General features: G+C 42.5%; 3 protein-coding genes and 1 long non-coding RNA gene across 5 annotated transcripts in view; 2 read left to right on the forward strand and 2 right to left on the reverse strand.

The window, feature by feature from the left end:
• Window positions 1-18841: 18841 nt before the first annotated feature.
• LOC130186723 (uncharacterized) lies at window positions 18842-23496 on the reverse strand. The gene is made up of 3 exons (XR_008830338.1): window positions 23383-23496; window positions 22949-23138; window positions 18842-21474 (listed from the first exon to the last, which is right to left on the reverse strand). It is a non-coding gene; the product is annotated as an uncharacterized LOC130186723 (long non-coding RNA).
• A 6607-nt stretch (window positions 23497-30103) lies between these two features.
• xpo7 (exportin 7) lies at window positions 30104-56733 on the forward strand. The gene is made up of 28 exons (XM_056403485.1): window positions 30104-30184; window positions 38000-38146; window positions 38918-39011; window positions 39643-39809; window positions 40007-40072; window positions 40161-40265; window positions 41415-41580; window positions 42170-42243; window positions 43133-43252; window positions 43353-43499; window positions 44325-44497; window positions 44578-44771; window positions 44963-45068; window positions 45694-45829; window positions 47635-47708; window positions 48148-48237; window positions 48680-48734; window positions 48816-48924; window positions 49674-49780; window positions 49999-50087; window positions 50200-50307; window positions 50462-50544; window positions 50811-51025; window positions 51950-52088; window positions 52185-52342; window positions 52656-52754; window positions 52834-52961; window positions 53660-56733. The coding sequence occupies exons 1-28, from the start codon at window positions 30152-30154 to the stop codon at window positions 53751-53753; spliced, it is 3276 nt and encodes a 1091-aa protein (XP_056259460.1). The 5' UTR covers window positions 30104-30151; the 3' UTR covers window positions 53754-56733.
• Window positions 56734-57655: 922 nt separating this feature from the next.
• On the reverse strand, window positions 57656-60598 carry pbdc1 (polysaccharide biosynthesis domain containing 1). The gene is made up of 6 exons (XM_056403484.1): window positions 60528-60598; window positions 60034-60099; window positions 59745-59804; window positions 59140-59280; window positions 58182-58293; window positions 57656-58091 (listed from the first exon to the last, which is right to left on the reverse strand). The coding sequence occupies exons 1-6, from the start codon at window positions 60555-60557 to the stop codon at window positions 58000-58002; spliced, it is 501 nt and encodes a 166-aa protein (XP_056259459.1). The 5' UTR covers window positions 60558-60598; the 3' UTR covers window positions 57656-57999.
• A 5696-nt stretch (window positions 60599-66294) lies between these two features.
• Window positions 66295-72089, forward strand: part of dmtn (dematin actin binding protein) — a 15658-nt gene continuing 9863 nt past the window's right edge. Inside the window, exons 1-2 of one of the 2 annotated variants that reach the window (XM_056402871.1) lie at window positions 66295-66732; window positions 71425-71471. In XM_056402871.1, the coding sequence (XP_056258846.1) occupies window positions 71463-71471 (9 nt within the window). In that variant the 5' untranslated portion in view covers window positions 66295-66732; window positions 71425-71462. The remainder of the gene's footprint in view (window positions 66733-71424; window positions 71472-72089) is intronic. The other variant, XR_008830249.1, reaches the window with a different exon arrangement.

The raw sequence follows: 72089 nt of genomic DNA on the forward strand, positions 1-72089 counted from the left end.
ACACACACACACGTGAGCCCATAAGATCAAAACGCAGTTTGAAACGACTCCAATGGGATGTGCTGAGATTAAGGGGATTAAAAGTCATGCAGCCCCACCAGCGGCGAGAGAGGAGAGAGTCGTTCCCAAGGTAACGGCGCTCGCAGCTTCCCTCCACCTGACACACTTAATGTGCCGCTGAATCAACTCACTTCCTTCTTCCTTTTGTAATTCCTCCCGTCACCGCAACCCTCAACTCTGTCCCAAGATACTTTCCCCGTCTTCTGCCTCTCATCCGACCTTTCAGCTCACACCTTTTATCTGCTTCACTCCTGTTTGAACTTTAAACTAAAACTGTGACTTTATAAATCACTCGTTTACCCCAGAGGGCTTTCAAACCCGTTCAGGGGCTTCACGTCTCAACTTCACGTCACCTCGTCTGACAGTCAGCTTCAACTTCAGGTGTCTGAATCGACTTATGACGTTTAAACTAAATGACAGAACTAGAACCACCTCCTCGTGGTCGTATCCCTCCGCCACTCAGACTAGTTCCAGGTCACATCCCTGTTTATCCAGAGTCAGAGAAGATATTAACCATCTGTGCTAAAAGGTGTTTTGTGAGGTCACACTGACCTTTGACCTTTGACCTTTGACCACCAAAATCAGTTCATCCTTGAGTCCAGGTGAATGTTTGAGCCAAATTTGAAGAAGTTCCATCAAGGTGTTTCTGAGACATCGTGTCCACAAGAATGAGACGGACGGACAGAAAACAAAATGGCGGCTCTGACTGTCGCCTGTGCGGAGGAATAACAAGCTACACGCGGTCTCCAGCTCAGGCTGCAGGTTAACAGCTTCCCTTTGGTCGAGGCTTAAATCAGCTGATCATGATGTCAGTGAGCGGGTGTCTTAAACCGAGGCTGCCACCAGATCACATGACAGCAGCGACGTGCAGCAAAAACATTCGCCGGTAAAACATTTGCATGAGTGAAGTGAAGAAGAAGACTGAGGATGGTCGGCCGACAGAGTCTGGAGCCGTGTTGCTTCCGAAGCTACTGGAGAAAGGAACATTTAGCCCACTGGAGCTCAGCGCTAAAACCAAGAGCTATTAAAGCCAGACAGGAAGTGGCGCTGAGACGTGTAAGAGAGGCGGCTGGTGGTCGTGTTTCCTGATCCTGAACTTTCCAGGAAGAAGGAGAGTTAAACATGGACTTGATTCTGGACGTAAAGATGTGGAACCAGTCTGTGTGTGTTTCCATGTCTATGAGCAAAGTAACCAGAGGCAGAGGAGCCAGTGTGTGTGTGTGTGTGTGTGTGTGTGTGTGTGTGTGTGTGTGTGTGTGTGTGTGTGTGTGTGTGTGTAATAAAGGCTGTGTCAGAGATAATTGAGAGTGGATGCACATCTCATCGTGTCTGAAAGAGTCTGATAGCATCAATAAAGCAGGAGAGGAAGGAGAGGAGGAGGCGGACCTCCCCTGCAGCTGGACTGGAGGTTCAAGGGCCTCATTAGCCAACCATGACGAGCTGCAGCTCACACAGAGAGACATCAGTGAGGGCCCCTGAGCCGTCGGCCCTCACTGCCCCTCTGTGGAAAAGCCCCAGATCGTCCTGATCGGCCTGAATCACACGTCCTCCTGCGCCTGCTCGCTCTCCTCTCTCTCTCCTGTTTGTCTCAGCAGATACACACCTGGTGTTTGTGTTTACGTGTGTGTGTGTGTTTGTGTGTGTGTGTGTGTGTGTGAGTGTGTGTGTTTCTGTAGGTATGAGGATGCAAAGAGAGGAACACCTGGCACCCAGGTTCTGTCAGCTTCTTTAATGAAGCAGAAGCAGAAGCTGCAGTTTGATCTCATTCAGCCCATGTTTAGCTTAGCTTAGCACAAACTCAACAAATGTTATTCACACACTGTGGAACTCTTTCATTAGCTGCACGATACTGTAAAATAGGACTGCAGCTAGCGGTGGGTGATCTGATCTGATATCACTCACAATCTTTCTTTGTCACATGATCTACTTCAGATAAATCGTACAGGTCGCGTCATGACAAGTTTCTATATTTCTATATTTAGTTTTAAATGTTTTAATTGTCGTTGCTAACCGGCTCATTGTCAGCTGTGGAACAGCTAGCCTAGCCCGCTAACTGCAGCTGGAGACAGCAGTCCTGGTTCTGCTCTGTAGCGGCACATGAACCACAACCGGCACCAGCTGCAGGCGGCTGGGATCAGAGGGCGCCAGGTGCGACGCCGGCGCCGCGTCAATGCAAAGAAAATACAAAACAGGACGGAGGTTGTCTGAAGGCAGGAAGTGTTGGCTGTCTGGAAGCACCTGTAGGTATTTCTACAGGTGCGGAATAAGATCTGTGGACAGCTGGAGCTCGACTGAACCCAGATCAGGTGAACTGGTATTGATCTGTGTGTTCAGCCTCATGAAGCTGCAGTGTTAGTGAGTGTGTGGTCTGTGTTGACTTCACACCCCTGCACTCCAGCAAGTGTGTGTGTGTGTGTGTGTGTGTTTGCTTTTCCGACTTCTTGGCTCTTTGTATTCCTGATGCTCTGCAGACTAATTGGATATGACGGAGGAGATAAATGCAGATGTTCTCCCAGCATGCTCGGCGCCGTCAACACCAGAGCCGTGCACAGAGGGAGATAAAGAGCTGCAGCAGTCTGAGCAGTTCGCCATGAAAACAACAAACACAGCGAGCGAGCTCTGCAGGGTCCGGCCCCGCCGTCCTCTGGGCTGACACACACACACACACACACACACACACACACACACACACACACGTACAGGAGCATGCCCAGTGGAGTCAGGAGTCACACGGGGCAGACAGAGTTTTACTGTTGATGTTTTTGCTGAAAGACATGTCAGAACTCCTTTACCTCCTCTACCTCTAAGTACCTACAAACACACACACACACACACACACACACACACACACACACACACACACACACACACACACACACACACACACACACGTTCACACTTAACATGTACCCTTCAACCCTCAGGCTGTAATCAGGGAAATGTTCTAGCAAATTTGTTGTGCAATAGCAACCCCAAAGGAGGCTGAGTAATGATGCACAACAACAGCATGCAAACACACACACACACACACACACACACACACACACACACACACACACACTGTCATATCGTCTGTATGTTCGTGTTTTCTTCATATTGATACAAACAGATTTCAGACTAAAGACAAGCTGCGTTTCACATGTTCTACATACAAACACTATGAAGTTTACATGATGTGTTTATCTGCACAGTCGTGGGGCTGATGAACAGAACTGATCACACTGAAGAACCAGAACCTGCAGTTCCTCTAATGACCACCAGACTCTGGCTCCAACAGTGAGTCAGTCCCCATAGACTCCCATGTTAAAATGTCCAACTTTACAGCAGAAATAAAGCTTATGGTTCTGTATAATTGAGGGCGTGGCCTCTTTGAGTGACAGGTGGGTGAGCTGGGATTCACTAAAGCCTCGGCTCCACACACGCCCCTCCTCTTTGTCTATTATTGGATTAACTGGGAGTTAGGGGGCGGAGTCAGACACTGCCAAGATGGCGACCGTGGAGCAGCTGTGGGTGATGTCACAGAGGCCACGTCCATCTTTATTTACAGTCTGTGGTTTGGACAGAGCCAGGCTAGCTGTTTGCAGTCTTTATGCTAAGCTAAGCTAAGCTAACCAGCTGCTGGTTCATACAGTATGACGAAAACATGAATTGCTTGATTTTTTTTATTGATCTTTGTTATTGATTGACTGTAACTTCACTTAAAAACATTATTTCTTACCTCTTGTGAAATCTGCTGAGTTAGGTGGGAAAAAAAGATCAAATGCAGAAGCAGGAAATTGCAGTTTTACAGTTTGACATAATGCATGTTTCACATCTTCCTCTCAGTTAAATCCAGGTGATAATCTGACTGAGCACATACCTGTTCTCAGTGCAGTTTGTATGTGCTGTCAGTGCGGTGGCTCTGCAGAGTCCAATTCTTACCACCTTGTCTGGAGACTCCTGCTGCTTTTATGTTTGGTAATCCTCTCAGAAAGATGCTGGAGACCCTGAAAGCTGCTCCTGACAGGAAGCACCTTCTCCCAGTAACACACAGGGGAGGAGAGGAGCTGCTTCTGCGACCAGCAGTCAGCAGTCAGCAGTCAGCAGTCAGCAGTTAGCAGTTAGCAGTTAGCAGTCAGAAGTCAGCAGTTAGCAGTTAGCAGTCAGCAGTCAGTAGTTAGCAGTTAGCAGTTAGCAGTCAGAAGTCAGCAGTCAGCAGTTAGCAGTTAGCAGTTAGCAGTTAGCAGTCAGCAGTTAGCAGTTAGCAGTCAGCAGTCAGTAGTTAGCAGTTAGCAGTTAGCAGTCAGAAGTCAGCAGTCAGTAGTTAGCAGTTAGCAGTTAGCAGTCAGAAGTCAGCAGTCAGCAGTCAGCAGTTAGCAGTTAGCAGTTAGCAGTCAGTAGTTAGCAGTTAGCAGTCAGCAGTCAGCAGTCAGTAGTTAGCAGTTAGCAGTCAGAAGTCAGCAGTTAGCAGTTAGCAGTCAGCAGTCAGTAGTTAGCAGTTAGCAGTCAGAAGTCAGCAGTTAGCAGTTAGCAGTCAGCAGTCAGCAGTTAGCAGTCAGCCGTCAGCAGTCACTAGTTAGCAGTTAGCAGTCAGTAGTTAGCAGTTAGCAGTTAGCAGTTAGCAGTCAGCAGTTAGCAGTCAGCAGTTAGCAGTTAGCAGTCAGTAGTCAGCAGTCAGTAGTTAGCAGTCAGCAGTTAGCAGTTAGCAGTCAGTAGTTAGCAGTTAGCAGTTAGCAGTTAGCAGTCAGCAGTCAGCCATGTTTTCCTGGAGTAGAACTGTGATAACTTGTACCAGGTTTGGTTTAGAACAGTTTCCTGCAGCTGGAGGCACCGAGGAGTTTCTCTACAGTTTGTCTCCAGATTTTCATGTCAAATAGCAGCGTGGCAACAGGTAGTCATCTGCTTCCTGTTTTCCCACCTGTGTTTTTGAATTCCTCTGGGACGGGCAGAGCAGCAGCGTGTTTTCATTTTTGTCTCTTGGCTCTGGATTTATTTCTACATCGTCAGACTTTTGACTTTTTAAATCTCTGAACTCGACCGTCTCAGTTTTTGTGTTTCGGCTGCACTTGTTTCCTGAAAGTAAAATCTCGGACACATCAGAGCTCCGCAAGTTAAACTACAGAATATTATCAGTGTGTTAAACTTATTTAAACTGAAGTCACTTTTGTGGATCTGGACAGAGAAACTTTTCCATCAGACACTTAAACTGTAGAATAATAATAAACAAAAGCAGCTTTTTTTATTTCATTAATTAATCCAGATTCATATTAATTTCTAACGTTACTCATTAAAACCAGACTTTGCTGTGACCGACCTGCCGCCTCCAGGACAGAGGAGAACATTTTATTTTCCTACAAACTGAAAGTGCATGACTTTCTATATTTCCCCTATTGTTCAGTGTGTATCTGCACTGATGTGTGGGAGGTGGTAAAAACACACACACACACACACACACACACACAATTACACACAGTGACAGTCACAGAGAGACTGAACCATAACCTTTCCAGCCTATCAGAGATCTGGTACACACACACACACACACACACACACACACACACACACACTGAGTCCTGGGATCTGATGACAGGAGATCTTGGTTCAACACTATATTACTTTCCTGTCCTCAGGCCCACTTCCAATCGGGCCCAGCTGCTGATAAACTGACTGTGATATCGCACACGAGTCCTCGATCCCACACACACACACACACACACACACACACAACACACACACACACACACACACACACACACACACACCCTGCCCAGGCCTTTGCTTGAGGCATACACACACACACATATTGACGGACCAGCCTTTTACTTCTAAAACACACAGTGAAATGATTCCAGTAACCCCGCTGGAGGATTTAGAGATAGCAGAGATAGAGTCGGTCCGAGGGGCTCCGAGCTGCAGCTGCTGCTGCTGGTGGAGGAGGTGCTGGTGGAGGAGGTGCTGGTGGTGGAGGAGGTGCTGCTGGTGGAGGAGGTGCTGGTGGAGGAGGTGCTGGTGGAGGAGGTGCTGCTGGTGGAGGAGGTGCTGCTGGTGGAGGAGGTGCTGGTGGAGGAGGTGCTGGTGGAGGAGGTGCTGGTGGAGGAGGTGCTGGTGGAGGAAGTGGTGGTGGTGGAGGCCGCAGTGATGGAGAGCAGAGCGATGCTAGGAGGGATGAAGAAAGCTGGTGAGGGGAGATAGAGGAAACTATGGGTGGAGCAGAGGATGGTGGCGAGCTGGGGGTGGAGGGGTGGAGAGCACATACTGTGTGCAGCGTGGACTTATGGAGGAGAGAGTTATGTGTTAAACCTCACAGTCGTGTCCCAGAGGCGGGAACTCATTTCACATCTTCATCATCTCTCTCCATAACGAGCGAATAAACTCAAACGCTGGTGGATGTCTTCGTCTGACAGACGCTCAGGGCGCCGACTCTGGGCTCACGTGGGCGTGACCAGCTAATCGTTTCAGTTTTGGTGAGCGGAGGCACGAGTGCTACTCCAGAGCATCATGGGAAACAGGCTGGGAGCACGATGTACACATTCTCTGTTGCAGCGGCGAGTAACTGTTGCCCTGAATATGATTCTGAGGGGGAGACGATGTTGAACTTCCTGTTCTCTCTGACAGGTGAGTCCAGCCCTGACGTGTCGCCAGGTAACAACGTCCATATTGGATGATTCTGCAAAACTCATGGATGTGCAGCAGGTTGTCATGACATCATGGTTTTGTTGCCAGGCGACATCTAGTGGTTGTAGTGACGATGACAGGAGTGAAGAGACAGAGTCCACAACAAAACACAGCAGTTAGTAGTGTGTTGTTTTTGTTATTATTGTAACCATGGTAACAGAGGAGTGTGTCCGGAAGTAGCGCCAGTCTACTGGACCTTGGTTGTCATGGTTACAACAATGACAACAACGAACGGTCATGGATAATGGAAACAACAAGGGACTTGACGTGGACTGCGTCACCGACACTCTCTCCCCTTCGCTCCTGTCATCGTCACTACGACCACTAGATGTCGCCTGGCAACACAACCTGACTATGATGTCATAACAAGCTGCTGCCCAGACGACCTGCGGGCTCGACTCTTACAGGAGGACGGCGTCATCTTTTCCTAAATTTAACATCTTCATTATTTCTTCACATTTCCATCTGCATTGCTGCGGCGGCGACGGCGACGGCGGCGGCGGCGGGACGTCCTCTCTGCTCCGGTGCTCAAACTCTCTTCATCCTGAAATAGGAACCATTTATTGCACAGTTATGGTTTTGTGGTGGTGCAGGTTCTCCTCTCTGTGGGGGGGGGGGGGGGGTTCAGCGGGGAGCACAAACAAACACATAAATTAGATATTGAATATACAGGAGGAACTCAACAGGCGAGCCCGCAGAGAGAAACAATTGCAGTATATTGATGTGTAAGTAGGATGCAGCGCTGGGGGAGGAGGGAGGGAGGAACATGCTGGGGGGGTGAGGGGAAATTAACTGGCTAACATCAGTGGAACATCAGAATAAGGGGGTTGTTCTGGCTGTGATTTGTTGAGCTTTAATTACCCCGGTGCATCTCTCCGACAGCTGCAGCCTCCTTCACAGCAGCTTCACTCTCTCTGCTCTCACAGCGTCGTGTTCGGCCACAGCGTGCAGATGTTCCCACAGAAACATCTGTAAACGGCCTCTGTCCTCGAGCTGCTGAGCAGCTGGTGGAGACCGAACACAGAGCTAACAGAGACGGAGGTTCATCAGGCGACAAGCGGCTTCTATCATTTCGATTTCATGTTTCAGGCTCGTTTCTGCTTCTTTCTCAAACAGTTTAATACGTTTCACTTCGATGGTGTTTTCTGTTTAGCTGCAGTTAACAATCCTGAATGGAAATGGCTAAGCTTACATCCACTGTCTGTTGTGTACGCAGTGTGTGTGTGTGTGTGTGTGTGTGTGTGTGTGTGTGTGTGCACGGGGAGGACCGTGAACAGACAGGTCTATTGAAAGATACAAACACCAACTCTCAAGTTACTTTTGTGCCTTATCTTGTCCTTGGTCAGGTCAGTCTCACAGTCAATACGAAGGATCTGGAGCGCAGCCACATATTACAGCTACAGTGAGCAGCGGCGGCCGGACTAACACAACGCCATTAAGCCTTCCTCTGTGAGGGAATATTATCAGAGTCTGAATCAGAAAACTTTAATCATCCCTGCAGGGAAATTGCTTTGTTACAACTGCAATAAAACACAGCCAGAAACAGGAAGTCAAGATTACTATAAAAGCATAATAATAAATACACAGCAAGTGAACAGGAAGTGTACAAATGCAAATGTGCAAAAAGTTGAATCTTCAGGTCTCTTTAACATCAGCATACAGCAGGTCCACGTCCTGTCTCCTCTGCACAGGGCTGCAGGTGTGTGTGTGTGTGTGTGTGTGTGTGTGTGTGTGTGTGTGTGTGTGTGTGTGTGTGTGTGTGTGTGTGCTCGCCGGGAGACAGAATATTATGAAAAGAATAACAACTCTGTGCTGTTCCCAACAGTTTCTATTCCCCCAGAATGAGAATCACTGGAGTGCAGCAAACAAGTATCTGGGAGTCTCATATTCTGCAAATAAACTCATATGCATCCGCCCGTGCAGCCACGCACGCACGCACCCACACACACACACACACACACACACACACACACACACACACTTAAACACACAGCATACAAGCAGATTCATCCTTGAATGAAGCGTCTACCTGCATTTAAAACCCTGAAGGAAAAAAAGGGACAGATAATGAAAATGTTTATCAGGAGACGATGTTTCTAAACCACTCGTACATTTAATGATCTATGGAGCCTCTTGGGTTTGAATGAACAACCACTCGTCTCCGGTAAACCGAACATTTTCAGATAACTCGCCGTCGTCTCCTGGAAATTAGGTTTCTGTGCTAATATGCTAATTTGCAGCAGCAGATGCCACATGGTTTATGTTTCCCTTCGATGTAATGAGGAAAAGTTTTTAATGAACCAATCAGCAGAGTTGCAAAATGTTGATTCCAAGCACATCAGTCAAATGTTCACTGACAACACGTTTTATTTGTTTTCCTGTCTGCTCATAACAACTAAAGATATTTCCTAATTAGCATTAAATACGACGTGCAGCTGAGGCTGATGGGAACGCCATTAGTTCTGCAGGCATCGGCCATGAACCAAAGTAACTGTGATCTGATGATGGCGCTACAGGAAAAGTCAGAGGATCATCAAAATCATTATATGTCATCCTCTGAAGACCATGAATTTGGACGGACCGATCAGCATCGCCATCTCTAGAGTTACGCTGCTGTGGAGATTCAACCTGATTGAGCTTCAGATGATGAGAATGTTTTGTATTTATGACCATTTATATTTCTCTTGTATCTATATCTGTATCTGTGTCTATTTTTAAGAAAAGATTGAATGTTATTGTGATTCTTTTACACTCAGGATCAGTGTATAACACTCTGCAGTCAATGGACTGTGGAAAGCAGAGACAATCTGAGGGTAAAATATCTGGAAAGCGTTCACACTGACCTCTGCATGAACATCTCTGCTGTGTGTATGTGTGTTTGTACATGTAGAGGGAAGGTCCTGTGTGTAATGCAAAATGTCCATTATATTTTCCCAGTAAACTATTGATCCCTTGTAGCTTGAGGCTGTTATCAGAGTCACATAAGGGTCTAATTATGAGTGAACATGGATCGGTTTGTGAAATCCATCAATCTTTTCGCCCCGTGGCTGATTAACAAAAAAGAAAAAGAAAAAAAACTGAAGAAGAGGGTCAAAGTTCACCGATCACTCTGACAGCTCTGAATGATATCAATCAGTAACACTGAGGTCAAATGTCACAGTGATGGACGGATGAGACGTCCAACAGCAGCTGAATGAGTTTATCTCACATTCACCTGAGCTGTTCCTCCACCTTTAATCTTCTAATATTAATATACAGTGCACCAGGTGTCCACGGCTTCATGTAGCAGCAGTTTCCTGTTGGTATATTGGTTAGAAATATTGGGTGTCAGTCTCCTTCATTACTGATAATCAGTATCTGAATCAGCCCCGAAAAAACCACCTCTAATCAATACGACGTGAAATGTCACCGTACGCAGATGATACACAACCGTATACCTCTGTTTCTCAACACAACCCAACTTCTTTTCATGCTCTTATTACCTGTCTCTCATTGGATCAGTTGATATTTGTTAAAAGGAAATGAGAACACACGACCTGTAGAAACGAGAGAGGCAGCTCACTAAGTATTTTTAAAAGAAAGATAAAAACTAGTCTTTAACTAGCTCTGACATTTGCACATGTATGTACTGCTCAGCACGTCTTTTAAAGGTCTGCCTATTGTTTTATTCATTGTTTGATCTCATTCTACATTAATGTTTTTAGATCAATGCTTTTAAAGATTATTATCATATTATATATATATTATATTATCGTTTTTAGAAATCCTGCCAGAGGACTGCAGTTGAAAATTAGCCTGTTGGCTAACACTGGCACATTTACAGAAAGGTTAATTAATGTGCACTGTCCTTTTCAAATAAATAAATAAATGAATGAATGAAATGAAATGAGGTCAGAGAGTCTCGCGGACGATCGGCGGCTCGATAGAAAGCGACGATTCTCTAGTTTAAGTAGAAAGAAAAAACGTGTGCATGTCAACAACTCCTAGTGTCTGCCATGATAATAAAATACTGAGACATTCACAGCAACATCTGAGCTGCAGACAACATATTAATCCTCATCTCATCATCATTAAAGTCATTTCACTTGTTTATCAGGTTCATGAACAACCTGCACCGAGTCTCAGCTCGACTCCCAGTCTGTTCCTACAAGTTCTGGCTGATCGTCTTTATTTGGATTTCATACAAACCCTGCAACACAAAGAATAAAAGCAATAAAAAACACCCCCCACCCCTCAAACACACATATTTACACACAGAACAATAAATGACCAAGTAATAAATAAAACCAATAGAAATAAGACGATAATAACAGGAACTGAGGAAACACTGGAAAGCAAAGACACCGAGAGAGTGATAAAGATAAAATCATAAAATACTAGAACAGAGGAGATGTATTAAAGTGAGTGAACCAGAAATAAAAGGTAGGATATTAAAAATCGAATAAAACTAAAGACAAAATATTAAAGATAAAATAATAAAATGCTCAAAAGAAAGGAGAAGTGAGTAAAACAGAAATAAAAGTGAGATATTAAAAGGAAAATAATCAGAATAAAAGGACAAACCAGTGAAACAGCTTCAAATATGGAAATAAATAGAAAGAAAAAGTTTTCCCTTCTTCATGCAGGTAGGTGAATATGAGTGTCCTTCAGCTGCAGCCGCCGGGCTCGATGTCGTCGGACCAACCAGAGGAAAGTGGAAAAGTAAATGATCTCAGTGAATAAGCTGGAAATCTTTCGCTCCGCTCATAAGTGTGTCAGAAGGGTCGGTCCGTTACTGACAGATTAATAATTCAGAGAACTTAATGAAGGAACCTGCTGTGCAACAGGAAGCCGGAGACTGCAGCTGTAACACACACACACACACACACACACACACACACACACACACACACACACACTGCTGCTGAGGGAATTTAACTGAAAATACACTTTTCTCACAACAGGTGTAAGTGGCAGGTTTTGTTGTGCAGCTCAACCGGCGCGGCGTGAGAGTTTCTTACTCGGCGGCGTGACGAGATGCGAGCCTGTGGTTTGTTCAGACATGTCTGTAATAAGAGTCGGGCAGAGCGGAGCGATGTGGAGAGGCTGCAAAGTCCGAGGGAGTTAGAAGAAAGTGTTGGTGGATATTTTGTTCCTGGACAAAACCAAGAGTCAGATTCAGATCAGATGCTAATTCAAATCATTTCCTTTAGTTTAACTCAAAGATTGACCGTCGTAGTTCGTCTCGTCACGTTTTATTATATATATTTAGTTATGACGGGGGTGAAGGAGGAAGTCAGGTGATGAAAAGTCCGTGTTAAGAGGAGGTTGAGGTGGATGAAGGGTCGACAACACACAGGAGACTGTGTTTTTCATCCCTGCGTGAAACCAGCTCTTTATGTTTCCTCCAGCAGTTTCTGTTGAACACACACAGAAAAAACCCCAATAAATGGCAGAAGCAGAGTGATGCGACAGAGACAGTCACTCCTTCCCACAGTAAACAATGACACACCAACTGTCGAGTGTAAATCGTAACAGTGTGTGAAAACTGTCACGGATGATGAAGCACAAAACACCGAGCTGCCAACAAACCTCCAGGGATGAAGCTGCTGAGTTCATACACATCATGTGACGATAACAACCATTTGTGTGTCTGCTGGAGGCTCAGTGTGATTTCTCTTCTCCTCACAGGTGCAAAGATGGAGGAGGTGAAGCCAGTCAGCAACAGATACCTCAGAATACACACTTCACAAAACTAAATCATTGTCATTCAATCACATGATGTGACTGTGGCTCCTCCTTCTTCTCCATGACTGTTTAAAGCCTCTAGAACGTTCCCAGTAGAACCTCCTTCAGATCCCCAGAACCTCTTAAAGTACAGTACATCTAGAACCTCCTCAATGATCACTAAACCTCCTAGAGGACTGTAGAACCAACATGTAGAACCTCCGAAAGAGTTCCTAAAGGACCTTCAATAATTAGTCAATTATCACTAGAACGTCCTAAAGGAAACCTGGAACTTCTTAGAATGCCTCTAAAATATCTTTTAGACCCCTAACACCTCCTGAAGCACCTCCTGAAGAACTCCTTCAAGGACTGGACATCCTAAAGAACCTTCATTACCTTCTCAGTTATCACTAGAACATCCTAAGAGACACCTGGAACTTCTTAAAATACCTCCTTAATGACTACTTAACCTATTCAATAACCCCTAGAACACATCTAAATGACCACTGGAACCTCGTAAAAAAAACATCCTGAAGAACATGGAGAACTTTCTCAATGGCCACCAAGCCTCACAAAACACTAGAACCTCCTCAGTCACCAATAGACTACCTAACCCTAACCCTAAACAACCACCAGAACCTCCCAAAGGACCATTAGAACCTCCTAAAGAAACCTTATAACGTCCTCAGTGGTCACTAAACCTTCAAAAGCACATCTAGAACTTCTTAAAGGACCTACAGAACCCCCTAATGGACCAATAAAACATCTTCAAAGGACCGCAGCTCCCTCCTGAAGAATATCAGTCAGTAATGAAGCAGATCGTACAGACAGCTGGATGAAATGCTAATAAGTTAATCGGGTGTTGTTCCAGCTTGTCATGGATATTCTCTCACGTCTTGTTTTGCTGGTGGAGGAGGAGGAGCTCCGTCCAACAGAGGTGTTCGGTTGTGCAGCAGTAGATGTGGCGTCTGTGAAGGTCACAGCGTACGATTCCACATTATTTCCATGCTCATCAAACCTGCAGCGACTCTCCTGACCCGCGTGAAGCTGCGTGTGGTGTGTTTCCACTCTTATTTATTCAGCTTCTCCCTTTAACATGTCGTGTGTGTGTGCGTGTGTGTGTGTGTGTGTGTGTGTGTGTATGTGTGTGTGTGCAATAAATGTGATGCCAGTGACAGCACATATAAATTATCATGCAACATCAAGCTGTGCAGACATGCATGAATATTAACTATACGTGCACAATGCATCAGTATTGAATGTGTGCTGTTCTAACTGTAGAAATGTCACATCAAATATCAGTTCTATACTAATATCTTCTTATATTTCACACAGTGGCTGGAGGATCTAACATTTGTTGCACTTTATATCTGTATTTTTCAAAAAGCCTGAAATAAATCTAATAAACAAAAACATAATCAGTGAAGGAAAATGGCTGAGAGAAGAACTGATGTTCTGTACTGAGATCTGAAGCCATGTAAAGGTGAAGTGGTTAGCTGAAGAGATGTAATTACACCGTGAGAAGCCTTTTCTTTACCTGCTGTAAGAGGACACACAGAGGACAGAGACGGCGGCGTCGACTCTTATCACAGCCGCTCAGTGTGTTTGTCAGGTCTGTGCCGTAATCCCGTCGCACTGTAACGACACAGCTTCACAAACTGTGCGGGACGTTGTAATTACAATCTGCACAAGCATCTTCACTTACATGTTGCCTACGCACCATAAAGTCACATCAGACAGGATGAGAGAACATCGTGAAGTTATCACAGTCGGTGACGTGCGTCTGTAATTAGCATGTTACATACGTGCATGTTAATTGGATATGGTCACTTATGCAGTAACGTGCATCATTAAGGCTCTGATCCTACGCGTCTGTGTAATCGTATATGTTTGTTATGTGTGTGGTTTCTTCTTTCAAGCTTAAGCTGATTATCTGCAGGTCTAAAATAGGTCAAATCAGTGCGCTGATGTTCTCGCCACAAGGGAGCTAAATTTATGTCTTGTTTTTTTTTTTTGTGTGTGAACATTTGATGTGCACCAAACAAAACCCACGACCAAACGGGCCATGCCTGCAGAGTTCAGGCTTCACTTCAGCTGACAGGGAGGTAAAAGGTTTGTGATATAGCCAGGAGCCAGACGCAGCTGGGCCTCAAATGTGACAAATGGAATTTCAAAATGCAGCTCAGAATAACTGGGGAGCAGGATAAGACACGTAATTGGTTAGATGCCTCGATTTAGCTTGTTAGAAACAAACAAAAATAATGTTTTCACTTGGTTTCGATTAGTGAGTCAGGAGTTAGTCTAATGAATTGAGGCTTTTCTGTCCTGGTTGACCCACAGACCTTCAGGCCCTGTGTGTCCAAACACAAATAAAGCACTAAATTAAAACAGCTAATCAGCTGCAGATAATGCAGGTGAGACTCTGGAGAAGTTTAAACTAAATATTCTGTCATTTGCATTAGTATGGGAGGAAATGGCTGAGTGTGGTGGAGGAATTACTCAAATCCTTTATTTGGATAGATTAGTCCAGTGGTTCCCGGTCGAGGGGTCGGGCCCCTCCAAAGGGCCACCAGATGACTCATGGGAGAGGAAAGAAGAAGAAACGAGCACAGTAGAGAGACAGGAAATGGGGAGGCAGAGAGGGGGAATGACGTGCAGCAAAGGGCGTCTGATGCAGGACTCGAACCGGGGCCGAGGACTGTAGCCTCTACACATGGGGCGCCTGATTAGACCCCTACGCCACACGTAGAAACGACCTCTGATTCGCTGATCTGATTTCAGTGGATGCTAACGTGCTAATGAACTTGGTCATAAACCAAAGTATCGGACAAATTGAAAACATGATGAAGAGAGGAAAAGTCAGAGATGCGTAGATAAGTTATTAGAGTTCATCCTGAGGGGAAACTGAACGTCATATCACAAAACATCCAACGGTTGTAAGATGTTTCAGTCTGAACAAAACTGTGGCCCCAAAGGTCAGAGAGAAGTCCGAAACATGAAGCATCAACAGTGAAGAACCAGAAGCTGCAGTTCCTCTAACGGCCACTAGAGTCCTGCTCCAACAGTGAGTCAGTCCCCATAGACTCCCATGTTAAAATGTCCAACTTTACAGCAGAAATAAACATGTTAGAGCTAATTTCCTCCTTCATGACACCTGTTTATATAACTCACCTGTTTACATTTTAGTAAGGACTACAGTTATGGAGGATTGAGGGTGTGGCCTCTTTGAGTGACAGGTGGGTGAGCTATGTATATGAAATGAAGTCTCAGCTCCACACACGCCCCTCCTCTTTGTCCATTTTTGCACTAGCTGGGAGTTAGGGGGCGGAGTCAGACACTGCCAAGATGGCGACGGTGGAGCAGCTCACTCTGAGCTTCAAAACAGTTCTAGATCACGTGTGGTCCAGAAGAAACTTATGAACGTAGCCGGACACATTAGAACAACGTATATTAATTATTTAGACAATAACTCACTGTGAATACATGTTGTGTTTTCAGAGAGAGGTCTTTTAATTTGACACTTGTCCAGCAGATGTTAGCGATGATGTCATGGACACATCTGCATCAGCTTCCCATGCTGCTTGTTTCAGACTCCCAGCACCCATCAACGGTTTATATGAGCTTACTGTGCACAGCATGGAGGATGTTGTGCTCTCTGGTTCAGGCCCAGTGGAGCCATCCACAGCCTCCACCTTCGGCTCCACTCCTTTGTTACGGCGCTGGCGGCTCTCCCAGCTGTGGAGAGGCCTGGCTGCATTCCCTTTTCTTCCAGACCAAACTACAGTCTGCAGCAGTGGTGTGCGGTGACTTTTACAGGTCGACAAACACAGCTGTGAACTTTCCTGAGCATCTTTCTGCAGCATCAGGACATCTTCACCTTTCTGCTCTCCTTCCTGGCTGAAGAAGCATCAGGATTGTTCCTTTGAACTGACAGTAAACAACTCAAATATGCATGAGGGAAAATATCTAAGAATCACTTCTATGGTAAGTCTCAAAATATTTAGCATTAACTGACAATGACACACTCCAGAGACATTGCAGAGCCCTGCCTCGAACTGCTCAGACTTACTGCACAGAGAATCCCACACCCTGATTAACAGGGAAGAGATTAATATGAAAACTAAACCGCAGAACAGATTTAAAAGGTTGGGTTAACTGTTAAATATAAAAGCTTTCCTTGCAGGATTAGTTATTAAAAGTTGCTCCATAATACGACCTCACTCCTCGTCATCACACGTTGATTATTAAACCTTCTGCAAAGATCCTCGCTGCCGACGGATGTCACATCAGAGCACCAGCTGATCAGCTGACGCCATTACTCCACATATCTTTACAAAGAAAACTGTCGTTTGCTGCTGTGTTGTTGTTTAAAATCTCGTTTACAGAACCTTTAAGTCAACTTTTACCTCAGGAAGTTTTGTTATGGGGGAAAAAATGGGATAAAAATACATCTTCTTAACAACCAACATCAGCTGCACAAGAAACATTATTTATTCAGATTATTGCTGAAAGTATCAGAATAATATAAAATGTGCCGTCATCATCTCCACACAGTCGCTTTAACAAGATGTTAACTCCTCATTTTTCACATTTTATGCGCATCTGCTTCGTCACCAGGCGACAAAGAGGGAAGCAGCTGTGCAGTGATTTCATACATCACACAGACGTTTGGAACATGGTGTGGGAGGTAAAAGACCCCAGACATCACACACACTCCCAGCGCTAACACAGCTAACTCATCACAAAGTCTCACTGCCTGTATAATCGTGTGGAGGGAAACGCATGTGGGTGTTTGAGAGGTGAAGTTCAGCGCTGAACTTGTCCGTCTCCAGCCTCCACAGCTGGAGCTGCATCTGTCAGTGAGTGTGAGGGAACAAACCGAACCAGAACTAATTCACTCGGTGCTTTCTGACTTTTTGTGGGCTCTTCATCACTTCTGATGTCTGTCCTGTTGTCTTCAGACATTTGAAAATATTGTATGTCTTTTATTTTTTGATGCCTTGATTCATTGACTGTAGACTGAAGACATTTATGAAAAGATGATGTTTACGTCATATATTCACATTCATGTTATTTATTTTTGTTTCTTTATGGTAAATTAACTTCTCTTATACAGATCTCTTCAGGTCTTATCAACCACAACAGACCACATTCACATTTACACACACACACACACACACACACACACACACACACACACACTGATGGAACAGGACAGGTAAACAGGTGGACCGGAGGAGCCGGGGATCGAACCAACAGCCGCTCTGCCTCCTGAGCCGCAGCAGGTGATGACCACAGTGTTTAACCTTCAGGTGTGAGCGTTATTGCTGTGAGACAACATTCCTCCGCCGAGCTCCAAGACCAACAACACACACCAGACTTCAGATACAGAAACACAAGCTCACAGTAAAAGATCGACTCATGACGCATCCCGCCACCAAGTTCGGTGCAAATCAGTTCAGTAGTTTTGACAAACACACAAATAGACGCAGGTGAAAACATTAGCTCTTTGGAGGAGGTGATAAAGATAAAATCAAAAGCTTCTCTTTTGTTTACTGCGTTTCTTGACGGTGTTTTGTTTGTGTCGCAGCATTTCACTGCACGACAGCGAGACTTGGAACATGAAGAACGACGCGGCGGCAGCAGCTGTGATCGACGCCTCTGACACTGAGGTTGGTGAAAGACACAAATTCACTGAACTCCACCGGTGACAGAGCTTTTATCTCTCCTGTCTTATTAACAAAGAGCAGCGCAGAAGCTTTCAGGAGCTCCTCGTGGTTACCGTCACGTTCACCACTTAGTACGACAGATGTCTGAGGCAGCGGCTCGCTTCAGCCGTCGCCAATTAATGTCTGTCGGAGACTTGATGGAAGAACAAGATGGAGCTCGTCTGTTGTAGGTCTGTGTATCTGTACTCGACCCCGGGTTGTTTATGAGGTGGAAGAAGAAGTGAGAGTTCCAACTCCAACAGAGTGAGACATCTTCTCTCCAGATGATCTCACATCACTATCAGGAATCACACTCTCCGGTTAGATTTAAGATTATTAACTGAGTAGTTTTCAGCATTTGGATCAAGTAGCTGATGAAAATAATGTGTGTCAGTTTCAGTATCAACAGCTGTTATTTCAATGTATCAGATACATATTTAATCAGCATTAAAAACAGACTGGGGATCAGCAGATACTCAGTATTTAAGGTTTCGGATCAGGATCGAGACCAAATGCAACAAGGGAAAATTGTGTGATTAGGTTTTTCCACCAGAAACAGCTGGTAGCTGTTAGTTAGTGGTTTCAGTTAAAAATGAATTATTAAATCATTAATAACACCATCTCTCCTGAACCTCAGAGATCCATATTTTCTTCTTCTTCTGTGTTTCTATTTGAAGTGTTGATCCAGAAGAAGATATAAAAACCATCTCAGTGTAGTTTTACATCTCCTCTCTCAGGCTTCTCTCTGCAGCTCTAGTAACAACAGGTCGGTGAGCCAATCAGAGGAGAGGAGGCTCTGAGCCTCTCTTCTGATTGGCTGACTGTTTTCTGAGTGATCCAATAAAAATAAAGCAGATTTCAGGTAAAAACACTCAGAGAAACCAAATCCTGCAAGGTTTGGATGGTGGGTCCAGGTGGGCGGGGCTTGGTGACTGCTTTGTTGTGACATCACAAAGTTCCAGAAGTCCTGACGGCTGGTTTTAAGGCTCAGTTTCTGAATACAGGCTGTGTGCATTTCTCTGTGGACTGAGGCTTTGATACTTTCACAGTATTAATATAGAAGCTAGAGCTGATCTATAATCACACTACACATGGACACAGACCTTTACACTGGAGCAGCTTTAACCAAGAGTGTAAGTGCAAATGAACAAAGGAAATAGTTTGTGGCTTTTTTGCAGATACTTAAAAATCTTTCCTCCATTTCTCTCAGGACGTATTTGTTCATATATATATGTTTAATCTACAGGACCCAGGGATGAGATCTGGACCCACTGACAATTTTTGCCCCATTTGTCCAGTCCAGCTGAAAATAGAGAGTTTTAGTGCTGCTCTGCCTCCGTGCTCCTGATGACGTCTTTGACCACAGTCTTCCTCTCCTGGCTCAGCCCGCTGCACACAGCCAGAGCTTTTTTAGTCTGAGCGCTCTGCTGGAAGCAACGTCGCGGAGGAAAGTTGTCACAACAGTCTGATGGGCTGGGGGCTGTGTGCAGAATGGTAGCGAACGGCAAATGGCCATCGCGGCTCCGCTTCGCCAAAACAAATTACTTAGAGCTCCTGGCGGTGTTCATAGCCCCGAAACGTTTTCAGCTATTTCTCCAGCACTGTCACATTTTGATAAGCTCTGACAGCTCCACAACAATACCTTACATCACCCATCAGAGGGAGGCTGTTCTCCCCACACAGGCCTGCACGCAGCCCGCTACTGTAAGCATTACTGTGCATGTGTGACCTGTCTGCAGGGGTCGCAGCAGGTTCATGACAACAGAGCAGTCACCTCATCCACAAACAGCTCACGCTCTCTGAGTCTCACAGCCACATTTATGTCGACTCCTTAAACCCTGGAGGCGCCTGAGACTGGGGATTACTGCACATCAAAGACTCTAACGTGATTGGTTGCAGGTAGTTACACCTGTGTATACACAGGGATGGTCAGTGTCAGTCCACCACTGTGGTCCAGACTGAAATATCTCAGCAGCTACTGGACGACATTTAGTGCAGACGTTCATGGTCCCAGAGTTGAAACCTGTTCAACTTATCCAGGATAACTTTCCGTTATCTGGCTCATCTGAACCTGACATCGTCCGTCCTGATAACCTGCGGCAGGAAGGTGATCTGATCCAGGTGATAACCCTGGGTTTACCTGTCCGGCTCTACCTGTCTGAACAACCATCAACCCTCTGATACGACCCGTAGCAGCGTCTCCTCCTCGGCGGCAGGCGAACTGGACCTTGGTTGTCATGGTTACAGTTATAAACTGTACCGAGAGAGGCGTACCTCAATCGTCACTATGGTTACTATAATAACCGTCATCAAAAATATTGTTTCAGGTCGTCCATTTGTTCATCTCGTTCTCCTGGACTCGATATCTCAGTAACGTCTCAATGGAACTTCTTCACATTTGGTAAAAATGTTCACCTGGACTCAAGGATGAACTGATTAGACTTTGGTGGTCAAAGGTCAAAGGTCAAGATCAGTGTGACCTCAGAATACACTTCTTAGCCAAAGTTTCACACAAATGGTTCATATTCTCTCGGCCTCTGGATTAACAGGAAGTGACCTGGAACTAGTCTGAGTGGCGGAGGGATACGACCACGAGGAGGTGGTTCTAGTTATATTAGTTATTATGTCGTTAGTTACCCTGGTCTGGAGCAGCGAAGCGAAACGATTCGACTGATTTATAAAAATATCTACTGCTCCTTATTGTTTGTCACATGATTGTAAACTGTTTTGTCCCCGTCAGGATCCTGTAGGAATGATGACTCCACTGATCCTGCTCCGGAGCAGGTCAGGAGCTCAGCATCAGTTACCATGGTGATTTACCCCGGGAACAAGTGAGCGGAGCAGATTCTCCAGGAAGACCTTCATGGTGTCGATCTCAGTTGATGACATGAAAAGTGGCAGAAATAGTTTGTGTTGAAGTTGAAACCCTGGTCATCTGACCAATCGCAGCGTGAGGAGGGCGTGTGTGTGTGTGTGTGTGTGTGTGTGTGTGTGTGTGTGTGTGTGTGTGTGAGGGAGGTTCAGATGTTATCTGACCGTCCAACAAGCAGTTTTTTAAGGAGCACACTGGCTCATTTCGTCTCGTTCTGACCACAGATGGAAGTGTGCTCCGATTCATCAATATTTATCATGAGCCCTTTAAAGTCTTCTACACATGGGGCCCTTGGCTGCAGGGGCCCGGCCGTGAACACTAATGTCCCCTGGTAGATGATAATTCCTCTCTGGCTGAGAAAACACTGGTGGAAATAATGTGGTCAGTTGTGGCCAATCTCCATCATGCCAGGATCCTTCGTGCTGTCACAGCCAAGAGGGAATCGTGGCATCCCGCTCCAGGATCCAGGACTCTCTGTTGGTGACAATAAAAACACAGCATTATTTAAATATTTGAGATTATTATTTGTCCTCTGTGTTCTGGTTCCTGAAGGCCTCTCTGGACCAGGGGACGGCTCTCTCTGTCTCTGCCTGCCATGTGGGTTTTTGGGATGGATCCTGCTGGACTGGTGTGCCAGCTCATGACGGACAAACACTGTAGGATCCCAGTTTACAGACTGGTTTCTCATTATGGGACCTTGAGCTCTCACGGGGATAAACCCATTTCACGGTAGCTGCTGCTTTAATGTCGAGCTCAGGTTATCAGAGTGTGTAAAGGGTCTCCACTACAGTTCATGTCCTGGTTGGCAGGCCGGTGGTCGGCTCATACGTTTGTCAGATGTCGTGGTGCATTCACTGACAATTCAAAATGATGCCAATCAATGAAACAAGACGCATATAGTAACAGACTCTCCTGTGTTTGCTCTGTGTTTTGTTATTTGAGGAATTGTGTCCCCTGGGAGTCGCCATACTGCAGCAGATAACTGTAATAATCTTTCAAATGTGGATTCAAGCACCAACATTGGTATTTTTGTCCCGTTAGCCAATTTAAATGCCAAGATGGCCGCCATTACCATGTTTTGGGGCACATTTGAATGATTTTGCAATGTAATACTATATTTTTGACCATGAGGATGTTAAAGTCACAACTCTTACATTTCCTCAGAACTTTAATTGAGCAATTTCTATCATCTGCATCTGCATGAAAACAATGTGTTTACAAACCATTTATTATGAATGTTGAACCTAAAGTCCTGTGAGAGTCGACATTCTACTCGTTTACTTGTCTTAACATTAGCTTGCTAGGCTAACTCGCGAGTGCTAGGCTAGTTAGCAAACTTTTTTGTGAGTAATATTTTTGCTTTGTTAACTAAATAAATGAATTTATTGCAAAAAAACAAAAAACATAACATTTCCTTGCCAGAAATGGCGGCCATCTTGGCTAAGGTGTTTCATCAATAGAGTGATACCAAGGAGGATTTGTGCCACGTCTAGGACCAGCATCCAGATCTGAAAGACTTCCCTGAAACATTCATCTGCTGAACTGAAGTGGTTGTTGTTGGTGGAATCTGTTTTCAGTCTCAGTGCAGAAATAAGAGGAGTGTGGCTGCACGTCATCGTTCTCTGTCTCCAGGTTTATTATTTAGAAATGAAAGACACAGTTAGTCGAACCCAAGACGCTCGTTACACCAGGTGTTTTACCTGTACGGACGACTGTAGTGTTTCTTTTCATCGTGTCGTCGTTGTTTGCGCTGTTGTTTGCTTGGATTAGCTCCCTCAGTGTAGCTAGGCGGCTAATCTTGTTTCACGTATCGGAGGCGGAGTAAGTTTGAAAAAACAGGACCTGAAGAGGAAGTACGATGAACATCAACAACAAAACCCCCTGGGGCCGGAAGAAAAGAAAAAAGGGGGGATTTTTTCAATATTCTTTCTTCCCGTTCGCGTGTTACCTGAACATCCTCAGGGTGTGATTGTGCCCGGCAGCTTCTTCCCTGTAAATCCACTGTTTTCTTATTTTGTCTGACAGTGAATCTCACAGAGCGGGAAAAAACGGTCCTCCATCAGCCTGTGGAGAGTGAGATGAGTGCTGAGCAGAGAGGCGGTCCTAACAGCTGGGCGGACGTCTGCAGCATCTGGAACCTGATGCAGAAGAAAGTTACAAGACATCTAAGTTACAATAATGAGCAAACACAGTCTATCTCAATTAATAACACACCAATCATTGTGCTGGTCGTGTCCAAGACCCTCTGGTCAGCTGGTCTGGGTCCGGTTGCTTGGTTACACCAGGGTTCAGATGACAGCGTTTACAACAGAACTCGCCAATTTTTATTTTACTGACTTTTCCTAGAAGATAATGTTTACACACACACCTGCACACCCTCACCTGGATACAGCTTGTATTCCCACGGTGTGTTCGCCTCCAATGCAACAGAACACTGGCTACAAACAGAGGAGAGAGAACACGTCATCAGAGCCTCAGGGAGCCTCAGCGCTTTGTGTCCAGTCTGACCCGCCACAACTAATACTAACTAATGTAGTGTGTGAGCTGAGTGGAGCCGCTGGCCTGTAGGTACACACAGTTCTCATGAACATATGGTGATTTACATACAGAGCTCAGAGACACAATACACACACACACACACACACACACACACACACACACACACACACACCGTCACTGCAAACACACACTCAGAACTCTGCAGCTCCTACGAGAGAATAATGAATTAAGTGATGAGCAGTACATCCTCTGCAGCAGGTAGATTTTCCTGTATTTAACACACACACACACACACACACACACACACACACACACACACACACACACACACACACACACACGACTGCAGTGTATTCTCCTGCCAGATAAACTGTTCCCTTCATCTCTGCAGAGCTCCCTGGATGCATCTTATCATACATGTTCTCAAACTGCCAGACTTTGTATGAGCGTGTGTGTGGTCCTGTAACAATGTGAACACACACACACACACACACACACACACACACACACACAGCTGTTAGTGCTGGCTGTGTGGAGGATGTACAGTCAGGTAAAAAAGCCTGAAAAGGATTGGGGGATTTGTAATTCGTCACATGCTCGCGGAACAGGATGTACAGTCAAATGTAAAGTGACAAGCATCACAGGACGGTGGAGAGACAACAAAACCAATGTGCAGTGCACAGATAGGAAAAACAAGATGTCAAATATTAAGACAACAACAACAGAATATGATGTTTTTCCCACAACAAACAAAAGGTTTAAAAAAAGCAGTGTTCATGTCCCATCATGTTATTGTCATTCATTCCAACAGAAATATTCACAACAAAATCCCCGTCACAGAATTACAAAATGTTTTCAACCATCAATTTTGTTTCAGTTTGAATTTGTTTTCAGTCTCTTTGTGTCATTTTTTGTTACTTTTCTAGTCATTTTGTGTCTCTTTGCTGCTGCTGTTTGTCTCTTTGTAGTTGTTTTGTGTCCTGTTGACCTGTGTGACCACCTGGACCCACCTGGACCCACCTGGACCCACCTGGACCCACCTTTGCTGCTAGCGCTTTAGCAATGTAGCAGTGTAGCATTTTAGCATTGTGGCGGTTTAGTTTTGTAGCATTGTAGCAGTGTAACAGTGTGTGTGTGTGTGTGTGTGTGTGTGTGTGTGTGTGTGTGTGTGTGTGTGTGTGTGTGTGTGTGTGTGTGTGTGTGTGTGTGTGTGTGTGTGCGTGAGACGCTGGACACAGTGAAAACTCCTGAAAGCAGCTGAGAGTCAGAGGAGGAGTAAATCCTGGAGTTGATGGATGAGTGGAGGACAGACGAGGACATTAGCGTTGGGGGACATGTCTGAAGCAGTCGATCGATCGTCGTCTCCCTGTGGACTACAATCTTCTCCACCTGATAGAGTCAAGAGGGGCCACCTGTGGCCCCGGCTCTCACATCGCACCTCCTCTCCACCCATTTATGATTTTGTCTTATGTGTCGCTTCTTCTTTTCTTAAGCTCATTCGTTTCCATTTCCCTTTTCTATTTACTCTCCATCTTCTCTCCGTCACCGTCACTGTTTGGTTTTAATAATAACCTTCCTCCTTCTTATTCTGCACTCGGCTCTAAAAGCTCGTTTTCCCTCCTCTTTCATCTTGTCTTTATTTCATCCATCATCCACTCACCCTTTCATTTTCTCTGCCTGTGTGTCGTCTCACCACAGTCTCACTGTGTCTTATTCACATGTAGAAAACGTCTGGCTTTCATGCCTGGGCCCCCTCCTGTTCTCTATCTTCTCCCTGTGGAAAACGGCGTCCTGCAGAGAGCGGGAGAAGCTGTGTGGGCATGAACACACACATACACACACCTGCACACACCTGCACACACCTGCACACACCTGCACACAAAGCAAAAACGGTGTGTTCAGTGTTTGAGGGAAAAATGTGACAGAAACATAAACGCTAGCATCAGGTTTACTGTGTGTGTGATAATGTGTGTGTAAATGTGTGTGTGTTGGTGTTTGCATTGTTCACGTACCTGGGTCAACACTGCCCCCTTCAGGAAGGCACGTGTCACCACGGCTACTCAGATTGAAGGTGGGTCTATGCATGTGCACATATATAGTTTAGTAATAAGTATAAAATCTGATCACAAATCAGTTCAAACTCTTCTCCTTTTTAAAATTCTGGTTATTTTCTGATAAAAAAAGTTGATGAAGTCATTAATTTACTGAGAGTCTAAAGGTTGTTGGGAGTATTGGCAGAGATAATCAGCTGTTTGAATCTTAATGAAGAGAAGGTGTGATTGATTGGACACAGCAGTCAGACGTGTCTCTGCACCTCCGTCGATCAATGAAGGAATGACCGGACGACCATGTTCCATAATGTTTCATAACACGGACGTTATAAAATCCCCATGAGAATCAATTCAAGCATTTATAATGATGGGAAATAGGTCTACAGTTATGGGTTTGTGTACATAGATTTATCTTTACCTCCCACATTAACCGATGTGCAGAGAGGAGACTCTTTGCTGATGAGATGGTAAACACAGCTGAGCGGCGAGAATCTGCAGCACGGCAGGAAGACATCAGCAAAGGTCGGGAGTCGACCACTTCACTGCTTCTCTGCCGCCGCGGAGAGAAGGGCAGATAAAGCTCTTTACACGCTGCAGTGGATCAGATGAGCTAAATAATGTTTATTATTAACTGTTTTTATTATTATTATTATCAACAATGAGCTATGATCTATCTATCTATCTATCTATCTATCTATCTATCTATCTATCTATCTATCTATCTATCTATCTATCTATCTATCTATCTAAACTGGAGTTTCTCTGCACAAACCTAGAAGTGGCACATTATATTTCTTTACATATTTCAATTTTTTATTTATATGTCACAGTATAAGGACATATTTTTACATTTTATGTTTATATTTTATCTTTTTATCTTTATAATCTTAAGTCTTATTCTCTATTCTTTGCCTTTTACATTTACATTCTTGAAGGAGCCACTGTAATATAATCTAATTTTCCCCTGGGGATCAATAAAGTATTTTGATTCTGATTGATCCTGATTCTGAAACCTGTGATCGGTGGACTTCAGTGACTTCATACATGTCTCAAACTCTTTTCATGTTTGTTGACATTAAGTAAGAACCACATCAGCTGTTTAGAGAACTTAGACAACACTTCCTTCTGAGTTTTTCACAGTAAGTGATTGGCCGCCTCTAGTGACATTTACTCCATTATATGTACTAAGTTTTTGGAGTTAATTATATTTGCTGGAGTAGTTTTACTGCAGCAGATAGAGTAACTTATTAATTTATTATCTTATACACTGATGCTCAGTCTGCTAAGAGGCTGCTGGTCTGCAGGATAATGAGGAGACAGCGAGCAGAGTAATGGCTGAAGCCACAGCAGGAGATGCAGAAAGTATTTGTGGCCTCACTTTTTTCTTTTTCCACTGTGTGAGTTTGGTTTCCAAACAGCAGCAGCAGCAGCTGAAGTTCACAGAACACAGCAGAGAGCTCCAGGACGCTGGTCTGAGGCCAGACTGTCCAGAAGCAAACCAGCAGACGGGTCGTCTCTGCAGCTTGTTCAGACCCACAGGACTGTGACACAGAGACTATCGTTCATTTCCAATGGGAAACCAATAGTCCTCATTGTATCTATCTGTTATTGTTCCACATCCTTAACCACGTGTTTATCGCCGTTACCATGACAACAAATGTCTGGTACACCACAGAGATCCCACAACAAGCAAGAGCTGAAGGTGGCTGCAGCGTCTGTTGATGTCAATGGGTTAAAATATTAAACATGATGACGTGGCTTGACTTCATGTGTATCTGTCCACTTACTTCTGAACCCCTCAACACTTTGAGTTAACAGGACTATAGTTCTTCCTATACTGATGTAAACCTGTAAAACTTACAGCCTGTACTGTATAAAATTGTGTTGTTTCCGCTTGCTGCTTATATTTTGTGTAGTTTTATAGTTTTGTGTTTGAAATTTACACTAAAGAGACTTAATTCACATGTGAGCTCAAGTTTGAGCATCAGTAACACAGATGCTGGTGTGTCTGTGGTGTTGATCGTACTCATAATAATCATGAGTGTTTGCTGCCCTCCGGTGAACACAGTGAGGAAGTACAGCACTATGTTTAACACTGGGACTTCCCCAGCTCATCACTTTTATCTGAGATGATGATAAAAAGGAAACATACTCTGATATTTGAGCCTGTTTCTCGATGCTACGGGTCAAACACCTCAGCTGGACACTCGGATATTTCCCTGATACTCCAGATATTACAGATATTTTGATTCCATCATGTTTTAAATTGTGCAGTGGTGGAAAGTAACTAAGTACATTTACGCAAGTACTTTACTAGACTATAATTTTGAGGTACTTGAACTCCCAATATTGCACTTTTTTATTGCTCTGCATTTATTTGGAGGCTGTAGCTACTTTACAGATTTAGATTCTTCACATAAAACACTTGCAAACCACGAAATAATATTCGAAATCTGAGCTCAAACGTCGAGGAGGTGGAGTAGTCATGGAGTACTTTCATACTGTTGGTGCTGTATTGGTTCTTTCCCTTCAGTAAAGGATCTGTTATTAAAGGATCACCACTGAGGTTGTGGCTCATTCCTCATTTTATCAATTAATTTTCCTTAAACAATTAAAAATAGAAAATTTAAACCAACCAAATTTAACTTTTCTTTTGTACACGTCCTCCTTTTCAAAAATAAACTGGGCATAAAAAAAGTACCGCATTGTCTGTGAACGCACCTAACCGCATGTCCATGTGTCATAGCATCAGTTTTTCAGAGGGCACGTGAACGCACCACAGACAGATCACAGCCTGAAGCCAGTTTAACAGCGGAAACTCGTTCCATCATTTTACAGTCATTTCTCTCTAATGTTTCCCGCTCTGTTCACAGAGACAAACACATGTTGAAGAGGACAAGACAAGACCTGTATATTCGCTTTGTGTTGCCATGACAACTTCCTCTCCCGCCGGAACAAGAACAGTTACTGCCGGGGGAGAAATTACGTGTCGCCCTCTGGTGGCCGCGAAAAAGGTGGTCAAGTGATATTATATTATATTATATTATATTATATTATATTATATTATATTATATTATATTATATTATATTATATTATATTATATTATATTATATTATATTATATTATATTGTGTGTTATTGCAGTTACTATTGTTAAAAGTCTATTTCACTATTGTTTAAACATTTTCTGTAAAACCAGTTTCGGTCACATAATTGTCAGACCAACCTCACAGTATGTTCTAAATGATTACTTCTTATTATATATAATGTATATATAGATTATATATGTGTATATTATATATATATTTAATTTATACATAATGTATATCCTATGATCTCCAATGTTCAAGGAATGATTTGTGTTGAAATTAAATTTTATTAAAGTAATCTTTTACAGAAGAAAAACAGTTTGAAAATATCCTGTCAAAATTAAAGGACATATATAATTAGAATCCCATTTTCTCTTTTAATGTGCAAAATATAATGATTGAAGAGAGTTCAATTCCCATGAAAAAATCCTAAAAATATTCTGGTGTACAGACGATCAGAGACTGGAATTCATGATGCAGAAAAACGGCTCTTGTGACAATTAATGCATAATCATTCGTGATAAATTAACATGTAAGAAGGATTTTGATATGTAGCTGGTTGAGGGAAAGATTATTTTAAAGGCTGCAACTAAATTTTTTATTGTGATTAATCTGAAAGTTATTTACTCATTGAACATCAGAAAACTGAAAAATGTCCATCATATTCTCTCAGAGCCCAAAGTGACGGCTGATAAACACAAAGAGACCCACCTTATCATGATGTTGACACAAAGAAAAGCAGCAAATTCTCACATTTAAGACGAACAATGAATTATTAAAATAGTTACCAATTCTTTTTCTCATTTTAATTGTAATAATTAACTGATAACTGCAGACTAGTTTCTACAACAATGCAATTTACTTTATCAACTCATAATGTGTCTTGAATGTAAAAATTAAATGTTTAATCTGTAGATAAAATATAATTATATGCATTGTCACACCAGAAAAAATAACCGAATCAACAAGTAAACACGCATCTATAGTTGTTACCAGGGTCATCATCAATGCCATGTTTAGCAAAATATGAACTATTTGAAATCTGAGCATATTTCAGTCTTTTAAAATGATTGTTTTTAGGTATTCACCCTACAGTAATATCTTACTTGTTATCTTAATACTATAAAATTTCAAAATTGCAGAAAAAACTAAATTCTAATTTCCAATTTTTTGGGGACCCTCAACATGTTGTGGCCCTGTCCTCACTGCTATATTCTGGTGGAGTGGAAGTAATATATTTTATATTTTACAAGATTATTATATATTTTTAATGTAAAATCTAACTATGAAAAGTAACAGGTAACTTCAGCTGTCAAATAAATCAGTGGAGGACAAAATATAAAGTAGAATGAAATGGAAATACTAAATTAATGCTGAGTAAATGAACTTGAAGATGAGTGTGTTTGTTACATTCATGGATGCGGCTGAAATGAATGGGGAGTTGTACCAGGGGCTGCCGGGGGGGGCGCTGTTGTCGCTCTCCATACCCATAAGCGGGGGAGTGAGAGGTGCATGAAATGGAGAAAAATGGCGGATCATGTGCAGGTAAGCAGAGGTTTCATGTTTTTGTAACCGACAGTTTCTCCAGGAGCGTGAAAATGAGTCTGAGCGCGGATTCGTGTGCTGTGTTCCGGGTACGGAGGCTGTGCGCGGCCGTGGCGTGCAGGAGGCGGCCGCGCTGGTGCTGTCCGGCGGTAAAAGAAAGGATGTGGCCGCCTGTGTTGACTTGTGGCCTGCTGTCATTGCTCGGGCTGGCTGGATGCAGGGTTAGCTTGTGCTGCTAGCTGCGAGGGGGGATTTCAGGCTGGAAAACGGGAAGAGAAGCCACGGAGCCCACGGGTCAAAGCCTGCAGGGTTCCCGGTGTTTGTGCCGGTTGAAAGCACATCACCACCGGCATCACGGTGCCAGTTACCGACGTATTTTACTGAAGTAAACAATAAAACACGAATGGGTTGGCCGCGGACGGATAGCTGTCAGGCTAACACGAATTGGTTAACTGTCAGTTTGGCGCCAGTGTGTACCACGGTGTGAACATTTATCACATTATAACCAAACACTGTGACTTATTCTCCCGCGCTTTGTGCCCCAAAGTTTAAATATGTACTTGTTGTCCTGCTGAGCTGAAGGTAGCTGACCCTTTAGCAAGCTAGGCTAACGTTAGCTTCAGCCCAGACGTCAACTTCTCCCGCCCGAGCCCGTTTGAAAACATGATTCGGTTTTGTTGGACTGTGTGTCCGTAAATCGAGCTCCATGTCCGCGGCTGTTGCCCCCGCGGCTCCCGGAGACGGTGAACACCGAGTTGAGGTCACCGGGGATTTTACACAGGGGTTGTTTATGTGCGTAACCTAGCAGTGCTGTTTTGTTTAGCTAGCCTGCCTGAAGCTAGCAGCTCCGACACATGTTTGGGAATAACGAGGAGAGGAGGAGGAGGAGGAGGAGGAGGAGGAGGTGCAGTGGTTGAAGTTTAACTGCAGGATTTCTACTCTGTGGTTTCACTTCTCCCTCCTGCTCCTCCATAGTCCCCCACGGTTCTCCTGTGAAAGGAAAGACCTCAGTGATTTAGCTTCTGAGCTAACTCCATGTTATTGTTTTATTAGCATCTTATGCTAATCTGTATATTACAACCAGTAACTTATTTTAACTGCCACAGCATCAACCAAGTCAAGCAGGATAGATGCTCATTAAATACTTGAGATATTTGACAACAGTGTGGTAAAGATGAGCAGCTTCTGCCTCCATGTGAGCAGATAGCAGGAGCATGGAGGACTTGCATCACTGACAAGTTTTCCAAACAAGCTTTATTATATTTTCATACTGGTTTGTCACGTGAGCTCGAAAAGAAAAGATCAAGGTCAAACTGGTGTAATATTCTTAATTAAGATCATAATTTACACCCTATTTTCATCTTTTAATTATCTTTCTTAGAACTTAAAATACTATAGTGAGGAATGACACAAACTGTTTTTATGGCTGCAGCAGTTAAGGAACTATTTTCTGTGTTGATTAATCTATTTTCTTTACGAATCAATACATTTTTTGATCTATAAAATGTCAAAGGTGCCATCTTCCACCGTCCAAAACCTAAACTGAGTCAGTTTACTGTGAATCCACACATCTGGGAAATTAATGATGGTATTTTTACCAGAAAAATGACTGAAAAGGTGAATCTATTGTCAAAATAGTTGCATTAATTTTCTGGTAATCAATTAATTGATTAATCGACAAACAACTCTGGAAAAGATATTTTTTAAATAAAATCAGTTTTCATCTTTAAACAAAAAACAAAACATTAGTTCTGAGATTTAGCATCACCTAGTGAGGGACGGCACAAACTGTTCTGTTCTCTGGAAACAGTCAGAAACTCAAACCTAAACTCTTACTCTCATGTATTATTCATGTCACAGAGAGACGCATCCGTGTCCCTGGAGAATAAACACCTGTTGACGTTTGAGAAACCCAGAAAGTAGCTCACAACATTTATCTCTGTTCTCAAGATATTTCCATAATCCTCAGACACTCCTCTAACATGTGGATGAAAGCTACACACTGTCTGCTGCACATTAACAAGGTTTTCAAACTGTTCCTCAAGTTGTGACTGGAAATGACATGAGCATTAGCTTATATGAAACAAATATAACTGATAATAAAATATATATAAAATAATCAGATATACTCTGGATTATGAATTACAGTTAAAAGTCGAGGAAATGGGCTAAAAATTCTTTTGTATCTTGAACCAAACTAATATTTTTCATCCTGATGGTTCAAAGAAGATTTAGAGCTTTAGGAAAGTGTTTATTGTTGTTAAACACACTTCTTGGTTTGTACACTTACTGCTTTTCTCTATTTTATATCACATATATTTAAGCCCTAAATATTTTATATCACTCGTGTCTCACAAAGAATGAATCTCTTTGGGTTTTGGACATTTGGAGATGTCACCTTGGACTCTGGGAAATTATGATGAGCATATTTTTCGCTGTTTTCTGATGAACTACAAATGAAACGATTGATTAACCTCAAAAGTAATTGTCAGCTAATGAATATAGTTGTTAGTTGCAGCCTTAAACTTAATTTCTTAAAAGAATAAAATGATGTTGACGTCTTGATTTTGACACAACAGGTGTAACACCTGCTCCGTCTTAACTGTGACCAGAGGAAATATGTAGATTTGAAGGGGTTTTCAGCAGCACCCAGTAACTTGTGTGAGTGTTTGCAGATACATCATATAGATACCACATCTGTATAAAGGTCTGCAGCTGTTCTGAATATCTTTCCCCCAGTCTGTTTCTGCAGTGTACAGAGATTGGGTTAATAAATTATTGCTGAAGAAATTGTTGTTGCGGTTGATGATTTAAGTGTTAGAAAATTGATCCCTTCCAATTGTGATTAATTGTTTGAGTAATTTATTACCTAGAAAATGTCAAACATTTGCTTGTTCCAGCTTCTTAAATGTGAGGATTTGTTGCCTGTTACATTTTCCTTCTAGAGTTTCATGTCAGAAAAAGTTTGATCCTAAATTTCTAGTGTTTTTGGACTCGGTATCTGGACGAGAAGGATGTGCGAGTTTTTTAGTTTTTGAACTGTTCAGACAAAAGAACGCATCTGAAGATGTGATGAACTCACATTTCTGCTGTTTTCTGACACTTTTTGGTTCAAGTAACTAATTTGCAAGTTAAAAAATGTGACTAAATACATTGTAAAAAAGTTAAATAAAATATATAAATAATCAGAATCAGTTTTATTATTTATCTTAATACACATGGACACACTGGAAAAACAAGAGCAACAAGGAATTAAAATAAATGAAAATGAATACATGACTGTTAACCAGCGACAGTGGACACAACATACAAAGTAGGAGACAGGTGGTACCAGGTGTGTCATGAGTTACTGTATATACATACAGTAGGTGGATATGTACATTATGTGTGTACATGTATAGTGCTGTCAATATGCAACACTATTGATAGATGTTTGAGCACAGGTGAGAAGGAAGTCTGTTCCACTCGTCCTGGGTTCAGGTGTGTGTCGACTCCACCTGTTGAACACTGGAGTTGATGTGACGTGTTTTAATGTGGCTGTTGAGAAGGTTCTGATTTCATATGTAATAAGAAGTAATTATTGTGTGTGCACATGAGGCTGGACTGAACTGATTCCAGCCAGAAACTTGATTCACTTCCTGTTAAACCTGATTTTACAGTAAATATTGTTGGTAGTGTTTTATGACGGCTCAGTTTAGTGCACATAATTATTTTTAACATATATGACAACATTTTAAATATATTACAGGCAGAGAAGGAGCATGATCACTATTTATAACTTTTTTAAATCACGTTATATACAGTTATTACTACATTGTGACTCTTCCCTCCCCAAAACCAACCTGTGCGGGTGCAACCACAGATTCTTCAGGTGTGTGTCAGGTGAAGACATTAGTGACACGGACTGTTGGGTAAAAGGCGTGAGTCATGAAGAAGACAGAAAACAAACTGTTGATAAATCAATTTGTCTGTAAAATTGTAGAGCATAGTTTAAAGTTCCCATTTCAATTTAATTTTCAATTTTCCTGACATGGTCTGACAAAACGTTTGAAGACGTCCTGGAGTATTGATCGATTAGTCGCCAGACTGATGGCTGATGAAAATGAGTCGTAGGTGAGACAGCTCCTGTGAAGAGGAAGCTGGACTCTCTACACTCTCTGCTGTGATTAAACACGAGCTCGTTGCATCACGTGTCTGTGTCTCTACGTTTAAAGTGTTAAGTTATCACTGCTGCTTCCTCGTCGTTGTGTAGCAGAGCTCGTGTGAAGTCTTTCTGCTGGTGCTGTCTGTCTGTCCCCGGGTGTGTCGTTCAAATTGAAAGCAGGACGATCAAACCTGTTGCTCATCTCCAGCTGACTGACTGAACTTCTGAGGAAGCTGTAAAACCAGCTCCTCTGACAAAGATACCAGTTTAAATGCTTCATAAATCATTTCACATCAGTTCACTGAGCCTCCGTAACTGAATTTAGTCTCTTGCAGACTTTTTATTAGAGTAATTTATTCCCATCTGATGACACCAGACCTCTCTACCATGCAGGTTACAGCTCTTACTTTTGCTTTGGCTTCATATTTCCTGGCACAGACTCTGTAGTGCTGTGCAGAAACATAATAGTTGAGCAAGAAGTGATAAAGAGCTGCAGCGCCTGCGCAGCTGTCTTCATTATGCAGATTCAAAACATCCAGGTCGTCCAACAGACGTCCACTTAACAAGCAAACACAAACCAGGAGTGTTGTTTCTCTCTGTTGGTCGTGTAGCTGCAGCAGTGAAATTCACTGAGAGACAGTCAGAGTCACGACTGTCCCTGAAACTACAGTGTTTCTGCATCTCAACTGTTCAGTGACTGTCGTGACTGAACGCAGCAGCAGCTCAGATTAATCACACTAATACAACACATGGCCCAGAGCCAGTCACATGTGGCGGTCCCGCACAGGTCCGTCTCTGACTGTCATTAAGGAGTTAGTTCACCAGTTTATGGTTGTAACTAATGGTGATTCTCATTATTAATTAATCAATAATGAGAATACTCACATCTGAGAAGCTGGAACCAGTGAATTTAAGGTCGTTTTTAATTTAAAAAGTGCGTCATGTTTACGTTGTTGTCAGTGGTGTCAGTCAGACTTTATTAATAACTACTTTATTAATAACTACAGTATCATCTCGTCCCTTCTGGTTCAGTGAGACTCTGATCATCAGAACCCGGCGAAGCTGCGACGCCGAGGTCGTCACTGCTGCATCACCTGTGTGATAAAAGCTGAACCCACATAAAATTACACATGTGGATGTGATATAGGAGCAATAGTTAAAAACATCTGTCAGACTGCACATGAAAGAAAAAAACAAACTAGAAACCAAGAAGCAGAAATTGAGATGGAGCAGGAGCTCTGGGAGGGATGTGAGCAGTGGATCCACAGCTCAGTATTTTCCCAACATCCACTTGGTTTTACCATTTTATGGCGTTTAAACCTGCCACAAACCGCAATGAGAGTTTGAGTTAATCTGTTTGCAAAATATTGTTTTTGTTTGCGCTCATCAATCTGGAAAATCAGCGGTGAACTATGTGATGGTCTGACTTGCCACCACCTGCTCAGTGTCACTCTTAATTCTGCTTTTCCAAGTAAATTTCCTGCTGCAAAATCAAACATTTGTCTTTAATTCACTTGGCAGTAAGATAAAGACCTCATTTCATATTTATTATTTCCTGGTGCTGGATGATGTGAAGAAATAAGACTGAAACATGATTTGAAATATCATATTTTTCCAGACTTCATGTTCTAGACAGTTGAACAAGAATAACTAAAGACCTGCGGGGCCGTAAAACTCGTCTTTTCTCAGCCTGTTCCTTAATCCACTACGACAGAACCGGAGCACCTGGCCTGTGTCTGAAGTCGCTCTCTGTTTATTATAAAGTGGACGATATTTACTGTCTGCCAGTGTGAGCTCGTGCTTCACATCATGCTCTCCGAACAGAGGGAAAACATGGACGCTACGTTCTGCTAACGATGCAAATTTTAATTTTAAAGTGACATTTTGCACATCATGCAAAAACGATTTTAATTTATAATTATTTATTTTTATAGTTATTTTTATTTTATTCCCGTTAAGTTTACCGTTTCAGTCACTGATGTCATTTTGGACGTTAAATTTTATAGTTAAATAGTAAAATATCCTGCTTTCATTAGAGATATGTGTCTGTATACACGTGTGTATATATATATATATATATATATATATATATATGTGTGTGTGTGTGTGTGTGTATATATATATATACACACACACACATATATATATATATATATATATATATATATATATATATATATATATATATATATATGTGTGTATTGATATCTGGATTTTTTTTTACTCCCTAATATCGGCATCGGCCCCATAAATCCACCATGTGTCAGGCTGTAATATAAACTATTAAGATGTTTCTGTCCAGCGTGACCACCGTCTGCTGTGATATCATTTTAACTACATTATCTCACTGTCAGACCGTCACGTCGCCGCCCATCTCTGCTCTGCCTGTATATGTATATGTAAGTTGGTCTGATGCAACTTTTATCGGTGTGAATTATACAGTGGAGTTTGTGGCGTTTGGCTTCATCTGGCGCAGCAGATGTCACGTGTGCAGCAGGGTTTGGTGGCGAGCTCTTATCTGAGGCCAGCAGAGTTTCTCGGGGAGCAGATATGATGTAACTCTCTGTCATACCTGCAGGAAACACTGCTCCTCACCTCTTCTCTAACCCCAAACTCCTCACACTGATGGGGGCAGTGAATGCACCATCAGAACTAGAGAAGACCCTTTCCTCTTAGATCCAGACGTCCACCACCTCCGCGCTTCTTCTTCAACCTGTGTCCGACCATTTTGAATTTATTTATCAGTCTCCGGCATCTTGCTGTGACTGTGCATGACTCAGCACTTCTTCTGCACCACATGAATGGAACTTAATATTATTAAATATATGGGCGTGAACGCCTGCCGCTCTGAAATGTTTATATTTGATTATAAAAGAAAGAAAACTGTCGAGCCATCAGTCTGCTCCTAATGTGCATTAAATGGTGATTTTTATATGGAGACACAAAAATATCCTGTTATTAATGTGAATATATGAAACTTAAAAAGTGTAATTAACAGTGATAATGTACTGAGACTGTAGTGTAATAACTGAGGTGCAGCACCGTGTTTTACACTGTAATGGGTTTAGATTGTGATTTCAGTTGAGGCTGTAGAGATGGACGTAACTCCAACTGTTTATTGTTTTCATTATTGATTAATCCAATGAGTATTTCCATGACTAATCAATGAATTGTTTGGTTTAAAAATGTCAGGTAATCGTGAAAAACGATACATTTTTCACTAATTGATTAATTGTCTCAGCTGTTTTTACAGGAATGTATTAACCCTGTTCACAATCTGCCTCAGATTATTCGGCTGCAGATGCAACGATCAATTATTTTCAATATTAATTATTTAACAGATATTTTGTTGATGAATCGTTTAGTTCATTAAAATGTCAGAAAATACATTTTTAGAAATAAATTGACTTGATTAATCGACTATGAGAATATTTGCCCGCATTGTTGTGATTGATCGAATCAGCTGATCGTTTGAGCCGTGGACTGTTTCCTCACTTCATCCACCTCATGTAAACAGTCGACCTGTGGGTGAAGTGATTGTCCTGTGTTTCTGTGTCTGTGAGGAACATGATGTTCTGTGAAATGATGAATGTCCTGAGTGTCCGTCTGTCAGATGAGTCTGCTGCTGGCTGATAAGCCCCGTGTCTTCCATGTCTCTGTGTTTTATCTAGGGCCTTGCCCAGCTGGAGATCCTGTGTAAGCAGCTGTACGAGACCACCGACACCGCCGTCCGACACCAGGCAGAGAAAGCTCTGGTCGAGTTCACCAACAGCCCCGACTGTCTCAGCAAATGTCAGCTGCTGCTGGAGAGAGGCAGCGTGAGTATCAGCCGAGTCCGTCAGTCAGTGTTCGACCTGCAGCGTCTGTGGTGCAGGAAACACTCAGACCTGTAACTGGGGTTAAAGTGGCAACGCCACACAGTGAAAATACACCGTCACAGGAAAAACATTCATTATTTAACTGCAGAAATATAAAAGTTTTATCAACCAAATGAATCAAAAGTGAAAGTGTCGCAAAGAAGTCCAGACGTCCCTCTCCTCTCGAGTCGAACCGGCTCCAGTGGAGAGAGAGCAGACTAAAGAGTCACCAGCAACCAGGTAGAAGATGATCTCCATGACGATTAAGGAAAGACGGAGAATCTGTCTGGAGTCAGACCTGGGAGGGGAGTGTCCGGTGACCGGGCCTCGGCCTGCAGAAATTACATGGAGCCACCTCCCTGTGGGTCGAGGGTCTGGACCTGCTGATCGCTGGTGTCGAAGACTAGGAACGACGACGATGATGATGATGATGATGATGATGATGATGATAATGATGATTGTTAATCAGCAGAAGTGACTCTGCTCGTCCTCCATCTGACAGTCCTGACATAACCCTGTACCCCCCCCCCCCAACAGCTCATATATATTCCCTCAACCTACATTTAATTTAATTCTGGATTTTTAATTTGTTTTGACAGGATTATTTGAGATGTAACTATTCAGGATTTTTTTCTATTGTTTCCTGGTGTCAAATATTTAAATGGTCTTGATTGAAAAGTCAATTAAAACCGTCTGACATGGTCCGTTCTGATTGTTTCTCTCTCCTCACAGTCGTCGTATTCTCAGCTGCTCGCTGCCACCTGTTTGTCTAAACTGGTCTCTCGAACCAGCAACCCTCTACCGCTCGAGCAACGCATCGACATCCGTGAGTACCTCTCCTCCAATCACACGTCAGACCAAACTGCAGATGTTTGGTTCAGTTACTGGTTTAACTGTGTGTCATTAAGCAGCATGTGTTGTCCTGACAGCAGCAGCGTGTAGGTTACAGTGGAGGTGAATGACGTGCACTCCCTGCTGCTCTCAGCTGCCGTTCAGCCTGGAGATCTCACTAAATCTGATTTCATGTGGAGTAAACGTCCCGGCCTCTGGGCTTGTGTTACGTGTCTGTGAACAGAGCGCGGTGTTCAGCCGCACAAAGGCCTGTTTGATCGGTGTGGGAAGCGCTGGACCTGCTGCGGCTGTTTCCATGCATTTTTAATGGCTGTATTATATTAAAAAGCTGTTTCTTCTCAGTCTCTTGGTAAACTGGTTCCCAAAACTGACTCAGTGATGGAAGGTTCAGCACAGACGCCTCGGCCGACTCAAAACAAACTCATTCGCCATCTGAATCTTCCACTTCCAGTCCACCAGCATCACTCCAGTCAGGGTTCAGAGCCAATAAAACCAGAACACATGAGATTTTAATTATATTTCCATTAATTGTGCAGCCCTAATTTGAAATGTTTATGAAGTCTGTCACACCTGAGGCGACCTGCTCTTGTCTTTGTGACGTACAGGGAACTATGTTCTGAACTATCTGGCCACGCGGCCGAAGTTAGCGGCGTTCGTGACCCAGGCGCTGATCCAGCTCTACGCCCGGATCACCAAACTGGGCTGGTTCGACTGTCAGAAAGATGACTACGTCTTCAGAAACGTCATCGCCGATGTGACGCGCTTCCTACAGGTGTGTGTGTGTGTGTGTGTGTGTGTGTGTGTGTGTGTGTGTGTGTGTGTGTGTGTGTGTGTGTGTGTGTGTGTGTGTGTGTGTGTGTGTGTGTGTGTGTGTGTGTGTGTGTGTGTGTGTGTGTGTGTGTGTGGGAAACCTGCTGAAACACCTGTTTAGTTTTCTGTGACGTTGATGTGTGTCTGCTGTGTTTACAGGATAGCGTTGAACACTGCATCATAGGGGTGACCATCCTGTCCCAGCTGACCAATGAGATCAATCAGGTAAGCTCCTCCTCCTCCTCACCTCCACCTTCATCCTCTTCTTCTTCTCTCTGTGTCGTGGTAAAAACCTCGTGTGCTTCCTCTTCAGGCGGACACAACGCATCCCCTGACCAAACACAGGAAGATCGCGTCATCATTCAGAGACTCCTCCCTCTTCGACATCTTCACTCTCTCCTGTAACCTCCTCAAACAGGTACGTTCACCTCACAGGTGACAGGAAGTCGTACACCTGTTAACTACAGGTGTGTGTTTTTGAAACGGAAGCTTCAGATAAAACAGGTGTAGCTCAGACCGACTGCGGTTTAACACACCGTCACTAAAGCACCAGGTGGATTACTTCCTTTCAACTTCAAAATAAAAGCATGTCTGAATGTAACAAATCGTGCAGAGTTTTGAATCATCAGCAGGTTTTCTCATTCTCCTGCAGATTTACTGTAAATGATGTAAATGGTTTGTCCCACAGGTCCTTGAAATCCTTGAAAGTTTGTGAATTTGAGAAAAAAAATCAAGGCCTGAAAACAGACATTAATAGACATTGAAATATAATTTTTATTAAAAAAAACTATAAGCTAAACAAGTAAAAAAACTTTAGTTTCTAAGTGTTGTAACAAACTGCTGTGTTTGGTCCTGGAATTTGATGGAATTTGTCCTGGAAAGTCCTTGAAAATTCCTTTATATTTGATATTTAATAAGGTGTGGAGGCCCTGTTTTATATTTCTTACATAAACTATTTTAAACAAATAAATTATTGAATTACTTTGATACAAAACAAGAAAACATCTGATCAATAGAGACGTCCTGATCAGGTCCTGTTGATGGTAAATAAACAAAAACAACAATCAGATTCAGGTAACACGTGTTTGACAGTTTAATAATTACATTAAGCAAAATCTGTTCAAACTTCTCTTCTTTTTATTTCAAACAAAGTGAACGAACAGTAAAACGAGCAGCTCATAAATCTAAATGTAACGATACAACAACATCATCATCATCATCATGAATCACACTCAGTTTGAAGCAGTGTCGCATCATGTGGGATGAACAGCTGATTCCTGAGCTGCTGCTTTCAGTTTCTCCCCTCAGAAAACCTTCAACAGCTTAATTCTCCTCAGAGTTAGAGACGATAATAAGTTTATGACACGTGTGACAGTCGACACAGACGGAGGCAGATAAACAAAGACTCACGATCTGATGGAGCTTTAAAAATAAGCCTTTAGAGAGAGAGAGAGAGAGAGAGAGAGAGCATGTAACTGAACTGAGCCCCGGCAGCAGTGACAGAGAGAGAGAAGTGAGCGTCTGCAGGTTGCCTGAGACTCTGCTGCTGCTCTGTGTCTGTTTCCAGGCCTCGGGGAAGAACCTGAACCTGAACGATGAGTCCCAGCACGGTCTGCTGATGCAGCTGCTCAAACTCAGCTACAATTGCCTCAACTACGACTTCATAGGAACTTCCACAGACGAGTCGTCGGACGACCTCTGCACCGTACAGATCCCCACGTCATGGAGATCAGGTAGCTGCAGCTGTATTCCCCTCTCTTTAACCCTGAACCCAGTCTCGTCCCAGTCAGGACACTGGTTTCCAAAGCCAGTGTGTTAATCACTTTTACTGTAGATTTTAATAAACGTTAAGTTTTCAACAAACGGGGGAAAAATTATTGAGAAAAAACTAAAGTTTGTGCAGAATTGTTGCTTATTTACACTGTAGGTTAAAATGTTTGTTGTTTGCATGTGTCAGTGTCAGATTTCGATTTAAATCCTGCAGGAAGTTAAAGTGTGAGTTTGCAGTGAAAGTAGTGGACGAGTCATTTAAAGAATTAAAACAATGGTTGTGAAGTGTAAAATAAAGGTTGGAATCATTGTGTTAAAAGTGAAAGTGCAGCTCGTCGTCATCTGAGGTCTGATGTGTAAAGCTGTACACTTGTTCTCCTTGTCGTTAGTTCAGCTGGTGCTTCATGTATGTTTATATAATTACAGTTGTCAGCCATCAGAGTCGCTCTCTCGAACTCACCTGATCCTGACGTAGATGAAAAACGTAAATATCATCATGTGACTGTAAAACTCTGACCTGACCACTTCCTGTATCTCATTTCTCTCCCGCAGCGTTTCTCGATTCCTCCACCCTGCAGCTCTTTTTCAATTTATATCATTCCATCCCTCCATCCCTCTCCCCGTTGGTAAGTGACGCAGTGACGTCGTCTCATGTTTCTGACCAACACGAGTTCCTCACACAGAACTTCTTGTTTTTAACCTTATTTTGATTATTGACCTTAGAAAAACTCTTTTTCTCTGACTTTGTGAAACCTCAGCTCAGATTTTATTACACGTTGTAATTTTCTAAACGTTATATGAACTTGACATGAGCTGAAGCTGATGCTCGAGGGACGTCTCACGAATCTTAATCATTCAGCTCGTCCTGGTGTTTGTTTGGAAGATTTAATGTTATTAATAATCAACAGTCAGAACTTTAATTTGTAGAAATCTGATATGAAATAAAGTTTTGTGATTTTTGTTTTTGCTGCCAGTTGCATTTAAAACATTTTAGTGACTTATCATGAACAGCATCCTGCTCCTCACTGGGTCTGTTTCATGTCATGTGACTCCTTCATCAGACAGTAACTGATGACAGGAGTTCAAAGCTCAGACTCTGTGATCTCTCAGCAAGATAAAAGACAGACGAGGAGAAAACATCAGCAGAAAGTCAGACAGAAACTTGTTTTTAATTTATTTGTCGTGTGTTTTTACTGGAAGTTTGAATCTGTCTGAAGAGTCTTTGATTTAACGCAAAGTTTAAACGTCTAAATTAAATCATGTCGCTGAATTATCTGTTCCCAAAACTCATCTGTCATCTGACAAACTGTTGTCCTGTTTAAACTGATAGAACCTGATAGAACCTGGTAGAACCTGATAGAACCTGGTTGGAGGTTCTATCTGATAATCACTCTTCTAAAAAACCCATTCAATAATTATTATTATAAATGTTATTTATTTAGAGTGACTTTCATGTTGACTAATTAATTGTGTGTGTGTGTGTGCGTGTGTGTGTGTGTGTATATGTGTGTGCAGGTGTTGTCATGTCTAGTTCAGATCGCCTCTGTGCGGCGGTCTCTCTTCAACAACGCAGAGCGAGCGAAGTTTCTGTCACATTTGGTGGATGGAGTGAAGAGGATACTGGCGAACCCACAGGTGAATAACACACACACATACACACACACACACACACACACACTTCCTCCCTCTCTGTGTTTTTTATTGTCCTGACGCTGTGAAACTCTTTGTGTGTCAGTGTTTGCCGGATCCGAACAACTACCACGAGTTCTGCCGTCTGCTGGCGAGGCTGAAGAGTAACTACCAGCTGGGGGAGCTGGTCAAAGTAGAAAACTACCCTGAAGTCATTCGACTCATAGCGAACTTCACCGTCACCAGTCTGCAGGTGGGTGCTGATGTTCACTGTCGCTCAGCTGCACATGTTGCAACCTGATGTCATGATCCTGATCAAGATGCAAATACTTTTAATTTGAAAGAAGGAAGGGGCTTTTTAAGAGGCTGAGAGATCAATATTAGAATATTATTGATAAGGCATTAATATCTCTCTCCTGTTGTACAAGGACACGTGTTTGTGGCTGTAACAAGCAGCAGGAGAGACGCTGCTGTTGTGTGTTAAAGGTCCGTGTAGAGTCTTGTAAAGATCCAGCACCAGTAGTTTCCTCACTGGGACAGTGAAGGGAGTCATTGTGTCTCCCAGATGTTTCAATCATCAACTACAGCTGCAACAATTAGTTGATTGATTGATTAACAGAAAACATTCCAGCTCTTCATTTGTGAGGATTTGCTGCGTCTTTGTCTTGATTTTAAAGTAAAGTTATTTTATTTTATATTTTTTATATTTTTGACTGTCGGCCAATCAGATCAGGTGATTTGATGACATCACCCTGAGTGATTTTTCACTGTTTTCTGGCATTTTAGAGACAAATGAATGAATTACATGAATTAATGATGGAAATGATAGTGACAGCATATAATCTACCATGTTTTAAAGTTATACTTATTGTTGGAGGCATTTTTACGCCTTTATTTGACGATAGACAGGAAACATGGGGACAGAGAGCAGCAGCATGTCTCCGACACACCTGGTCCTCCCCTACAGGAGCAGTCGGACATTTTCCTGACTGTTGATTAAATGAGAGGAAAGATGATGTTGTGATCAGAATGAAAGACGTTCATGCCTCACCTGTTGCTCTCCTCCTGTGTGGCTCAGCACTGGGAGTTTGCCCCCAACAGCGTTCACTACCTGCTGAGTCTGTGGCAGCGTCTGGCGGCGTCGGTCCCCTACGTCAAAGCCACCGAACCTCACCTGCTGGAGACCTACACCCCCGAGGTCACCAAGGCCTACATCACATCGCGGCTGGAGTCGGTGCACGTCATCCTCAGGTAACGGCAGTGTGAGAGGTCTGTCTGTGTATCCGCTGAGCCGCTCGCTCATCGGTCTAAACCTCTGACGGTCTCCACAGAGACGGGTTGGAAGACCCCCTCGATGACGCCGGCCTGGTGCAGCAGCAGCTGGACCAGCTGTCCACCATCGGGAGGTGCGAGTACGAGAAGACGTGCGCTCTGCTGGTGCAGCTGTTCGACCAGGCGGCTCAGACCTACCAGGAGCTGCTGCAGTCCACCAACTCCAGCGCCGCAGACATCACTGTGCAGGAGGGTACGAGCTGCACGCAGCGACACACCAGCGCTTTCAGAGCAGGAGTTCGATCACATTTACGTCTTGGCTTGTTTTGACTTGGTGCACGTGTGAGAGAATCTGCTGATGTGTCTGTTGATCAGCAGCTACAGTAACAATAACGACATCTTGTTTCCGGGACAGTCTGACTAACGGCTCCTCCTCCTCCTCAGGTCGCTTGACGTGGTTGGTTTATATAATCGGGGCAGTGATCGGTGGACGGGTGTCGTTCGCCAGCACAGATGAGCAGGACGCCATGGACGGAGAGTTAGTCTGTCGGTAAGAAGAAGAAAATGTTAAACCCTAAGAGTTTTGTGTTTTCAGGAACTAATAAGAGAAATAAACCTGCTTTACAGTTTAATATATTAGTTTGGAAGGAGTTCTCAGAGGGGGAGGGAGAGCTGGTCTCTTGGTTTTTATACATTTCTTTCTAATTTTCCTTCACCTGCATTCCAGTGTTTTATAGAAGTGTCCTCAGTTCATTTCTCCATAATTACTTTCGCCTGAATTACACTCTCCCAGCTAATAAACTCTCAGGAGTGTGGGACTCTCTTCTGAGCTTTTAAATCATTATATCTCAGGTTTCTTCTCTCTGTACTTTCTGCTTTAAAACACAACTTCTCTCGACTAAAAACCTCTTTCTTAAATAAAGACTTTTCTTTGGCTTTTTAATGAATTCAGAAACAGGTTGTATGAAGCTTGATTTTGAAAAAGGAGAGACATCACGTCACCTGTAGTTTAAATACTAATCACTGAGAAGAGACTGTCACTTAAACCTCTGGGGCAGATGTGGGTGTACAGATGTAAATCTGAGGTGTATGACCGCGACTCAAGGGCATGAAAAGTTTCCTGCTCCGTGTCTGAAACCGGCTTCATTAACTCTGTGATTGTGTGTGTGCGTCAGGGTGCTCCAGCTGATGAACCTGACCGACTCTCGGTTAGCTCAGGCCGGGAACGAGAGGCTGGAGCTCGCCATGCTCAGCTTCTTCGAGCAGTTCAGGAAGATCTACATCGGAGACCAGGTGCAGAAATCCTCAAAGGTGAGTTCACGCTGCTTTTACCTGTTCAAGCTGCTGCTGTGGCGCCTGAGTTAAATTAACCCCCGGCCCTGCTTCACACCCTCCCTCAGTAACCCTGCATGTCCACTGTTAGCAGGGTGGTGGGGGGGGGGGGGGGGGGGGGGGGGGGGTAAGTTGAAGGGAATGGGCAGGTCTTTTGTCCTGGACGCTGGTGTCTGCTGGTGCAGCACTTTCTATAGAGAGGCGCAGTCTCAGTCTGGTCCTGCTCCTGTGGTATTACTATTGTGTAGTTAGATGTGGTGGAGGCGTCCACTTCCTGCTGACTGTGTGTGTGTGTGTGTGTGTGTGTGTGTGTGTGTGTGTGTGTGTGGTGTGTGTGTGTGTGTGTGTGTGTGTGTTCTCTTTGTTCGGGGCAGAAACTGCAAAATGTGAACGTCCCAGATAAGTGGTGCAATGTAGAAGCTGTATTAGCCCCCCCCCCACCCCCACCCTTCAGACGGTGTTGTGCATTAGAGGTAGATTCACCTCAGACCTCAGAGCAGTACAAATAAAACGACGTCCATGTGTGTGTGTGGGGTTAACGAGCCGTGTGTCCTGTGGATCCACTGCTCTCAGGTTCTGCTTCTGTTTCTTCCCAGAACTAAATGTGGATTCTGGTCAGGAGCTGATACTGAACCAGTTAAAGATGGTGGAAACACAAGGCAGAACCCAGAAGGTGGAGGTGGTGTGATTCTATGTCCTCCAGCTCGTTAGGTTTCTGTGTCGTGCCTTTAGTGAAGCCAATCACCACAAACAACCGCCAGTCAACACAATAACCAGACGCTGTGGTCGGGGCCCCACTTCCTGTCAGATTAACCCTCTGGTCCACCCCCCCCCCCCCCCCCCCCCCCCCCCAGCTCTTTATCTTCAGAACATCTCAGTGTCCTCACGCTTGGCTTGTCTTCTCCCTGCTGAGCTGCAGAGCTGGAGCTGTGTGTCAGTGTGGGTCACTGGCTGCTCTGCATCCTGTCCATCACCTACACACACACACACACACACACACACACACACACACACACACACACACACACACACACACACACACACAGTGTTCAGGCTGTGAGTTCATCCACTGACTCAGTTACTGAAGGATTAGAGGAGCACGACTCGCAGCATCCAGCTGTAACACGGGGTTTATAACTGATGGAAGCTGCTGTGAAGAGCACGGAGAAATAAAGGCCGTGTGTGTGTGTGTGTGTGTGTGTGTGTGTGTGTGTGTGTGTGTGTGTTTGTGTATTGGCCTGTTCAGGTGGCTGGAAAATATATGAGTATGTTTTTATATTAAAGACTTTGAATACATTGAATAAATGGTTTATAGCACATGATGAGGTGTTAGCAGCTGTAAGGAGCTTCTGAAGTGTTTTTAATCATTTATTTAATTATTTTTATGGTGAAGCAAAACGGAGACAAAACATCATGATGGCATCCACTGCTGAAGTGGGACAAAACAACTGACTGCTTTTTGTCATTGGCAGAGATTTATACTTTAAGTTGTTGAAATGGAGAGAGAAAGAGAGAAAAGAAGAAAGAAAACAAAACAAAAAAACATGTTTCTTCTTCTTCTTCTTCTTCTTCTTCTTCTTCTTCCTTCCTTCCTTCCTTCCTTCCTTCCTTCCTTCCTTCCTTCCTTCCTTCCTTCCTGTTAGCTGCTGACCCCCCTCCTGTGTTTGGTCAGTTAGTTGAGTGATGGTTGCTGCAGGAGGGGAGATGGGATGTGTTCGGTTCAGTAAATGTTCTGTGTTTGAGACAAAATGATGGACAGATCGTTTGTGTGTTTTTATCTGCAGCTTTATCGACGACTATCAGAAGTTCTGGGCTTGAACGACGAGACGATGGTGCTCAGTGTGTTTATAGGGAAAATGTGAGTAACGCAGATAAAGATGGACGAACACGTGTCTTCATGAGACGCTCAGTCTGACAGTTTGTGTTTAAGGATCAATAAATTCATATTGAGAAATGGCTGTTTTGAAAACGGAGAGTTAAAAGCTCAGATTAAAAGCTTTTGAAAATATAATTAAAAAGAAAAATGAAAGTTTCTTTTTTTGTTATTTTCTTCTCTTGTTCTTTTAATTAAATTGTGAGAAAGACAAATTATATTTTATTCACTATTTTCTCTCTTAATTCTCTTTCATTTGAATTCTGGGTAAAGTCAAAATAAATCATTTTATTTAACCTTAATTAGCCTATTAAACTTTTCAGGTCAGTTTAACAAAACAACTCTTAACTTAAAGGTCCACTTACTAGATTTTAATGCAGCTCTTGTCCACATCTCACTGCCTTCATCCTTTTCCCTCTTTCAGCATCACGAACCTGAAGTACTGGGGCCAGTGTGAACCAATCACCTCCAAGACACTCCAGCTACTGAACGACCTCTCGTTAGGATATCCTTCGTGTGTGTGTGTGTGTGTGTGTGTGTGTGTGTGTGTGTGTGTGTGTGTGTGTGTGTGTGTGTGTGTGTGTGTCTTCAGCCTCTTTCCCCTGGTGAAAACAACTTGAACCTGCTGCTGGTGTAAAAAGGGTTTTTGTGATCAAGAGACTGATGATTTTATTCACTGTTTGTTCATCGTCTTGTTATTTTTTAGTGTTGAGTCTGAAAACCGTCTCCACGTCTTTAAAAGACTCAGTTTACTGTGACAGGAAATCTCCTGAAACGTTCGGTTTAATCAGTCATTTTCATTTTCTCTCATTTTCTGTGCACATGACTCAAACAGCAGCTTTAATTTTAAACCTGAATAATCACCAGTGTGATCCAGGTGTGATCCAGGTGTGATCCAGGTGTGTGTTCAGAGACTCTGTGTTTGCTCCTTGACCTGATGTGTGTACGTACAGCAGCGTGAGGAAGCTGGTGAAGCTCAGTGCCGTGCAGTTCATGTTGAATAACCACACGGTGAGTTTTTCACTGACACTTTAACGTGATGTTTAATCAGAGATGTCGTGTCACTAACGTCCTGTGTCTTTACCGTGTCAGAGCGAGCACTTCTCCTTCCTCGGCGTGAACAACCAGTCCAACCTGAGCGACATGAGGTGTCGGACCACCTTCTACACCGCGCTGGGACGCCTGCTGATGGTCGATCTGGGTCAGTACACTCACACTTGAAGCGCTGCAGGTACAGGTGTGGTCACAGGTGTGAAGCCGGAGATCCAGCCCAGCATGGAGCGTGTGAATATTATCACCATGTTGCTGTAGAGGAACAGAGTTTATTACCACAGAAAAGACACTTGTCATTTAAAGAGAGAAATAAAACTGAAGATAAAGATCAAAGAGAATAAACCAGATTAAAATCACAGACTGATTCAGTAAATAAAGTGACAGTGAAACATCTGTTCCTCCTCCTGCTCCCTCTGATATTTATCATCAGTTCATTGTTAAACAATCACTGTGTTGATTGGATATTTACAGTTTTAACATATTCAAATATAATTAGACTCTCACACTTTTGGGAGTTTCTGACCAATCAGCATCTGGAACCACGAGACAGTGACGGTCACCTGATGCTTCTCTACCATCGTTTCTCACTGCAACATTTTAAAACTGCTAAACATCCTCGAGACACGATGAACCATTTAAATTTAGTTCAATTAAAACCAAGAAACGTTTCTGTTTCCTGAGTCTCGTCCTGATGTTGGTGGATAATGAAGAGTTCATGTTGACTCAGAGAACGACTCCTCGGCCGTTCGTTGTGACGCCTGTTGAGTCCTGTAAGGCTGCAGTTTGTTGATCTGTTTGTTTGTTTGTTTGTTTGTTGATCTGTTTGTTTGTTTGTTTATCTGTTTGTTTATCTGTTTGTTTATCTGTTTGTTTGTTTGTTTGTTTGCTCGTGTGCAGGCGAGGACGAGGACCAGTTCGAACAGTTCATGTTGCCCTTGACGGCTGCGTTTGAAGCTGTGGCTCAGATGCTGAGCACAAACACCTTCAATGAGCAGGAAGCCAAGGTGACACACACACACACACACACACACACACACACACACACACACACACACACACTGCATGCCCTTTGTTTTTGTGTTGTTGGATCAAAATGTTTCAGAGTCTTTATTGTAACTGGCTGAACGCAGCAGAAACTCGTACATTGATAATGAGCAGGTGTTTCACGCTCAGAGGAATGTTGTAACTGACGCTTTTCTTCTTCTTCTGCTGTTTCCTGTAGCGGACTCTGGTGGGTTTGGTCCGAGACCTGCGGGGCATCGCCTTCGCCTTCAACGCCAAGACCAGCTTCATGATGCTGTTTGACTGGATGTATCCTGACAGCTGACTGTAAACTGTGTGATGTTTAACTCCAGCCTGAACTGTCCTGTTCTCACTGTTCCTCACCGTCTGTCCACAAACCGTCTTTAACCCAGAGCTGCAGATATCCGGCCTACATGCCCATCCTGCAGCGCGCCATCGAGCTGTGGTACCACGACCCAGCATGCACCACGCCTGTCCTCAAACTAATGGCTGAACTCGTTCACAACAGGTGAAGATGCTCCTGCTGCAGTGTCGCACATCAGATCCACATCCTGCTTTATGAGTAGAAATGATCCCACATGATGAAACTCAGCAGCAGCATCATCATCATCATCATCAATCACTTCTCTCCTGAAACTGATCATTACTGATTTTCTCTGCAGATCTCAGCGGTTACAGTTTGACGTGTCGTCGCCCAACGGCATCCTGCTGTTCAGAGAAACCAGCAAGATGATCACCACCTACGGTGCGTCACCACAATAAAAGCCCTGACTCCATAAATAACCCAACACTAAATAAATAAAACATTATGACACCAATAATTGTAAATAAATGAAGAGGAAATGGATCATTTACATATTAAAACCTCCCTGATATTAAATGATTGTCTTTATTCTGATGTCAGTGTGTGATAATATTCATTTGTTCACATTTAATATATAATCAATACATGTTGTCAGAGCAGGGCCTCAGATCAGAGTGTGTGAAGTCATGTCATGTTTCTTTGTGAAGGGAATCGTATCCTGACGTTGGGGGAAGTCCCGAAGGACCAGGTGTACGGCGTGAAGCTGAAGGGGGTCAGCGTGTGCTTCGCCATGCTGAAGGCGGTGCTCAGCGGGAACTACGTCAACTTCGGGGTCTTCCGTCTCTACGGCGACGACGCCCTGGACAACGCCCTGCAGACCTTCATCAAACTACTGCTGTCCATCCCCCACAGTGACTTACTAGTAGGTTGAACAGTGTGGGACGTGTCCTCTGACAGGTGGGGGGGGGGGGGATCAAACATGTGACCTCAGGTTCTCTGGATCCAGTCTGGACCTGATCCACTAATATAGACCTGAGCTGTGATCACACGTGGACTCAGAGCGGCGATACTGTACGCAGCGTTCAGGTGAAGGTCAAAAATACGAGAAAATAAATGTTGGGACACAGAGACACCCTCTGTGTTTCTGGTGGTTTCTGTTCACTAGCTCTTCCTGTACTGAGACACAGCTGCTTCAGAGGACGGAAGATACCTGCATTCATTATTTAAATGTTGTGACACGACACTGGGACTGAACTGTAACTGAACTCTGCTGTTCCACACACGGACTGGACCAATCAGGGCTGAGACTTTAATATTTACTGGACTCACGTAAATGAGGCTTTTCAGAAGTGCAGAAACAGCAGAAGATTTAAATGTGTTTATTAGTCTCCAGTTAAAGCAGCAGCTGCAGCAACAACAGCTTCCTGTCGACTCGCTTTTACTCATGGAGCTCCGAGTCACGACTTTGTCTCAGTCTGTAAAAACGGACGACGTCCTGCGTCGTCAGATCGCTGCTGCTGCTGCTGCTGCTTTAATATTTCACTTTACACACAACACACACACACACACACACACAGACAACACACACCTACAGAGGCGTCAGGACAAACACCTGAGCTGGTTGAATCAGGTCCAGGTGAGGTACAGGGTCCTCTGTGTTAATGAAGAGGTCCTGGTATTATCCACTAGGGCAGCAACTAAAGATTATATCTGCCATCGATTAATCGGCCTGATTAATGAATGAATCGCTCCGTCTGTAAAGTGACGAAGGTGACGTCTCTCAGTCGACTGTCAGATACAGCAGCAGTTTCCAGACTCACTGACCCGGCTCCTCCTGTCCCTGCAGGACTACCCGAAGCTCAGCCAGTCCTTCTACTCTCTGCTGGAGGTGCTGACTCAGGACCACATGAACTTCATCGCCAGCCTGGAGCCTCACGTCGTCATGTACATCCTGTCCTCCATATCGGAGGGACTCACCGCGCTCGGTAAAACCCCCGCAGCTCACACTGTGTTTTTAAAGAGTGTGTACGTCACTGTGGTTGTTTCATGTGTGTGTGTGTGTGTGTGTGTGTGTGTTTCAGACACGATGGTGTGCACGGGCTGCTGCTCCAGTCTGGACCACATAGTGACCTACCTGTTCAAACAGCTGTCCCGCTCCACGAAGAAACGCCCCACTCCCATGGCGACGGACGATCGCTTCCTGCACATCATGCAGCAGCACCCGGAGATGATCCAACAGGTGAGATGATCTGCTCGGACATTTATTCCCGAGACACATTCGTACAGATGCACTTGACGCTGATACGATGCGATGTGTTGACTCTAGTTTCGGTGTCAGCGATTCATGTTTCACAATAAAAGTCTACAACTGCCTCTACATCAAAATACTTTTATTATGAAGCACATGCAGGAAGTGATGAGTAACACAGCAGAAAATGAAGAGAAAATATCAAAGCTCTTATTGTGGCGGGGTGACGTCTGGCTGACCTCAGACCTGAGGCCGCCGGGTCGGTGCGTCTCTGAATGTGACTGTGACTCTGGTCCTTGTGCAGATGCTGTCCACAGTTCTAAACATCATCATCTTCGAGGACTGTAGGAACCAGTGGTCGATGTCACGGCCTCTGTTAGGCCTCATCCTGCTCAACGAAAAGGTAAGCATCACACACACCTGGATCACATCTGTATCTGTGTGTGCGTGTAGTAACACGTGTGTGTCGTGGCGTCCCGCAGTATTTCGCTGACCTGAGGAACAGCATCGTCAACAGTCAGCCCCCAGAGAAGCAGCAAGCCATGCACTTATGTTTCGAGAACTTGATGGAGGGAATAGAGAGAAATCTACTAACGAAGAACCGGGACAGGTGAGTCACATGACGTCACACCTGCAGGAACCATGTTCACACAGGAGACACGGAGGAGCGTCATGATAAAAATGATAGATGCAGGTTAATGACAGTAAACACTCTGTGCAGGTTGATCTGTGTCTGTTATATTGTCCTCCTCTGTTTGAATCATTTTGAGAAACTTGAGGTAAAATCATCCACAAGAACAAGAAGTTTGAGAAATGAAAGGTGACTTTGTGCAGCAGACGTGTTTTTAAACGGCCCCCGGGTCTTCATTTAGAAAGTATTGATAAGCTCTGACGTTATCGGCTCTGCACAGTTTAAACAGTCCTGTAGTAAATCTTTGTGTGTTACGTTTGTTTTTGATTCATTCCAAACAAAGTTGTTCAGGAATGTTAATCACAGGAAAAAATAAGCAATAATTCTGGTCTTAATTTATCTGTTTCTCTTACAAAAAGTATCAATACGAGAACCGTTAAAGTACCAATCATCAGATCAATAAGCAGTATTGGTAAAAGTGGTTTACTGTTAAAATCTTACTGTTACCTTCAATAGTTCAGAGGGAAGATGCATCCTGCTGACGTACTGCTAACATGACGTGTGTGTGTGCGTGTGTGTGTGCGTGTGTGTGTGCGTGTGTGTGTGCGTGTGTGTGTGCGTGTGTGTGCGTGTGTGTGTGTGTGTGTGTGTGCGTGTGTGTGTGTGTGTGTGTGCAGGTTCACTCAGAACTTGTCGGTGTTCAGGAGGGAAGTCAACGACAGCATGAAGAACTCGACATACGGCGTCAACAGCAACGACATGATGAGCTGACATTCCACACAGCAGAGTCTTACCCAGCTGCAGACAGAGCTCACCCCTCCCCTCACCCCCCCACTCGCTCCTCCACAGCCTCCCTCCTCCTGCCTCCCCTCCCCTCCCCTCTCTGCATCAGTCCCCCCCCCCTGGGCCCGGATGCCTGGGGATCATCTCCTCACCCCGATACACGACGTTCGGGATCGTTGATTAACTTCAGCGAGCAACCCCACCCCCTCCCCCCTACATACCCCCCCCCCCCCTCCTCCCTCCTCCTTTTTGATATAAGCATATATAAATATATACAGATCTATTTTAAAGCCAGTCTGCGTTGGTCTGACTCGTCTGGCTGTCCTAACAGAGGGGGGGTCGCATGTCTAAGCACTCTGATCACTCACAGAGGAAGGAGAGTGCTGTGGAGGTAGACGGAGGTGAGGTGGGGGTGAGGTGAGGTGAGGAATGCTGGTAAACGTAGTAATCCGCTTCTGCCTGCCTTGTATAGAAAAACACACAAAAAACCAAGTGTACATTTTTTTTCGTAACATTTTGAACAATGTTTATAATGATCGAATTTAAAACACAGAGGTGACGTTGAGGAAAAACAAACAAAAAAACCCACAAAAAAAACAAAACAAAAACTGTGTGATTGAGCTTTTTACAGTGTAGTGAGTTAGTGCAACTGTCTGTCTGCGTGGGGGGCGAGCGGGAGGATGGGGGGGGGCGGACGGAGGAGCGCTCAGGCTGCAGAGCTGTCACGACGAGGAGGAAGCAGAGGTACACACACTAACAGGAAGGGAGAGTCAGAGCATCCATGTTGTACATTTTTCTCAGTCTCTGGTTGAAGTGATGTAAATAGCCACGTTGACCCGGCGGCAGCAGGGCGGCGCTTTAAAGGGACAGTTCTGCTATTTATCCACCCGGGTCTCACGACTGTGTCCGGTCCGACTCCGAGTCGTTAAGAAACGAGCTGCTGTCAAACCTGAGCCTCTAAGAGTTTAACTCACAACAACAACAACAACAACAAGATAAAAACTTAAACACATGAAAACAAATAAAATGTTAAAACTGACACAAACACCAGAGATGGATCATTTCAAACTGGAGCGGAGTCATCGATCAATAGAAAATAATCAACAGTTTTGATAGTTGATTCATCAATTCAGTTTCTCACGTGAAAATAAACTTGTTTTCTCATCAATTAAACATCTTCATGTTTTTGATTGTTGGTCGTTAAAACGACGAGACGTTTGACATTTCATAAACTAATTGATAAACTGATGATCAGGTTAACTGTCAATCAGCTTTGCTCATCATTTCAAACTCACACGAAATCCAGTCGTCAAAATGGTTTGATTGATTTTCTGTCAATCAGTGAATCTACTAAAGGTTTCCACTTCAAACCAACAGTCGAAATATAAAATATCAGAAAAACAAGCCACAGAAACGTTACATCAAAGTAATTAGGTGGATTTGATGTGAATAGATTGATGAACTAATTATTTCTTGATCAGCAGCACAAAGATCTTCAGTTTAATGTCAGCGGACAGAACTTCACACGCTCACAAAATCTTTTCATTAGACAGTTTCTCCTGAATCGACGGATCGTTTCAGCTCCTCTTCACAGTTCACTGTCACATGGAGCAGCAACAATCAGTCGATTCATTGATTAGTCCATCAACAGAAAATTCATCTTTAATTTTTTTTTAAGTAAAAATTTCTCATTCCAGTTTCTCAAAAGTTTGGATTCAGTTTTTTTTTCGGTGTGAACTGAACACAACAAACATTTTTCACGTTCGTCTGATGTTCGATCGAGGAAAACGATCAGTCACCAGATTAATCAATAAAGACAAGCGGCAGATCTTCACATCAGAGTGGAAGCGGTTAATAATCATGACGTCTGGATTTCTTGGTGATGAAAGTTGCTGATGGTTTTAGTCGCAGCTGTGGTTTGAAATGATTCGTGTGAAGTTGAAGTTTCGGTGGTTAAACTCGTGGTTAAACTCGTGGAGGTTCACTTCCTGTCCTGATATAAAATGTCTAGTCACGTTTTCTGTCCGTCTCCTCGGGCAGCGACACTGAGCCAGAACGGGCACAATTACGAGGTTGGAAAATGCCGTCATTTTCCCTTTATAACGTCCGTCTGGTCCGGCCCAGCTCCGGCCCAGCTCCGGCCCAGCTCCGGCTTTCTCCTCTAAATCAAAGTGGCGCACGAGGCGCCGGCGTCCTGGAGGCCTCGTGTTCACACACTCGCTTGTTTCCCTGCGACGATGGGCGTGTAAGCAACATGGTCGCGGCTACATTTTCCCCTCTGGTAGGCTGGGTGCAGTTTCCACCATTTTGTTTACACTCTGGATTCCTTGGACCAGGTTTTGGGACTGCCCCCCCCCCCCTTTTTAGGTCCTGCAGTGGAGTCCTTTTGGTGTGTGTGTGTGTGTGTGTGTGTGTGTGTGTGTGTGTGTGTGTGTGTGTGTGTGGTGTTGTCTGTGTGTGTGTGAGAGTGTGTGTGAAGTGGCTCTCTGTTGCCTGGTGTGTGTGTGTGGCGTCTCATGGTGCTCGTGATGGAGCTCAAACAGCCAAGGTCTGTGCCACCGTACAGGACAAAATATTAATATTAATGATGATGATGATGGAGGGAAACGGAGCGTCGTTCATCAGGCCATCAGAGCTCCCTTGAAGGATCCAGTTTAGTTTTAAATCTCTGAAGAATCTTGTATTGAACCTTGGTAGGAGTCAGAACAGTGTAAAAAGAGAAGCAGGAAGTGGAGTCTATTAGCAACTTGTGTTACTCTCTACGATGTTGCTGCTAACTGTTTGTGACAACTAGCTCATCTCTAACCATGTCAGCACTCATGGATGTTTATTGAGTTCCTAATTTTTTGGTTTGTGTCCCTGATGTGAATGTGTTGGGTCCATAGAGTGAGTAGCTGTTTGAGTTGTTTGGATGTCTGCTACATATAGTGTAAGCATTGTGACTGCAAATAAACCTCATTGATTTTTACACCGCTGCTTCTCTCGCTTCATTTCTCCGTTCAGGTCACATGAGCGGAGGATCCAAGGGCCTGGAAAAGTCTTGAAAAGCATTGAATTCACAAGCTGAGGTTTTTTAAAAAGCCTGGAATTTAATTACAAAAGTCTAAAATCTTTTCTCTGGCTGTTGGGAGACGTTAAACATCTCAGTGTCGCTGCTGCAGCTCCGAGGAGTTTAACAAAAACAAACTATTTTTATTTGGTGAATTCGTCCTTCCATGTTTCCAGGTTCAGTTCATATTAATCAGTTATAATAAATTAGGAATTATTTTTATTTTATGCTAAAAAGGACTAAAAATTAATCCTGTCACATAAACTTGATTTAACTTTGTGTCTCTGATTAAACCCGTGTTCAAAGATGGCGATTACACATTTATATCATGTGACTAAACATGGATATTTTTGCACGTTTTTGTCCCTCTTGACCTTCCGTACTCCGAGGCACGTTTCACCTTCCTCCCTCCAGAAACGTAAACAGTCACGTTTCTTCAATAAACCCTAATGGATCATTTTACAGGTAAAACGTCATTTTTTGGTTTTTTGAAAGAAATAAATATGAAAGAAAGAAATACTCTGATAAATGACATAATACGACCTGGTCGACTCTCCTGCAGGTCAAACTCTCCCTGTGAAACTGACTGAAATTTATAGTTTGTAATAATTTGTTATTGGCTCAATACAAGACGACGTGATGCAGCTGATGTGGAAGTTTAGTTTAGTCCATATTCATAATATAAAAGTGTATAAAAACTTAAAACGTGTCAATAAGTTTCAAACAGAAACTTTTAGTCAGAGTTCATCATGATGCACAAACTGGTTTGACATTTAAAAACCAGTGAAAACGATGAACTCCAGATGTTTATCCAGGTGTGAGTAACACTGACTCACTGAGGTAAAATGTATCTGACTTTTATTTGACGTTTCCTCCGTTTCAGGCAACAAATGCAACTTCAGTGTTTTTTAGAAAATAAACAAGAACTCTGATGATTGGCACGAAAAAACAACTTTACAGTAAATACAAAGCTGAGACTGAAGGAACGTTCAGGATTCAACCAAAAAATAAACATGACTGGAAGTTTTCATTAAACTTAAAAAATGACTCGTTAAATTAGAATAAAAAGATGAATCCTCAGGAGACGCCGAGCTTCCACAGTTCATCTGTTTCCTGGACTCGTCTGGTGATGGTACGTGGGGCTGGATGGGTTCATTACTGGTTCCTTACTGGTTCATTTGGAGGCTAGCTCTTTCCACTTTTGGCCTTGTACACAGCGTTGTTGAAACCTTCTCTGTTGCGGGCGATCTCGATGGCAAAGAACTGAACTCTGGTGGCTGAAACCAGAGATGAAACGGAGATTAATCATAATATATACAAATATATTAAAATAATAATAATAATGTGTTTTCCAGTGTGTAACTGACCAAATATAGTGTTCTCCTCTGTGTAATCCTTCTCACAGTCCAGACGCAGCAGAGTGCCGTAGTTGAAATCTTCCACGAGTCCTTCATACTGGTTACAGAACGGACGCCACGTCTGCACAAACAGATGGAGCCGTTTAACTCTCACCGCCGTCGACACTCAGTCACCCTCATCACAACAACACTGATCAACCCAGCGGCTTGTTTCCACGCTGGTTCAACAGTCGAGCTGATCATCAAAGACTCAGGGAGGAGGAGGAGGAGGAGGAGGAGGAGGAGGAAGAAGAGCAGGAGGAGGAGGAGGAAGAGCAGGAGGAGGAAGAAGAGCAGGAGGAGGAGGAGGAAGAAGAGCAGGAGGAGGAGGAGGAAGAAGAGCAGGAGGAGGAGGAGGAAGAGCAGGAGGAGGAAGAAGAGCAGGAGGAGGAGGAGGAAGAGGAGGAGGAGGAGCAGGAGGAGGAAGAGCAGGAGGAGGAGGAGCAGGAGGAAGAGGAGGAAGAGCAGGAGGAGGAGGAGGAGCAGGAGGAGGAGGAGCAGGAGGAGGAAGAGCAGGAGGAGGAGGAGCAGGAGGAAGAGGAGGAAGAGCAGGAGGAGGAGGAGGAGGAGCATGAGGAGGAGGAGGAGGAAGAGCAGGAGGAGGAGGAGGAGGAAGAGCAGGAGGAGGAAGAAGAGCAGGAGCAGGAGGAGGAAGAGGAGGAGGAAGAGGAGGAGGAGCAGGAGGTGCATCAGTTATATTTGTTGTTAACGTGAGTAAAAGCCACTTTTTTCTCTGTGTTAACGTGAAAAACAAACAACGTTTACATCAAAACAAAACCATGTAAATGTGAAGCTGCCCTGTGATCACTGCAGTGTCATGGATGTACCACGCACACCTGTCTACAGGTGTGCCAAGAAACACGTTTGATCTGCCGTCTGCGAGTGACACCTCCATGTGTCCTCTCTGCGTCCTCGCCGTCTCACTGACCTCTTTGGCCTCGTCAGATTTCAGGTCGTCAGCTTTCAGCAGCTTGATGTCGAGCTCTTTGAAGGTTTCTCTGAAGGTCGAGTAGATTTTGTCGTCCAGCTTCGTCAGCTTCAGGAACTTTGGGTCGACTGACGAGATGAGCTGGAGACAGAGTAAGGGGTTGATGAGAGTTTAATGTGTGTAAAGAGAATGATCTAGTCTAGTTTGATATCTGCACAATCAGGAAACATCTTTAAAATCACTTCTTCAAACCTTGTTTTTTATCCATATAAAGTTTGATTTTTCAAGCTCGTCTGTCTGTTCTCAGTTTATTTCTTATTGCATTTCATTGTGGTGCTGATTTGTTTTACAATATGTTTTCCTGGGTTATGGTTTATGATTATTACTAAGTAAATAATTTGTTTATGAAGCTGTAACATGTTGAAAAACTGACAGATTTGTTAAAATGGTTGAATGTATGAAGTAATGAAAGGCTTCTAACATTAACTCATCAGCATCAGTGAAGCTCTGCAGTCAAATGTTCACTGGTCACAACATGTTTGTTTGTTTGTTTGTTTGTTTGTAAATAACCATAAATAAGAAGGTGAGTTGGTGGAGGGTCTCACATTGAAGTAAACCTCTGCGTGGTTGTACGCCTTCATCGCCCACATGACCTCGAGCCGCGGCTGAAAGAAGAAAACAACTTTTGACGACATTTGATTTAACTGTGAGAATATTTCTTTACTCTGGGATGTGAAGGAGTTTGTGTCAATCAACAATGTTTAACGAGGTTACAGGATGATTGCTCGTTATCATGTGAAGGCTTATTTTAATGTCTTTTACACCACTACCTGCTTGTTCACAGACTGTGATGAAAACATGATTAAAGGCTGAAGATGCAGAAATGTCACTTACATCATTTCCATAAGCGTCTGCAGGGAGGGACAGAGCATGTGCAGCCGCTGAGGCCCCCTCCACCCCCTGGGAACCAACACACACACTGTTACTACAACAGCTACAGTCATTTCAGACATTACATCAGGTTATAACAAACACATGGAGGCGGTGAACAGGACATGTGACTACAGGTCAATCGCAATAAACCAGACCTGTTATCCTGACATGACGTGAGACACTTTCACATGTGTGTGTTTAGGACATTAGTGAAAACACGTGACATGTCTGAGTTCAGTGTTAATCTACCGTTTTGTTTCCACACGTGTTTTCCTCTCGGCTAACTAGCATTAGCCATATCAGCTACATATCCTGCTGTGGCGAAGCGTTTAAGTTTCATTTTATTCATTTCTGTACTTTCAAACACGTTGCAGACTCTTGAGTGAAGCAGCTGACGCATAGAAACACTAAACACGGGACATATAAGCAAAAAAGTTGGTATTTTCAGTCCTTACCAGAGAGGCTAGTCCATTATCCGACGCCATTTCTCACAACTAAAGATCGCCTACGTCAAGATGAATCACTACTGATTTGGGGCTTTAACTGTACGCATGCGCATTGACGTCCAATTTTGAGGAAACTAACAAAATATTATTCGCATGTTAAACTTATGATGGTTGTACATGACTTTGTATATTATATATATCTTTAAAATATTATACAAACATGCATCATTGTGTTCCAATCGTATATAATGGGCGGCTAATATGAGCACAATTAGCCTATGAAACGTCACATGGCCGTTTCAAAATTAGGCGCTACGAGAAAATATAATATAATTGATATAGAATTAATGGGAGGTGACTCTTTTTTGCTACAGGATAATGTCGACGTGTGAATAAAAACCTGTAAATGAGCTTGGTAAATACGACGAACACTGATATTAGCATTTGTAAAATCATGCTAGGTGCTAAGCTAACGCAGCTCTTTACAAACAACGTCAGTTAAGATCTTTTATTAACGACACGTAATTTTCTCCACATTACCTTTCCTGTAACTGTAACAGAGTCATGATGCTGTAACTGAAAGTAACAGACCATTTCAGACAGACAGTCATCAAACAAAGTGAACTATCTTGCTTTTTGTTACTCTCTGTACTCAACTTTGACACCTGAGTGACATCACGTATTTAAAGGGCCAGTGTCAGACTTGAAACTGGTTGCAAATATCTTTATGTGAATTGTAACTAACATTAGCTTAGAGTTGTTGATTTTTTCCTTTGTAAAAAACAGGTTATATTATGTACTCTACTTATGGTCACATTATGATTCAAGGAATTAGAACTTGTTAAAATAAAATTCTTGAAAACAAGCACTCTTGTCTTCTACTTTCTTTAATAATGGCAAAAAATAGATTTCTTCTTCAAGTAAAAAGGTCGTTAATACTATTAGACTTTTGAACCCATACAAATTATTTGTATATTTTGATTTTATGTCTTATATTTACTCATGTCAACTTTATTTAATTGTTAAAATAAAAGATCCTCAATAAACAAGATATATGTTATAACTGTATTCTAACATTCTTTATGCCTTAGTATACTATGACTTTTTTATGCCTTACTATACTATGATATTTTTATCACTTTTTATGCCCTACTATACTATGACGTTTTTATAACTTTTTTTGCCTTGCTATACTATGACATTTTCATCACTTTTTATGCCCTACTATACTATGACGTTTTTATCACTTTTTATGCCTTACTATACTATGACGTTTTTATCACTTTTTATGCCTTACTATACTATGACGTTTTTATCACTTTTTATGCCTTACTATACTATGACATTTTTATGCCTTACTATACTATGACATTTTCATCACTTTTGATGCCCTACTATACTATGACATTTTCATGCCTTACTATACTATGACATTTTTACCACTTTTTATGCCCTACTATACTATGACATTTTTATGCCTTACTATACTATGACATTTTCATCACTTTTGATGCCCTACTATACTATGACATTTTCATGCCTTACTATACTATGACATTTTTACCACTTTTCATGCCTTACTATACTATGACATTTTTATCACTTTTTATGCCTTACTATACTATGACGTTTTTATCACTTTTTATGCCTTACTATAATATGACATTTTTATCACTTTTTATGCCTTACTATACTATGACATTTTTATCACTTTTTATGCCTTACTATACTATGACATTTTTATCACTTTTTATGCCTTACTATACTATGACGTTTTTATCACTTTTTATGCCTTACTATACTATGACGTTTTTATCACTTTTTATGCCTTATTATACTATGACGTTTTTATGCCTTACTATACTATGACGTTTTTATCACTTTTTATGCCTTACTATACTATGACATTTTTATCACTTTTTATGCCCTACTATAGTATGACATTTTCATGCCTTACTATATTATGACATTTTTACCACTTTTTATGCCTTACTATACTATGATGTTTTTATGCCTTACTATACTATGACGTTTTTATCACTTTTTATGCCTTACTATACTATGACATTTTTACCACTTTTTATGCCTTACTATACTATGACGTTTTTATACCTTAGTATACTATGACATTTTTACGACTTTTTATGCCTTACTATACTGTGACGTTTTTATGCCTTACTATACTATGACATTTTTATCACTTTTTATGCCTTGCTATACCATGACGTTTTTATCACTTTTTATGCCCTACTATACTATGACATTTTCATGCCTTACTATACTATGACATTTTTACCACTTTTTATGCCTTACTATACTATGACATTTTTACCACTTTTTATGCCTTACTATACTATGACATTTTTATCACTTTTTATGCCCTACTATAGTATGACATTTTTATCACTTTTTATGCCCTACTATAGTATGACATTTTCATGCCTTACTATATTATGACATTTTTACCACTTTTTATGCCTTACTATACTATGACGTTTTTATGCCTTACAATACTATGACGTTTTTATCACTTTTTCTGCCTTGCTATACTATGAAATTTTTATCACTTTTTATACCTTACTATACTATGACGTTTTTATCACTTTTTATGCCTTACTATACTATGACATTTTTACCACTTTTTATGCCTTACTATACTATGACATTTTCATGCCTTACTATATTATGACATTTTTACCACTTTTTATGCCTTACTATACTATGACGTTTTTATCACTTTTTATGCCTTACTATACTATGACGTTTTTATCACTTTTTATGCCTTACTATACTATGACATTTTCATGCCTTACTATATTATGACATTTTTACCACTTTTTATGCCTTACTATACTATGACGTTTTTATCACTTTTTATGCCTTACTATACTATGACATTTTTACCACTTTTTATGCCTTACTATACTATGACGTTTTTATGCCTTACTATACTATGACATTTTTACCACTTTTTATGCCTTACTATACTATGACGTTTTTATGCCTTAGTATACTATGACATTTTTACCACTTTTTATGCCTTGCTATACTATGACGTTTTTATGCCTTACTATACTATGACGTTTTTATCACTTTTTATGCCTTGCTATACTATGACGTTTTTATCACTTTTTATGCCTTACTATACTATGACATTTTCATGCCTTACTATATTATGACATTTTTACCACTTTTTATGCCTTACTATACTATGACGTTTTTATGCCTTACTATACTATGACATTTTTACCACTTTTTATGCCTTACTATACTATGACATTTTTACCACTTTTTATGCCTTACTATACTATGACGTTTTTATCACTTTTTATGCCTTACTATACTATGACGTTTTCATCACTTTTTATGCCTTACATTAATATGACATTTTTATGACTTTTTATGCCTTACTATACTATGACATTTTCATCACTTTTTATGCCTTACTATACTATGATATTTTTATCACTTTTTATGCCCTACTATACTATGACATTTTCATGCCTTACTATACTATAACATTTTTATGACTTTTTATGCCTTACTATACTATGACGTTTTTATCACATTTTATGCCTTACTATACTATGACGTTTTCATGCCTTACTATACTATAACATTTTTATGACGTTTTTATACCTTACTATACTATGACGTTTTCATCACTTTTTATGCCTTACTATACTATGACGTTTTCATCACTTTTTATGCCTTACTATACTATGACATTTTTATCACTTTTTATGCCCTTCTATACTATGACATTTTCATGCCTTACTATACTATGACATTTTTACCACTTTTTATGCCTTACTATACTATGACGTTTTCATGCCTTACTATACTATGACGTTTTTATCACTTTTTATGCCTTACTATACTATGACATTTTTATCACTTTTTATGCCTTACTATATTATGACGTTTTTATCACTTTTTATGCCTTACTATACTATGACGTTTTCATGCCTTACTATACTATGACGTTTTCATCACTTTTTATGCCTTACTATACTATGACATTTTTATCACTTTTTATGCCTTACTATATTATGACATTTTTATCACTTTTTATGCGTTACTATACTATGACGTTTTCATTCCTTACTATATTATAACATTTTTATCACTTTTTTTACCTTACTATACTATGACATTTTCATCACTTTTTATGCCCTACTATACTATGACATTTTCATGCCTTACTATACTATGACATTTTCATGCCTTACTATACTATGACGTTTTTATCACTTTTTATGTCTTACTATACTATGACGTTTTTATGCCTTACTATACTATAACATTTTTATGACTTTTTATGCCTTATTATACTATGACGTTTTTATCACTTTTTATGTCTTTCTATACTATGTCTTTTTTATTCCTTTTTATGCCCTACTGTACTATTTTGACGCGATTCTAACAAACCCAAAAACACAAGAAGCAGCACCCCTGTTCCTAATGTGTCCAACAGCCTTTTTCTAAGGGTGTGATGCACAATCAGAATTTTAAACCTAGCCCAGTCCCCAACAATCACTACCAGCATCTCAAACCAAATTACACATTACACACAAATGTTCACAAAGGAGGTACAGAGACGAGCTGCCTATCATGCCAGCCGCCACTAATGATGTGCTGGCCAGGTTCTTAAAGTCTCTTCCTCTGATGCTTAAATAGCTGCAGCTGTTGTGAGGACTTGCAGGATCATTGCTGCACCAATAGGAGAAGCCGTGGAGTCGAGGCTCCTCCTCTCTGTTCCAACAGGGAGAAGTAATCCATCAGTTAGTGTTAAAATGCCCGAGCTTTGTGCAGCAACAGGCTGTAATAATAAGAAAAATACATCTGTCTTTTCTTTCCCAAAGGATGCAGAGAGGTAAGTCTTGACAGGGATAGATTTTAAAATTAGCTACTGTTACATTTTATACCATTGGCGCTGCCTGTAATACGGCATCTTCTGTATAGAGGATCTTTGATATGCACGGCCGCCTATACCGGCTGCCTGACTGCAGCAGGCTCCTGGATACGCAGTACGAAGTTGATGCTAACGCAGTTAGCATTCATAATTCGAGGTAAATTTCATATCTTAGTGTTAAAATAATCTTAGTAGCTCATTGCATACATGTCCACATTTGGTAAATATCACATATATGAGGAGAAACCTTGTAATATTAGCTGAAGTTACTGTGTGTAAGCTAACTGTGTGGTGTAACCGCTTGTATTAAAACCATACTATGTCGCTTTTAGGCCTTTTTATGCCTCAATATAATATTTGACATTTTTATGACATTTCATGCGTTTCTATACAGTGAGGTTTCTATGCCTTTTTATGTCATATAATGACTTTTTTTGGTACTGTTTGAGCCGTACTATACTATGATATATTTGACATTTTAATCCCTTACTATACTATACTACGATTGTTATTTTCATTCCATTATTTTGTTTATAATTTTGTTTACATCAACATCATTTTTAATGATTGCTTATATATATATATAATATATATATATATATATATATATGCTTACCTTAATTTCCTTAAATAAAACACCATCTTTGATACAGATGGAAATAAAACTAAAATGAAATGAGATGAAGAATAAAACAAGATAAAATATTTAATTTGAATGAAACAGATGAAAAATAAAAAAGGAAATAAAGAAGATACCACTTAAAACAGCTATATACAATATATACATGACTATATATGGCATATGTTTTGTAATTTCAACATGACAACCAGTTCTTGTTGAAACGTCCTTGTTTTTATTAAATGAACAATATAAGATGTTTCTATGGTCGTTGCATAATAACACCGCCCTGGTTTTGGTGCAGCACTCGTTTCAGCTGCAGGAGGATCTTGATCATGTTTCTTGGAGGCAGACATTATGCAATGTCATAACACAGCGGTGATTGTTCCCCTGCACATCGTGGAGTGTCCCGCTGGAGCAACAGGAAAACATCCCCCTCCTCCTCCTCCTGCAGGGTCACAGCAGCCCCCAGCCCGGGCTTTAAAACCAAGCTGCAGCCAGATCTCATAGCACCTCCTCCTCCTCCTCCTCCTCTTCCTCCTCCACCCTCCCACCTCTACCCGTCCTCCTCCCCTCCCTCCGTCCTCTTCAGCCGAGGAGCGTCACCGTCGGTCTCCTGGATGCGTCCAGCCGGATCTCGCCCTCCCTGCTCACTGTGATTTATTCTGCGCTGTTTGGAGGTAAGAACGGCTTCTTTCCACCTAAATAATGACTGAGAATATAACCATCAGATCCCGTGTTTTTGCTGTGTTCAACCCGGGATTTACTGGCTGTATTTTTATCGTGTGGCTGCAGACGCACTTGTCTCCTCTCCCTCCCCTTTCATCCGCGTAATTAAGCCACAGATACCGAAGGCCACATGATCAGCAGCGGCGCGTTAAGGTGCTGTTTTAACATCGAAGGATCATTTCAGACCTGCTCTTCATCATGTCTCTGATAAAACCACCACCATCATCATCATCATCATCATCATCTGTTTATCTCAGGCCTGTGCTCCCAGGACACATCCCCACAGCTTCTGCCTGGATCATAATTACAGAACACAGTTTTATTCTGAGCAAATACACAGATATGATGCCTTTAGGTCAATTATAGGCTCAAATTACCATTGTTTTCATTATTATAATGCTTTCTTGTATTGTTTGGTCGAAAGATGGCTGTATTTATTACCCAGAACCCACAGGATGATGTCTTTACATTGAATTTTCTCTTCAACCACGAGTTACAACCAGAAGATAATCAGTTTACACTGATATAAAACAGAGGAAAGCCACAAATCCTCATATTTAAAGAGAAGGAGCCAGAACACGTTTGGGTGTCAGAGTCATGTCGTTAAACTGTCAGAAAACAGAGATAACATCTTCAAATGTCTTTTTTTGTCTGAACAGTCCAAAATGCATCAAGTATAAACTCATAAAACAGTAAAAATAAACAGCAAATATTCACATTTGAGAAGCTGGAACCAGTGAAGTATTTTATTTAATACCTGTTAATCAATTATCATAAATAGCTGCCAATTTATCTTCTATCGATCAATTAATCTAGTCCATTCCTCAAACACAACACCACTGAGAAATACTTTTCCTACTAAAATATTATATATTATTTAAACATCCGTAAAAAAAACAACAAAAAAAACCTCTGTAATAGATCTTTCAAACACACTATACATATATATATATATATATATATATATATATATATACTGTATATGTATATCTATATGTTGTGATTTCTGTGGCTTATACACATGGTGTGGCCTGTAGCTTCCTCCTCCTGCTCCTGCTCATACACTGACTTTAAGTGTGATGATCTAAAACTAAAGTCATTATAGAGCTGGAATGATAAATTGATAATTGATTAATGATTGAAACCCTTTGTCAGATATTTGCTGGGTCCTCTAAATGTTTCTCAGGAAAAACTGAACATCTTCTGGATGTTTTCACTGTTTTCTGACATTTTAGACACAACAAATAATCACTTAATTATAAAACTATTCAATAACTACAAACAGAAATGAAGGTAATTAGTTGCAGCTTTAATAACAACAAGTCTTTGTGTTGCTGTGATGCTGCACAAAAAACCTCCTGTACAATTTTGTACATTTACTCAATCACTTGTAAGGTGTGTTTTAACCGTGTGTGTGTGTGTGTGTTAGGACTAATGGATACCACACACACACACACACACACACACACACACACACACACACACACACACACACACACACACACACTGAGCTCAGCTCCATTGATGTGCTCTCTGGCAGTAAAAGCTCTTAGTGATAAGACTCTCGGACACAGAGAGCACTCAGACTGCTGCCGGTCACATGGATGGATCATTCCTCAGAGATTCTGAAGCAGTAATCGAGTACATTTACTCAAGTACTATGCTGAACTACAACACTGAATATTTCCAATTTATTCTACTTTATTTTAGAAGGAATATTGTACTTTTTACTGCTCTACATTTATCTGACAGATCCAGTCACTGTACAGATAAATATTTTACAGACCAACCTGTGATGCATCAGTAAAATGTCTGATGACCTACAGGACGTTACAACAGTGGATATGAGAGGAGACTAAGCAGTGGGCGATTTTTTCCAGCTGCTGGAACAATAAGAAAGGATGTAGTTTAACACGACTGGAAACTGACTTAATACGTCCAAACCAGGAGTGAAAGATGAGCACGAGGTTTATGGAAGCCGGGGATCGTCAGCGGTGGTGAGAAATTTCATGGGTGTGATCGAAGATAAACTTTGGTTTTCAGCTGCAAGAAACTGAAACATCCACTAATACAATTATGCAAAGGAGACACAGACAGACATCTGTATGATGTGTCCTAAAGGGAGGGAGCATATGGAGGGAGAAAAACATGGGACCCAGAATCAACCCTTGAGGAACTCCACAGCCGAGGATCCGTCCACACTACTATGTTTTCTTTTTAAAAAGCATCTCGTTTGTTTTCAATCACCAACAACAGAAACTCAGCTGGACCTGTTTTATTTTTGAAAACTATGGGGTTGAGTTTTATTTTGAAAACTGTGTTAGTCTGGATGGAGATTGAGTTCATTTGAAAACGCCATTTTAAAATGAAAACGTAGTCGTGGTGACGTCGCCCTAGTCCCGGTCTGTTATCTCCACCCAGTTCCCAGAGCTTTCACCACCTCTCAGGACAAACAGTGAACTGTGAGGCAAAAACGGAGGAAGCTATCGTTAGCATATTAGCTGTGAGCCACCATCCAGTTTTAGCATAAAGTCTGGAAAAAGGAAAACAGCCTGGTTTGTCCAAAGGAAACAAAACCCACCTGACAGCACTAACAGGGACAAATCTGCTAGCTTTACAGAAGCTGACGGGTGGATGTTGTTACCTTGCACAGAGCTAGGCTAGCTGTTAGCTTCCTGTTTCCAGTCTTTATGCTGAGGTAAGCTAACCAGCTACTGGTTGTACTGGTGTTGAAGTTATTAAGGCATCTGTATCCAGAGGAAAACATCTGTCAGTCCCGTCCAGATAATGAAAGCTGCTTCAGGTTCAGCTGAGGACGAAGATCCTCTCTCACTGATCTGGTGTCATTTTTCTGCAGGGGGGGGGGGGGCCTCTGATGACATTTGATGGTGAGAAACAAATGAACGAGGGAGAGACAGAGGGTGAAGCTCTCCCGCCTGTGTTCAGTTGATTCTCTGGAGGGAGGAGTGTAACCACAGCAATAACTGACGAGGACCTGCTGGGCGTTGGCCCGGCTGGGCGAGCTGATAAACAGGAGAGGGAGGGGAGGGAGGGAGGGAGGGAGAGGAAGACGAAGGGCGGGATGGAGATGGAGATGGAGGAGGAAGGGAGGGTGAAGCAGATGAAAGAGAAGTCACGACTTGAGGAGGAGGGGTCACAGGAAACGGGGATCTTTCGGCGGGGGATATCCTTAGCAGAGCCTCTCATGTTGTTTAGGTACAAGGTGTGTTTCCTGTGAGCAGGACTACAGCCGGTCCCCCCCCCCCCCCCCCCCCCCCTCCTCCATCTCCACCTCCACCATCCGTCCCCTGAGGAGGCTCTGATATCAGCCAGGACTAAATCTGATTCTCAGTGTTGTTTTACACACAGTCTCCTTGTCCCTGTCATCCAGCCTCACCCCCCCCCCCCCCCCCCGAGGGACGAGCTGCGTCTGAGTCTTTAACAGAATCATTTGTTCCGAGAAAGTGGGGGAAAGTAATGAAGTACATTTAGTCCTTCAGTTCAGTACTGAGGTACTTGTGCTTCACTAGCGTATTTCCATTTTGTGCTACGTCATATTTCTACTCCACAAAATGTGAGAGGGAAGGATTTGACTTCTTACTGCTCTTCATTTACCTGACACCTTTATCTTTAGATTTTACATGAGAACACGTGTTAATTTAAAAAAATTACACTGTCAAAATAGGTTTCTGACACACAGCGGATCAAAGAGTGCCGATCGTCCCTGGCTATAAAACTTTCTATTGAACTTCTGCCTTTTCACAGCGTAAACAGAAACCTCTCTAACTCTGACGCTGCCCCCACTGGTCATGTGTTCACTTGCATCTCGTGGACGCGTAGCATTAATGTCTGAGGATGTGCACAACCAACGCTCACGTGAAATAACCACGATGTTTTCTGTCATTGGTCAGACGTCTCTGAGTTTATCTTTGCGGCATCGTAATGATCTCTTTCAGTGATGTCGCGTTTCCTGGTGAAAAAGGAGAAAAAACACCAGTTTTTCATGATTATACAAACCCTGAATTTAATACCTGTTCTGGAGCTTTCGATCATATGACATGACCGACCTCAGCAGATGGAGTTTTAAATCTGAACGTCTAAATCTTCTTGTCTTAATCCATAAAGTCACACAAACAGATTTTTTTGCAGCAGACATTTTGCCATGTCAGAGCATGAGAAGCACAGATGTTACTAACAACATTAATAATGGCTGCATCCCATTTAGTTTGCCAGCTCCAGGGCTCTGGTCCACTGGGACTCTTAAATGGACCAGAGTCACCGTTAATGTTGTCAGTTCCACATGTGCTTTTCATGCTATGACCATGGATGTAGTGATGGACAGGTGTACTGGGCACAGGCTCAGGGGCCCAGGGGGTCAAGGGGCCCCTGGAGACACAAAACAACAACAAAGAGACACAAAGTGGAGTTAAAATGTCTTCTGTTAAAAAGGCTTATTTAAGATATAAAACAGTTTGTATGTTCATCATATTTCTATTGAGAAAACTGCAGCAGGAATGAAACGTTATTACTCCAGAACAAGATGAGTCATTCCCGTCTCATTCATAAGATGCTGAGCTGTGAGATCAGATTCTCTATAATGGCAAATGCATTTGCTGATTGTCTCATTTCTTGTGTCTCTCCAGCTGGTTAAAACCAAACAGAGGAAGGTTTCTCTCCAGCCATGCAGAAGGTAATCCATCATCCCACTGGCCTTTAGAAATGACAGTTGGAGGAAATAAAAAGTGCACACATTCATGGCAAAAGTTGAATCTACACACGGCTCTCTGCTCCAACAATGATGTAGTTTTGTCCCTCGTTTCTATCAGTGATGATGATATTGTTCTCATCAGGGTAATAGCTGAGAATTAAAGTCCAGAGGAGCCAAAGTCATGAGCAGCGAGACGATGAGACAGATTGGAAACAAACCAAAGTCAAACCAAAGTGTCCAAGTGCAGACCTCATGTCTGGAGACGACAGTTCTGTAAACCGATGGCAAAACAGTCGAGTCACGGTTCATCACCTCCACAGAGTTTCAAAGCTCATTCATTCACTTCAGTTTGGATGAGCATGAAACTGTCCTGCTGGAATCATTCGAGTCCAAAAGATGAAAAACTGTTAGAAAAGCTCTGGTTCAAGAAGCACATGGACATGAACACTGCTCTGTTAGCGACCTTTGCTCCCTACAGACTTTAACCACGCCTGACATCGTTCACAGTTTCTCTGCTCGGGACTTTAACAAGTGTAAATTTAATGTTATTTGTCAAAAGCTGCCAAATATTCTTTATTTTAAAGCAAGCTAACGCTAATT

The sequence above is a fragment of the Seriola aureovittata genome, chromosome 18 (assembly GCF_021018895.1).
Source record: "Seriola aureovittata isolate HTS-2021-v1 ecotype China chromosome 18, ASM2101889v1, whole genome shotgun sequence".
NCBI classification, from domain to species: domain Eukaryota; kingdom Metazoa; phylum Chordata; class Actinopteri; order Carangiformes; family Carangidae; genus Seriola; species Seriola aureovittata.

What these genes read in the sequence shown, in the direction of transcription:
- pbdc1 (XM_056403484.1), bottom strand. Translation starts at nt 60,557, where the DNA reads ATGGCGTCGGATAATGGACTAGCCTCTCTG. An exon ending in ATAATGGACTAGCCTCTCTG is followed by an intron (nt 60,100 to 60,527) that starts GTAAGGACTGAA and finishes GTTGGTTCCCAG; the next exon opens with GGGGTGGAGGGGGCCTCAGC. An exon ending in AATCTGACGAGGCCAAAGAG is followed by an intron (nt 58,294 to 59,139) that starts GTCAGTGAGACG and finishes CTGTTTGTGCAG; the next exon opens with ACGTGGCGTCCGTTCTGTAA.
- xpo7 (XM_056403485.1), top strand. Translation starts at nt 30,152, where the DNA reads ATGAAATGGAGAAAAATGGCGGATCATGTGCAG. An exon ending in CGAGCAACGCATCGACATCC is followed by an intron (nt 39,012 to 39,642) that starts GTGAGTACCTCT and finishes TGTGACGTACAG; the next exon opens with GGAACTATGTTCTGAACTAT. An exon ending in AGTGTGTTTATAGGGAAAAT is followed by an intron (nt 47,709 to 48,147) that starts GTGAGTAACGCA and finishes TCCCTCTTTCAG; the next exon opens with CATCACGAACCTGAAGTACT.